This window comes from Suncus etruscus, chromosome 9 (genome assembly GCF_024139225.1).
Source record: "Suncus etruscus isolate mSunEtr1 chromosome 9, mSunEtr1.pri.cur, whole genome shotgun sequence".
NCBI lineage: Eukaryota > Metazoa > Chordata > Mammalia > Eulipotyphla > Soricidae > Suncus > Suncus etruscus.
In genome coordinates this window covers 59,217,413-59,289,501 of record NC_064856.1, presented here as the reverse complement: position 1 = coordinate 59,289,501, position 72,089 = coordinate 59,217,413, and the positions used below count along the sequence as shown (strand labels likewise).

Sequence of the window (72,089 nt, the reverse complement as noted above, 5' to 3'; positions counted from 1 at the left end):
TTTTGGGCCACACCAGGCATTGCTAAGGGTTACTCCCAGCTCAACACTCAACACTCAGGAATCACTCACTCCTGGTTTCACTCACTTCTGATATGCCTGGGTTTTCAAATGGGATGAGGAAGATCAAACCCGGGTCACTAGTGTGCAAGGCCAAGCGCTCTACCTACTGTTCTAACTCTCCGATCCAACAGAAAGAAAGCGTTGTTGGACCATCCACAGTCCTAGTACTTCGAATGTTTGGCACCCAGTCCTCACATAGAATGAGAGAGATAAATTAGAGATCAAAAGAAAAAAGACTGGTAGAAAGAAAACGGTTTTTTAAGTTGAAAACAAGTCTCAGTTTATAAAATCTTTTCTTGACTTAGTCTTCTTCCAAGTGAAAAATAAATATTCCCAGCACCGGACTTCTCTACCCTATCAGGGATGGACTATATAACACTCATTGTTTACTTGTCTAAGCTTCCCTCCCAGGCTGAGATCAAGTTTTATTTGCCTTTAGATCTCCATTAACTAACAGTGTGCTTTGTACCCTGGTGTTTTTAAAAAACAAATGCCAAAATGAATAAGAAAGAAGGGGCACCACCTTTTCGAGCTCAATACAGAGCACAATGTTATAGTTTAACTGTAGCACTGCCCTAACTGAAATTTGAAGTGATTGTTCTGATTTTTCAAAATTCCATGTTCCTCTGAGTACAGCACGGTACTGGAGAGACAGGGCTACACCCACCTTCTCCCCGGGCATATCTAATTCAAATTTCCTCTGTTTGTAATTGTGAAGTTGCTAGGCAACTTTTGCAGAATCCACAGACGTGTGGCAATGTTATAATAACTAAGTAAAAATCTTGCCTCCGGGTAATGAGAGAACTTAACTTGTTTATCCCCTCAGACAGCTGATTTAGCAAGTTAAATACATTAAAACCTCTATTGTCAACGCATTTAACTTCTTTTTTGGAGGGTGGGGTTTGGGTCACACCCAGAAGTGCTCAAGGGTTACTCCTGCCTCTGCAGCGCTCAGAAATCACTCCTGGCAGTGACAATTTCATTGACAATGGGATGCCTGGGATCAAACCCGGGTGGGTTGTGTGCAAGGCAAATGCCCTTCCACTTTGCTACTACTCCAGTCACTCCCATTTAACTTCTTTAGAAAGATAATTTAGGGGCCGGAGAGATAGCACAGGGGCGTTTGCCTTGCAAGCAGCTGATCCAGAACCAAAGGTGATTGGTTCAAGTCCCGGTGTCCCATTGGGTCCCCAGTGCCTGCCAGGAGCTATTTCTGAGCAGACAGCCAGGAGTAACCCCTGAGCACCGCCGGGTGTGACCCAAAAACCAACATATATGTATATATATATATATAGATAGATGTATATATATATATAAATGTATATATATACACATACATACATATATATAATTTAATTATATAAGACATATGCTAAGGTTTTATTTTATGACCAATACTATATTTATGTTATATAGGAAAAGCTGGTATACAGAAAGATTGAGTGATTTGCTTGCCTTCTAAAAATGAGTGCTTGACAGACCTTGGTGTTAGTTTTTTATTATATTTTATTTATGTATTGTTTTTAATTCTACAGATCAATACAAATATATACTGTTCATTAATCTATGAATGATATGGAGTAAATCAGTGTTACCAAGTTTAAAAAAAAAAGATAATTTAGGTACATCCCTGAAGATTTATATTATAACAAGGCTCTAGCACAGGGGTCTCAAACTCAATTTACCTGGGGGCTGCAGGAGGCAAAGTCAGGGTGAGGCAGGGCCGCAAAAGGGATTTCGCTTACCGAATGCAATAAAAAATTGCATTAGTAAGAAAAAAATCGCAAAAAGTCGCATTAAAACATTTGCATGCCCTGAACGGAACTGCTTGGGGTATGCGAATGTTTAATGCGATTTTTTTTCTTACTAATGCGATTTTTATTGCGATTATTCAGTAAGCAAATAATCGCGAATACTGCGATATTTGAAGGCTGGCCGCGGGCCACAAAATGTACTGAGGGCCGCAAACGGCCCCTGCTGAGACCCCTGCTGTAGAATTCATGCCTTGCAAGTATGAAGCCTTTGAGGGGAGGGGCTGTTCTATTACCATCACATCCAATATTTGAAATTTTTTAAGATTTATAATTAGGGTGCTGGAACGATGCCGCAACGAGTAAGGCGTCTGCCTTGCCCCTTGCTAGCTTAAGAAGGAACGGGATTTGATTCCTCCTGGTGTCCCAAGCCAAGAACAATTTTGTTCTGTTTTGTTTTGTTTTGTTTTTGTTTTTGTTTTTGGGTCACACCCAGCAGCGCTCAGGAGCTACTCCTGGCTCTATGCTCAGAAATTGCCCCTGGCAGGCTCGGGGACCATATGGGATGCCGGGATTTGAACCACAGTCCTTCTGCATGCAAGGCAAACGCCTTACCTCCATGCCATTTCTCTGGCCCTAAGACAGGAGCGATTCTGAGCTCATAGCCAGTAGTAACCCCTAAGCATCACCAGGTGTGGCCCAAAAACCAAAAAAAAATTTATAATTAAGGCCAGAGAGATAACACAGTGGTAGGGCGTTTGCCTTGCACACAGCTGATTCAAACAGGTGGTGGTTTGAATCCCGGCTTCCTGTACAGTCCCCCGTGCCTGCCAGGAGCAATTTATGAGCATAGAGCCAGGAGTAACTCCTGAGCACCGCCAGCTGTGATCCCAAAACCAATATATATATTTATTTATAATTAATATGAATTACATTCAGATACTTTAACCTGCACAGTACATGAATATACATGCATATATTTACTCACATGAGCCTTACAGATTTAAAAGGTTCCTCAGAACTGGGAAGAAGTGTTTGATCCCCAAAATCTCAAATGGTTTCTTGAACGCCCCCAGGAGTAATTCCTGAAAGCAGAGCCAGAACTAAGACCTGAGCACTGACAGGTGTGGCCCAAAAACAAAAGACAGACAAAACAAAAGAACTGGGGATAGTGATTTGGTTTTATATAATTGGTGGGGGGGGGGGGTTGGGCCACACCTGGTGATGCTCAGAGGTTACTCCTGGCTATGCCTGGCTCCGGGGAACATATAGGACCTGGGAATCAAACTAAGGTCCGTCCTGGGTCAGCCACGAGCAAGGCAAACTCCCTACCGCTGTGCTATCACTCTGGCCCCTGGTTTTATATGACTTTTTTTTTTTTTCGTTTTTGGTTTTTGGGCCACACCAGGCGGCGCTTAGGAGTTATTCCTGGCACTGTGCTCAGAAATTGCTCCTGGCAGGCACAGGGGACTATATGGGATGCCGGAATTCGAACCATTGTCTGTCCTGTATGGGCTGAGTGCAAGGCAAACACCCTACCGCTGTGCTAGCTCTCTGGCCTCAGGTTTTATGTAACTTTTATAGGAATGTTTCATAAGACTGTCTTTACCTAAAGTTGTCTCCTTACTATTTTATGCTTTTGATTCTGGTATTCTGGGTAAATAATTTTCTCTAAGCAAGAGTCTGTTTGGAGGCTGGAGAGATAGCATGGAGGTAGAGCATTTGCCTTGCATGCAGAAGGACGGTGGTTCAAATCCTGGCATCCCATAGGGCCCCCTGAACCTTCCAGGAGCAATTTCTGAGCATAGAGCCAGGAGTAACCCTTGAGCACTGCCGGGTGTGACCCAAACCCCCCCCCCAAAAAAAAGGAAAAAAAAGAGTCTGTTTGATCTATTTCTGTTAAAAATTAAAGCTATGGGTGATGGAGCAATAGCACAGCACAGCGGGTAGGGTGTTGTCTTGCACATGGCTGACCTGGGTTCAATCCCAGCGTCCCATAGATTTCCCCTGCACCTTGCAATAATTTCTGAGGGCAGAACTAGTAGAAACCCCTAAGTGCCTCCAGGTGTGATCCAAAACACATACACACACACACACACACACACACACACACACACAATTAAAAGCTATGTTGGTCAAATTCATCTTCATAGTAAACAATCAAATCACACACTAAAGAAATTGAATTTTTTTAAACCTTCCTTGTCATATTTACCTAACCTCTTAGAGTTCTGGTTTTCTCAGCAAGCCTTAATTCATTCCTGTTCAACTGCTACTAACTGCCGCTTAGCCCCAGAAATCCAGATCTAAAATGTGGTCACTCCTATTGCTGCTCATATTAGGTTTCTCAAATATAGATTAGATTTCTCTACTCTGTCACTCGTCTTAATGCCACTGATGGATGTAGTTGTTTGACTGTTAAACTACCTGTTCATCAGCTCACCCAAAGAATAAATATAATCAACTCAATTCCTCCTTGGTGAATTAGATGTGAGACTAGCATTGCCCCTTAAAATAGTGTTCAAATGGGCTGGAGAGATAGCATGGAGGTAAGGCATTTGCCTTTCATGCAAGAGGTCATCAGTTCTAATCCCAGCGTCCCATATGGTCCCCTGTGCCTGCCAGGAGCAATTTCTGAGCATGGAGCCAGGAGTAACTCCTGAGCACTGCCGGGTGTGACCCAAAAAAAAAAAAATAGTGTTCAATAAATGGTATATGTGCTTTTCATTATAGTAATAATATTGGAAAATAATCTACACCTGTTAATAACTTATAGTCAATAAATTCACCACGTGACTCCTGATGTTCTCAAGTAAATATGTATTTGTAGTAGTTGATTTGATGTATGCTAGCAAAGCTCATCAGATCAAAATGAACAGTAATAATATAAGAACTTGGGCCAGAATGATACCACAGTGGTAGGGCATTTGCCTTGCACATTGCTGACGCAGGACGGACCCGGGTTCGATTTCCAGTATCCCATATGGTCCCTGAGCCTGCCAGGAGTAATTTCTGAGCAAAGAGCCAGAAGTAACCCCTGGATGCGTCTGGGTGTGGCCCAAAAACCAAATAAATAAATAAATAAATAAAATAATAATATAAGAACTTGAGTGTATCTCTGGAAAAGGGACCAGTTGAGAGCATGTATTTTCATGACATAAATGTTATTTCTTTTTTGTTTGTTTGTTTGTTTGTTTTTGGGCCACACCTGGCGATGCTCAGGGGTTACTCCTGGCTATCTGCTCAGAAATAGCCCTTGGCAGGCACCGGGGACCATATGGGATGCTGGGTTTCAAACCAACCACCTTGGGTCCTGGGTTGGCTGCTTGCAAAGCAAATGCCACTGTGCTATCTCTCCGGCCCCTAAATGTTATTTCTTGTCATGCCTAATACATCTTCTTTTGTTTTGTTTTTGGACCACACTGGGCTGCACTTAGGACTTCTTCCCATCTCTGTGCTTAGAGATGACTCCTAGCAGGCTCAGGGGACCATATAGGTTACTAGCGATAGAATCCAGGTCTGTTGTGTGCAAGGCAAGCACCCTATCCACTATATCATCCCTCCGGCTCTTTATGCCTAATTCATCTTTCACATACTGTTTTCATTAATACTTCTGTTTATGTAAGGAAAATCAAAGGCATTTTTTATTGTATCCTTTAAATGTGGTTATAGTAATTATATGACCTATTATTAAAAGTGATGACCTAATATTTATTAGTTTTAGTTTAGTTTTTGCGCAGGGACCTTCAATTATGAAGAACTATTCTAGGGTACTTAAAAGTTGCATTGTGGGAGGCCAGGGCTATAACACAGCGGTAGGGCATTTGCCTTGCATGCGACCAACCCAGGACAAACCCAGGTTAGATTCCCAGCATCCTATATGGTCCCCTAAGCCTGCCAGGAACAATTTCTGAGCTCAGAGACAGGAGTAACCCCTGAGCACCCCTGGATGTGCTCATAAAAACAAAACGCTAGCATCATGGGAGCCATAGCAATAATATAGCAGATAGTGTATTTGTCTTGCACATGGCTGATTGGTTCAATCCATAGCACATCATGTAGACCCAAAGCTCTACCAGGAGTGATCCCTGAGCATATAGCTAGGAATATGACCCGAGCACTGCTGGATGTGGTTCCTCCCTCGCCCCCCCCCAATAAAAAACCTGTTCACATGCCTGGAGAGATAGCATAGGAAGTAAGGTCCTCGCCTTGCACATAACCAACATTCATGTAATATAACACATTTCTTGGCATTGCAATTATCCCCTTAATGCTGCCAGGAGTGACTGGTAAACATACAGCAAGAAATAAATTCCCAGGGCTGGAGTGACAGCACAGCTAGTAGGGCTTTTGCCTTGCATGTGGCCAATCAGGGTTTGATACCTGATGGTCCTTTGAGCCTGACAGGAGTAATTTCTGAGAGCAGAGCCAGGAGTAACCCTTGAGCACTGCCAGGTGTGGCGAAAAAAAAAAAAAAAAGAAAAGAAGTAACCCTTGGGGCCAGAGAGATAGCACAGAGGTAGTGTGTTTGCCTTGCATGCAGCCAACTCAGGACGGAGGGTGATTCGAATCCTGGTATGCCAGGAGTGATTTCTGAGTGCAGAGCCAGGAGTAACACCTGAGCACCGCTGGGTGTGACCCCAAGAACTAAAAAAAAAAAAAAAAAGAAGTAACTCTTGAGCACTGCCAAAAATGTCTCAAAAGGCGCGCACACACACACACACACACACACACACACACACACACACACACACACACACACGGCTATCATTAGATGTATTATTAAAAGTAGACTATCTCTCCAGCTATTTCACAGATTTCCCCTCCCCCCATCTTTTAAGACTTGATGTTAGGGCCTGAATACAGTGTATATGGCACTTGCCTTGCATGCACCTGACCCATCCCTAGCATCCTATATGGTGCCCTCAGGCGTCCAGGAGTGATTCTTGAGCACAGAATCAGGAATAATCTCTGAAGTGAAACCTCTGAAATATAACCTCTGGGTGTAACTCCCCCATAAAAGACTTCGTGGTTGATTGCAATCAGTCATACATGTGACAAGAGTTCTTAGGTCTGGAGAGATGGTACACTGAGTACGGTACGTGGTTTATAAGGTGGCTGACCCAGTTTCGATTTCAAGCACCTCACATTGTCCATTGAGCATGTGAGGAGTAATCCCTGAGCCAGGAGTACTTCCCCCCATCCCTCCGAAAAAGACTTCCCAAAAGAAAATACTGATCACTGGACTGAGGAGATAAAATAGCAGTTAAGGTGTTTGCGTTGTTCTTGGCTAACCAGGTTTTGTTCCTCAGCTTATGTGGTCCCCTAAACCCACTAGAAGTGATCCCTGAACAAAGGGCCAAGAGTAAGTCCTGAGCTCAAACAGGACTGTTTAGGTGTGGTCCAGGAAGGAAGGAAGGAAGGAAGGAAGAAAGGAAGGGAGAAGGGAAGGAGGGAGGAAAAAGGGAGGGAAGGAAGGAAAGAAGAAAGGAAGGAAGAGAAAAACTATTCATCACTATCTTCATTATTCCTAGATGAGAGTTTTCAATCAATGTAATAAAAACTATAGTTCTGTGAAGCAGTTAGCCAAAACATCATATTTACTATATACTATTTTATAACTTTTCTAATGGAATGGCATCAAGTAGCACCATTTTCTCCAATACTCTTTTTTTTATTTTCTTTTTACAGAGATGTAATATGCTTTTCTCTATATTAAGAGTTTCAATAACTCAGTGAAAAGATCACTTCACATGAAATGTTATAAACAGTAAGAATTGTAAGGACCCAACAAAAAGCCAGTGTCCAGGACACATGCAGTTAATTGATTAATTGCCTCTTCTCTTGTGTTAGTGACTCACACAGGAAGTAACCTGACTGACTCGAAGACCAGTTCAGTTCATTCATTTGCTGAATGACAGGCTGTGATTATTTAAACCTGCTTTGTTCAGATTACTGCATTACAAAAGATGGAATGACTCTTCCCCAGTAAGTAAGTCCAGGGGGAGGGAAAGGAGATCAAGACAGATGTCCCCTGCTGGTCTTTTGTGTAGCAACAAAAGTGTGTGTTTGGGTATTGCTATGTTTTGATGACTCAGTGGTGAGTCATTTTTAAAGTTCTGTAAAAGGCCTTGTTCAAACAGGATAGAGAGATGAGATCATCCAGTAACCAGTTGGGTAGATACTAGCCAGAGGGGAGTGTGATATGATCAGCTGATTGGTGGTATTCATATATACATAGACAAACATACTGGGGTGGATACACTAGGCCATAAATGTAGAAATCAACAGCACTTGGCAATCATCCATTGAGTATCTGCTCTCTCTAAACACAATCCACATTCCTACCTGCTCATTGTCAGTCTACCTTAATATAGATCAGAATATAAGTGCTGCAGAAAGCTTGAATGCTTGTGTGAATGTGTGAGCCCGGGGGCTTTGGTTTTGGCTTTAGGGTACTAGGGATCTTCCTTGGGAGCTCGGGATCATGAAGTGCTAGAGATCAACCCACAGTGTTCTCACATGTAAATGATGTGCTATATAGCCCTTTGAGTGATTACACTCAAAGAGCTACATGGGTCCCTCATTAAGTTACAATTTTTTCTTTTTTTTAAAATATGATTCAATTTTAAAAAATTAACCTAAAGTATGCCACATGAAAGACATCTGCAGAAATACACAAAATTGTCATACACACAAATCACTTCTAAAAGCTGTTGGATGGGTTGAGTAAGAAAACTTAGGTCAGTGTCCCTAAGTGCCTACTAAAGGGAAAGCCAGGAGGAAGGGCTTATCACTGTCTCTGGAATAGGTCAAGGTAGAGAAAGCCCTGAGGTGTGGCTAAGAGACAGAAAACCTGAAACCAGAGTTCAATTACTGCTGCCCCCTTCTTGGTGATCCTGAGATAATTTAGTGGCGCTCACCAAATGAGTCAGAGCAATGTAGCTAAAGTGTGTGTGACTGACTGCCTTCCCCCCATCATTTTAACAACAAAGGGAAGAGAAAGGGGCATTGAAAATATTTAGGAGCTGGAGAGATAGCATGGAGGTAAGGCATTTGCCTTGCATGCAGAAGGACAGTGGTTCGAATCCCGGCATCCCATATGGTCCCCTGAGCCTGCCAGGAGTGATTTCTGAGCACAAAGCTAGGAGTAACCCCTGAGCACTGCCGGGTATGACCCCCTCAAAAAAACCCAAAAAACAAAACAAAACAAAAAATGTTTATTTAGAAAAAAGTGGGGACATGGAGAAATATTAATAGGTAGGGTGCTTACTTGCATGTGGCCAACATAGGTTTAATCCTAGACACCAGAGCCATCGGGAATGAACCCCTGTGCAGAACCATGAGTAAGCCAGGAGCACCACCAGGTGTGGCCCCCAAACACCAACAATAAAAGTAAAAGAAAAAGGGAAAATAAAAGGAAACTGGGCCAGGGAGATAGATCAAAGTGATAGAGCACATACCTTACATATGCCAGGGCCTGAGTTCAATCCTGACACCTCAGGTCCAACCCTAGGCACCACTGAGTATGAAACTGGTGACTCCTAAAAAACACTGGGAGTGAGCCCTAGTAGATAAATAAAGTAAAGTAAAATAGGGTGGAGAGTGAGTGCCAAGAACTAGAGTGCATGCTTTGGTTTGAGACCTGGATTAGGTTTCTGGCACTGAACGCTGTCCTGAGTACAAAGGTGCAGCAAACTGGGAATAACCCTGAACACTTTCAGGTGTGATTCAAACTCCAATAAATACATAAATAAACAAAAGAAAAATGGAAGTACCATGCAAAAAAAAAAAAAATAGTTAAATAAGAATCTCACACACACACACACACACCAAAAAGAAAACAAGAAGAATAAAAAGGTCTTATGGTATCCACACTGGCCAGTGCACCCCTCTCTTCCAGGCCTCCCTCAAACTCCTCCCCACACCCATGCTCCCCCATGCCCTTTTCTTCCACCTCTACCTTTGCTCTTGGAAAAGGAGACTGAACTTCCACCTCCTGTTTGCTCACATCTCAGTCAGTTACTCTGTGCTCTGGCTGTGGTCTGTTGAAGGTGTTGATAAGGAAGACTTCCCCATCTTTCTGATCTATTATAGCTGCATTTCTAAAAACAGTTAATCTTCGTTTTTTATTTTTGTTTTGTTTTGTTTTACCAGCTTCGATGTTAACTAAGCCCAAAGCTCCATTGCCTGTCTCTGGGCTGAGGAGATGGCTACCTTTCCTCAGGGAGTTTAGAGTAGCCAAGTGTGAAGTGACACGCCCTTTCCACCCCTACCCAAGCTTAAATGCCTTCAGCCCAACAATGAAAGAGAACTAGTACAAAATAAAGATCCATGAAAGCTGAGGGTATAATAAAGTGGGTGGGACTTTATCTTCCACCCTGCTAACCTGGTTTTAATTCCTGACACCCCATGTTAGGTCACCCCATATCATTTCTATTGTTTTGTTTTGGGCTGCACCTGACAGTGCTCAAGATTTACTCCTGGCAGTGTGCTCAGAGATCTCTCCTGCCAGGAATGGTGGCACTAGTGGTAGGGTGTTTGCCTTGCATACACTAACCTAGGACGGACCTAGGTTTAATCCCCTAGCATTCCATATGGTCCCCCAAGCCAGGAGTGATTTCTGAGTGCATAGCAAGGAGAAACCCCTGACCGTCACCGGCTGTGGCCGCCCCCCAAAAAAAAGATACATATAAAAAGCATTAAAACTGGAGCTGGCCAGAGCAGTAGCACAATGGGTAGGGCATTTGTCTTGAATACAGAGAACCTGGGTTTGATCCTCAACATCCTTGATGGTTCCCTGAGCCTGTCAGGAATAAGTTCTGAGCACACAGCAGGGAGTAACCCCTGAGCACGACCAAGTATGGCCCCCCAAAATAAAAGCATTAAAGCTTTCTGTGTGTTGGGGCTGGAGAGATAGCATGGAAGTAGGGTGTTTGCCTTGCATGCAGAAGAATGGTGGTTCGAATCCCGGCATCCCATATGGTTCCCCGAGCCTGACAGGAGCGATTTCTGAGCATAGAGTCAGGAGTAACCCCTGAGTGCTGCCAGGTGTGACCCAAAAACAAACAAACAAACAAAAAAAAACTTTCTGTGTGCTTGCATAGTTTCTAATAATTTTTCTGTTGATATATTTTATTTCTTTTTTTTTTTTTTTTTTTTTTTGTGGTTTTTGGGTCACACCCGGCAGTGCTCAGGGGTTATTCCTGGCTCCGTGCTCAGAAATTGCTCCTGGCAGGCACGGGGGACCATATGGGACGCCGGGATTCGAACCGATGACCTTCTGCATGAAAGGCAAACGCCTTACCTCCATGCTATCTCTCCGGCCCCGATATATTTTATTTCTAAGTATACTATCATATAATCGATTAATAATCCTCTTCTTCTTGGACCAAGAATGTGGCTGTGATAAAACTTGGGTTTTGCGTGAATTAGGTCTGATCTTCAGCCCTGATACCATTTTCAAAAATTCTCTCTTGGGGCTGGAGCAATAATATGCGGAGTAAGGCACTTGCCTGGGATCCCCTCTGGTCTCCTAAGCACTGCCAAGGAGTACTTCCTGAATGCAGAGCCAGGACTAATCTCCCTGAGCAATCTCTCAGGTATGATCAAAAAACCAAAAGCAAAACTAAAAATGTCTCCCTTCTTCCTAGTATTTATTACTCGTATTTTGTTTTATTATCTAATTACATTAGCAAATTCTTCAGGAACAATATTCAGTAATAGGCAAAGTGCTCAATGCTTAAGAGAGAGAAACATAAAAAATAAAAAAAGAGGGGCCGGAGAGATAGCATGGAGGTAAGGTGTTTGCCTTTCATGCAGAAGGTCATCGGTTCGAATCCCGGCATCCCATATGGTCCCCTGTACCTACCAGGAACAATTTCTGAGCATGGAGCTAGGAACAACCCCTGAGCACTGCTGGGTGTGACCCAAAAACCACAAAAAATCTAAACAAAAAGAAAAAAAAGAAAAAGAGAGAGGAACATAGTCTTATCTTGCTCCTCACTTTGAGAATGATCAAGTCAGCAAAAGTTCAAAATTGCTCAATAACACATCTAAGTTAAATACCTTTCCTTGCTGTTTTAAAGCCACACCCAGTAGAGCTAGGGTGTGGGGCTGCTCCTGACTCTGCTGGGGACTATCCCCAGCAGTGCTCGGTGAATTGTGTGGTGCCAGATATTGAACCAGGATCATTCTCTTAAGCTCTCTATCTCTCCAGCTCCATCATTTTGTTTGGTGGGGTAGGGGAGAGGTAAGCAAGAAGTTCCTAAGGAGGCAGCAGTGCTTACTTCTGGCTCTGCACTCAGAAATTACTCCTCTCAGAGCTTGGGGGAACCATATGTGGTGCTGGGGATCAAACAGATTGGCACCTTACCCACTGTGCTATCTCTCAGGATTCCTCACTAGCAAGATTAGCTAATCAGGCTGACAATTCAATGCAAAAATTCCTTTGACACTGCTCAGGTCCTGTAGAGCCAGAAATTACCTAGATGACTCTGTCAGTGTGTGGGGCCATACCTGACAGTCTTCAGTTATCTCCAGGGATCTCCAAGGCACCTGGTGATGCTTCAGGATACGGCCATATGCCAACAACTGAACCATGTCCATGCGTAGCATGTGCCCTAATAGCAGTAATATCTCTGGGCAGAACATTTTTTTTGTGGGGGGATTACACCCGGCAGAGCTCAAGGGTTACTCCTGGATCTGCGCTCAGAATTGCTCCCAGAAGTAGAATGCCTGCCTTGAATACAGGCAGGGAGTATGGGTGGAGAAAGATGGGATGCATTGGTGATGTGAATGTTGCACTGGTGAAGGGGTTGTTCTTTTTGTGATTGAAACCCAACTACAGTCATGTTTATAATCATGGTGTTTAAATAAATAAAAAAAGAAAAGAAAAGAAAAGAAAAAGAAATTGCTCCTGGCAGGCTTGGGGGACTATATGAAATGCCGGGTATCAAACCCGCATCAGTCCCAGGTTGGCTGCATTAAAGGCAAATGCCCTACCACTGTGCTATCACTCTGGCCTCGAACTTTTTTCTTTTTCTTTTTCTTTTTTTCTTTTTTTTTTTTTTTTTTTTGGTTTTTGGGCCACACCCGGCATTGCTCAGGGTTTACTCCTGGCTGTCTGCTCAGAAATAGCTCCTGGCAGGCACGGGGGACCATATGGGACACCGGGATTCAAACCAACCACTTTTGGTCCTGGATCGGCAGTTTGCAAGGCAAATGCCGCTGTGCTATCTCTTCGGGCCCTTCTTTCTTTCTTTCTTTCTTTCTTTTTTTTGTTTTGTTTTTTTGTTTTTGGATCATACCCGGCAGCGCTCAGGGGTTACTCCTGGCTCTATGCTCAGAAATCGCCCCTGGCAGGCACAGGGGACCATATGGGATGCCAGGATTTGAACCACCGTCCTTCTGCATGTACGGCAAATGCCTTACCTCCATGCTATCTCTTCGGCCCTGAGAACTTTTGTTTTTTGTTTTGTTTTGTTTTTTTTGGTTTTTGGGCCACACCTGGCGGTGCTCAGGTGTTACTCTTGGCTGTCTGCTCAGAAATAGCTCCTGGCAGGCACGGGGGACCATATGGGACACCGGGATTCGAACCAACCATCTTTGGTCCTGGATCGGCTGCTTGCAAGGCAAACGCCGCTGTGCTATCTCTCCGGGCCCCCGAGAACTTTTTTTTAAAGTTGTTACTTCTTCTATTCCTTCCTCATGATGCTGTTGTTGTAATAACTAGGGGCGGAACACACTTTTGGTGTGATACTTGCTGGGGTCCCAATCTTTTATTCTCACACATTCTGGTTGTAGTGCTTTGCTTGGAGTTGATGTGGTATTTATTTATTTATTTATTTATTTATTTATTTATTTATTTATTTATTTATTTATTTATGTGTATTCTTTGAGGGTTGTACCTATCTAAAAGCCCTTTCCTTGCAAGCGTGAGATGGTGAATTTGAGCCTTGCTAGCATTCCATACACTGAGTGTGATCATGACAGCTCTACTTTGAGATCCCTGGTGCAACAAGAAATTTCTGGCCATGGGGCTGGAGAGAGCATGGAGGTAGAGCGTGTTTGCCTTGCATGCAGAAGGATGGTGGTTCGAATCCTGGCATCACATATGGTCCCCTGAGCCTGTCAGGAGCGATTTCTTTTTTTGTTTGTTTGTTTTGTTTTTTTGGGCCACACCCGTTGCTCAGGGGTTACTCCTGGCTAAGTGCTCAAAAATTCAGAAATTGCCCCTGGCTTGGGGGGACCATATGGGACATCGGGGGATCGAACCTTGGTCCTTCCTTGGCTAGCGCTTGCAAGGCAGACACCTTACCTCTAGCGCCACCTCTCCTGTCCCAGGAGCGATTTCTGAGCAGAAAACTAGGAGTAACCCTTGAGCGATGCTGGGTGTGACCCAAAAACCAAAAAAAAAAAGTATTTTCTGGCCACACCAGTCAGATATGTGTGAGCACTGCACCAAAATCCAACTTAGTGGGCCAGAGAGATAGCACAGCAGTAGGGCGTTTGCCTTGCAAGCAGCCAACCCAGGACCGCTGGTGGTTCAAATCCCGGCATCCCATATGGTCCCTATGCCTGCCAGGAGTGATTTTTGAGCATAAAACCAGGAGTAACCCCTGAGCGCTGCCGCCAGGTGTGGCCCTAAAACAAACAAAACAAAACGAAAAAACCTATTCGACTCAAAAGATGTGCAAGCACTTTTTAAAAGGAAATTCCTGAGTGTAGAATATCCCTGAACATCAGTAGATGCAAACAAAATGAAACAAAACAAAACAAAAGACAAAAAAAAATCAAAAATAAAATAATGTTAAGTAAGGACTATTACCTGTGATGCTTGACTGCAATACAGGCCTGACTCTAATAGATAAGGGATACATCATTTGTTTCAGGGGGAATAAAGTTAGAACACATCACCTGAAAGTTCTCTTCAGCTTTGAGAACTTTGTTTTTTATTTTGTTTTGCTTTGGATCCATACCAGTGATGCTCATGGGGTTATTCCTGGTTCTACACTCAGAAATCACACCTTGTAGTCCTCAGAGGACTGTATAGGATGCCAACAATAGAACTCAGGTTGGTCACATGCAAGACAAACACCCTATCCATTGTATTATTGCTCTGGCCTTGTACTTTTTTTTGCTTGTTTATTTGTTGTGGGCCCACACCCACCCAGTGGTGCTCAGGGTTGACTCCTGGCTCTGTGCCCAGGAAGACTCCTGGTTGGCTCAGGGAACCCACATGGAATACCTAGGATTGAAGCACTTGCAAGTGCCCTATACCCTGTACAATGGCTCCGCCCATGAGCACTTTGTTCTTAAGTATGACCTTTGACAACTCTCATCTACTACACTATTACCTGCTTAGTTATCCTACTTTATTTTTATTTTTAACTATATTTCCTTGAGTATTCATTATTTTGTTGTTGTTGTTGTTGTTGTTTTTGGGCCACTACCAGCACGGTGGTACTCAGGGATTACTCCTGGCTCTGCTCAGAAATTGCTCCTGGCAGATTCGGGGGACCATATAGGATGCTAGGAATCGAACCCCGGTCTGTCCCAGATCAGCTGCATGCAAGGCAGACACCCAACTGCTGTGTTATCTCACTGGGCCAATCAATCAATAAAAATAAAATAAAACATTGAGCATTTGGTTTTGTCACTGATTAGAATGGTTAATTAACGGTGAACTGAAACTTTGCCTGGTGATGGAGTGCAATGAATTGACTAAAGATTAACTTGCTCAGTTTCAGAGGTGAAACTAGTCAGTTTTATTGTTTTGGGTTTTTTTTTTGTTTGTTTGTTTGTTTGTTTTTTTTTGCCCCTGACCCTCCCAGTAGTGCTGACTCATTTCTCTGCAGTGGAAGGAAGAAACCACCATCCACCCAGTCCTCTTCCTCACTTCCCTTCCCCCATTTCTCCAAGAGCCAATGGAGAAGAAGGAGGCCCTCAGCAAGCCAAAGAAGGAAACTAAAGGTCACAGACTTTTTTTTCCCAGTTTCTCAAACTCTGGGAGATTTCTAAGCGTCTTCAGACGCTTTCTGTTGTCAAAAGGCTGAAGTCATCTCAAGCAGTTTCTAAGATTAAAACAGTCATGTTTGGGGACATAATTATTCATCCTGTATCTTTCGAGTCCTTTCAGGGCTCCCCAGAGCAGTGCACCAAGAACCTTACCGCACACACAATGGTGAGCTTTGTGGAGCCTATGACTCCCCCACAGTTTTTAACCAAATAACTCTCCATTCATTTCCTGCTCAATATTTTTTTTGCTATAATGAGTTATGCTTTAATGAATATTTTAACATAATTTCTCCATATTTCAGTACATTTCAGGGATTATTCCTTGCTCTGTGCTCAGATATCACTCCTGGCGGGTTTGAAAAATATATTAAGACAATGGAATACTATGCAGCTGTTAGGGAAATAAAGTCATGAAACTTGTTTATACGAGGATAAACATGGATAGTATCATGCTCAGTGCAATGAGTCAGAGGGAGAGGGAAAGACTGAATGATTGCAGCCATCTGAGGGATATAAAAAAAACAAACTGGAGGGCTGGAGCAATAGCACAGAGAGTATGTTTGCCTTGCATGCAGCTGACCTGTGTTCTACCTCCAGCATCCTAGATGGCCACCCCCCCTCCAAGCCTGCCAGAAGTAATTTTCTCCTTCTTCTTCTTTTTTTTTTTTTTTTTTTTTTTGAGACCAATGTGAATTACAAGTCTTTCACAGTTATATTTAAGGTACATAGTGACAATGAATTAGAGCAATTCCCACCACCAGTGTTGCCCTTCCTCTGCCCCTGTTCCCAACATGCTTCCCCTGTTTCCACCCTTAGCCCCCTGGACTGCTAGTGTAGCAAGTCCCTTTAGTGTATACTGTAGCTTGTTATAGTTAGGGTCTCTTGATTCTATTGTGTGGATTTTGGGTTGGGTTTTTAGGATTGATCTTTTTTTTTTTTTCTTTGGTTTTGGGTCACACCCAGGAGCGCTCAGGGGTTACTCCTGGCTCTTCACTCAGAAATCTCTCCTGACAGGCTCAGGGAACCATATGGGATGCCAGGATTTGAACCACCATCCTTCTGTATGCAAGGCAAACACGCCACCTCCATGCTATCTCTCTGGCCCCATGGGCTGATCTTTTTTTATTTCCATTCAATGTTCATGAAATTGCTTGCTCCTGGTACCATCCACTTTTTTTTTCCTTCAATTTATGAGGCAGAAGCTTATAAATTGAAACTGATTTGTGTTCTATGGTTCTATTGAAAAAGGGAAAAAAAAAAGAGAGAGAAAAAAAGCAGGGATGAGCCCCTACATAGAAGCTATGGATTTAAATTTAAAAGAATAAAGAAAAAGACAAAAATAAATAAATAAATAAATAAATAAATAAATAAATAAAACCATACCAGATTAAAAAATATATACATAGGAGGAGACTGGTGTGGCAAGTTTTTTTTGTTTGTTTGTTTTGATATAGGCACAGTAAGTATTGGGGAAATTAGAAAGGACCCCCCCCCCATCGCCCCATCGCTTCTCAGCCTTTTGGCTAAGATCAAGTGTAGAAAGAAAATTACCTTGGCCTAGATACAGGGTTTCTCCATCCTTGAAACACACTGTATTGGGATCAACTATAGGCTACAGCCATGCTCATTGTGGAACCCCAAGGTTTTTATATTTGTTGTTTGTTTTTATGATGCCAGGAATGTTCTGCTCAGTTGTGGTTGTCAAAGTCAGTTTTCTGTAATTAGAGATCTTGGTTTTTGCACAGATCCTAGAATGAAGTCTAGGACAGAGTCTTTCTTTATGGTTCCAGAAGTTCTGCTCAGATACGGTTGTTGAAGTCAGTCTTCTGTAATTGGTGATCTTGGTTTTTGCACAGGTCAAAGGGCAGAGTGTCTTCTGATTCCATCTCACCATTAGGTCATGAGGTTGGGGAATTTGGCCTTCGATCAATTGTTGCTGTTTCCTCGTAATCAGGGTGTTTAATGCACCTAGCCTGGTACAAGTTGGTGCCAGAGTGGTATTCCCCTGGGAGGAGTTTGGTTCCTTCGAGGAGTAATTTTTGAGCACAGAGCCAGGAGTAGTCCCTGAGCACTGCCATGTGTGGTCCCCAAACCCAAACAAACATAGTATGAGAATAATACCCCAAAATAAGGAAATGATGGGGGAAAGTGTAGTTAAGACAGAGAAGAACCACTATGACAATAACAGTTGGAAATGATCACTCTGGACAAGAATGGGAACTGAAAGAAAGTAAAATGATATGCATGATAACCCTTCAGTAACATTATTGGAAACCACTGTGCTTAAAAGAAGAAAAGGTCTAACTCTGCCTCTTAAATAGAGGGGAAAACAAGGGAGGGTTCCAGGACCAAACAGATATGTGATCACTAATAGTAAGCCAGACCAAGAGGGGTCCACCTATTCTAGCAGCCCGGGGGTGATGGTGGGGTATATGGGTTGTAGAAAGGGAACTGGAATGGGGGAAGGACATATTTGGTGATGGGTATTCCCCTGATTCAATGTTAATATGTACCTAAAATACTACTGTGAAAGATATGTAAGCCATTATAAAAAATTAATTGTGTTTTTAATCAGAAACTTTCTTTGACTTACATGTATTATTATTATATCAATTATATTATATGTTATATCACTATATTATGTTATGTTAGTTTACCTCATTATGTTAATCAGTTTTGTCTCTTGAATAAATTCTTTTCTTTTTTTTTTTTGGGTCACACCCGGCTGTGCTCAGGAGTTATTCCTGGCTGTCTGCTCAGAAATAGCTCCTGGCAGGCACGGGGGGGACCATATGGGACACCGGGATTCGAACCAACCACCTTTGGTCCTGGATCGGCTGCTTGCTAGGCAAACGCCGCTGTGCTATCTCTCCAGGCTCTTGAATAAATTCTTACAATAAAAAAAATAGAAATCACTCCTGAAAGGCTTGGGAGACCATTTGGAATGCCAGGGATCAAACCGGGGAAAGCTACGTTGAGGCAAATGCACTATTGGTGCTCTTGCTACAAGACCCAAATTTCCCATCGTTTAAAATAAAAATCTTTCTGTGCCTTTAAAAAAAAAAAAGAAGAAGAAAAGGTGAAAGGGGAGATAGAGAGAGGGGAGAGAGAAAGATATATATAGAATATATATATATATATATATATATATATATATATATATATATATATATATATATATATATATATTCGAACCAGGAGAGATTCAGGTTCGATACGAGGCATCCCATATGGTCCCCCGAGCCTGCCAGGGGCGGTTTCTAAGCTCAGAGCCAGGAGTACTCTCTGAGCATTACTGGGTGTGGCCCAAAAAAGAAAATAAAAGAAAAATAATTAAAAAAAAAAGTGCCATAAAGGCAAGCTGGTGTTGGGGGCTTGGGGATGGGAGGGCTTCTATGGAAATTGGCAGAAAATGAATACTGTTGGAAGGTATGGGTATTGGAACATGACTGAAACTCAACCTGCATTAACTTTTTTTATTTGATCTCACGGTAATTTATTTTTGACTTTTTTGTTTTGTTTTGTTTTTAGGCCATACCTGGTGGTGCTCAGGGGCTACTCCTGGCTCTGTGCTCAGAAATCACTCCTGGCAGGCTCGGGGACTATATGGGATGCTGGAATTCGAACCAGCATCCATCCTGGATTGGCTGCTTGCAAGGCAAATGCCCCACCACTGTGCTATCTCTCCAGCCCCCTTGCGATAATTTAATTTAAAAAACAAATGAAAAATAAAGCCAGAGTGATAGCACTATGGGTAGGGTGTTTGCCTTGCAGGTGGCTGACTCAGATTCAATCCCTGGCATCCCATATGTTCCCCCAAGCCTGCCAGAAGTAATCCCTGAGAACCGCCAGGTGTAGCTCAACACCCCTCAGATCAACCTCCCTCAGATTAAAAATGAGGAAAAAAATGTTGTTAGGAATGGAATTGCTGGCCCAAAGTTTTTTTTTTTTGTTTTTTTATTAAAGGCTTTTAGACCATAGACACATGACTCCTAGCGATGCTAGAGTTACTATTGGATCTGTGTTCTGGAATTACTTCTGGCAACCTTGGAGGACCATTTGTTGTGCTGGGAATTAAATCCAGTTCAACCACATTTAAGGCAAGTACCCACCTTACTCTCCAGTTTCTGCTAGTCCAAAGGTTATATGCACATAAAGCCTATTTCCCTAATTCCTTGCACAATTTCCCCTTTTGGGGATGTGTGTGTGCGTGTGCGTGTGCGTGTGCGTGTGTGTGTGCGTGTGTGTGTGTGTGTGTTTTCGGCCACACCCAGCAGTGCTCAAGATTTACTCCTGTCTCTGTGCTTAGGGGTCTCTCTTGATTGTGTTCAGAATTATTTGTAGTGTGGGGAACTGAATTGAGGTCAATCACATGCAAAACAAGTATAGTAACCCCAGTCCACCCCTCCAGCCCTTGTGCATCTCTTCGTATGCCTAAAACATCATTTCTAGGTTTTGTTTTGTTTTGTTTTTTTGTTTGTTTGGGTCATACCTTACAATGCTCAGGAGTTACTCATGGCTCTGTGCTCAGAGATTGCTCCTGGCAGGCATGGGAGACCATCTGGGATGCCGGGATTCGAACCATCATTGTCCTGAATTGGCTGTGTGCAAGGCAAATACCCTACCACTGTGCTATCTCTCTGATCCTTCTAGTTGTTTTCTGTGATTGATGGTCCTTCAAGCAAATAAGGATCTGAAGGAAAAAAAGAAAGTCACTACAATTATCAGGCAAAACAGTGATGCCACAGGATGTCTAATGCCCCCTGTAGAGTGCTGGCAGGGGACAAGGAGTTGAAAGGCAGGTAGAGTTGATTGGGATAAAAGAGCTGTGACCTAGCTAGTTTTAGAGGCAGGTAGAGTCCTGCTGTACACTCTGGGGATGGCCCAGCATAGATCAGTGAGTCTGAATTCAGGAACTAGGAACCTGGATCAAGGGGGAATCAATCCAAGGAACAAGGCTAGGACTGCAAGGTTGCCTGCAGCTACTGCGGTCCAAACAGGCTCTTTGCCTTTGGGTAAGCAAGCACTTTGTTTGAGTCGTGAAGGAAAGTGGCCCAGAGGGTAGAGTGTAACCAGAATTCCAAATATAGGTCATTGGAGACAACTCAGGAGTGTTTGTTTTTCATGCACAGGGCCCTGAGTTCTATCCCCCAACCAATAGGATCACTGTGTGTAGCTAGGTCTAGGTGGTGCTAAGTCCTGTTTCTGTGTTTAGGGATCACTCTTGAGGGATCCTAGCCCGGTCTAAACAGCACCACATGATAAAACTAAATATTGAATACACTATGTGGTCCAGTTGGCCACTAGTCCAGAGTGCTCGCCCCCTCCAAAAACAAGGAAAGAAAGAATACCAAATCCTGCCAGCAGCCTGCCCACTAGCAGAGTTGAGTGTTGCTAGGAATATGTGGCTGGTGGGAGTTGTGGTTCCCCACATGGAGCGATTCACCCTGTGAGAAGAGTATTTAGCCCTCAGCTCCTGCCTCCTAACCCCAAGGATTGCAGCAGGCTCCTCAGGACAGACTCGGAGAGGCCCACAGGAGTATTGGACCGTGGTGAAAAAGTCCAAGGACTGGGACTCCAGTGGTGTTATAAAGCACATGCTTGGCAGGTCCAGTCTGCAGCACCCCTGAATTCCTCCAGATATGATACCCCCTACAAGTAACAAAAAATCCAGGAAGGAGGTCAGAGAGAGCACCGTGGCCAGGGCATCTGCCTTGCATGGAGTTGACGCCAATTAGGTAGGTCTCAGGTGTCTCGAGGGTTTCTCAAACTCACCAAGAGTAATTCTTGAGTAAAGAGCCAGAAGTAAATCCTTCAGCACCTCCGGATGTGAACAGAAAAACCAACAGGTTATTAGATTGGGAAAACAATTCTCTCTGATTTCCTCTCAGTCAGGAAGCAGTCAGGTTCCTCGGCTTGCATTACAGGTTTTTTCTTTCTCCCCACAGGTTGCTGCTAGCTTCAGCTGAGTGATCTGTTGTGGGGAAGGGCTGTGGGGTTGTGACGCCCCCTACTGATGAATAATCTCAAAGCCCACTGAATTCCTCTCATTTTGGAGTTGGGTGGGGACCACACAGGCTGGTACTGAAGGGTTACTATAACCTGGCTCTGTACTCAGGGATCATTTCTGGGATGCTTAAGAAACCATTTGTGTTGCCAGAGATCCCAAGTCAGTCATGTGCAAGGCAAGTGCCCTACCTGCTGTGCTAGATCTCTAGTCCCATCTTTATAGTTCTGAAATACCTACAGTTTCAGCAACGTTGTGTCTGTCCATTTCCCTGTTGTTCCTTAACTGTTGTTTTAAAGAACAAGAATGATGGAGCTAGAGAAATAATACAATGGGTAAGGTGTTTGCCTTTATTTATTTAGTTAGTTTTTGGGCCACACCCGGCGGCACTCAGGGGTTACTCCTGGCTCTGCGCTCAGAAATCGCTCTTGGCAGGCTTGGGGGAGCATAGGGGATGCCGGAGATCAAACCAAGGTCAGCCACATACAAGGAAAAGCCCTACCGCTGTACTATCACTCCGGCCCCAAGGTGTTTGCCTTGTAGAAAATAGATCTAGGTTGGATTCTCAGCATCCCATGTGGTTCCCTGAGCCTGCCAGATGTGTCCCTGAGCACACAGGAGTAAGCCCTGACCACTGCCAGGTATGGCCACTCCTAAAAAACAAAAACAAAAACTAAAAAACTCCCAAGAACAGGAATCAGGATCCAGGGCTGTGGCTCCTGGTGTGGAGAGAACATCTGCCATATGCAATAGGATCCTGGCACTGCCCACATCACCTAGCAGAGTGAATCTTCCATACATACAACTCTAAGGAGCTCCACAATCAAGCATGCAACTCCTGAACATCAGCAAAATAACAAAGGACTAGGGAGAAATAAATAGAATAAAAAATATAAACGAGGGCCGGAGAGATAGCACAGCGGTGTTTGCCTTGCAAGCAGCCAATCCAGGACCAAAGGTGGTTGGTTCGAATCCCGGTGTCCCATATGGTCCCCCGTGCCTGCCAGGAGCTATTTCTGAGCAGACAGCCAGGAGTTACCCCTGAGCAACGCCGGGTGTGGCCCCAAAAATATATATAAACGAAACAAAATTTTTATATTTGTTTTTGTTTTGCCTACCACTAGCAGTGTTTAGGCTTATTCCTGTCTCTATATGTAGTTCATATAGGTCCCCTACCTATCGAAGGTGACATGCGAGGCAAACACCCTACCTATTGCACTATTGCTCTGTACCCTCCCCCCATTTTTACACAATAAATAAGCAAAATAATGAACATTAGCAATTTTGGTATATTTGAGAAACCTTTTTTTTTTTTTTTTTTGGTTTTTGGGCCACACCCGTTTGACGCTCAGGGGTTACTCCTGGCTATGCGCTCAGAAATCGCCCCTGGCTTGGGGGGACCATATGGGACGCCGGGGGATCGAACCGCGGTCCTTCCTTGGCTAGCACTTGCAAGGCAGACACCTTACCTCCAGCGCCACCTACCCGGCCCCTATTTGAGAAATCTTATAGGAAGCTGCCTTCCTGGTCAGTTTTAAAAAAATCTAGTTAAGGGGCTGGAGAGATAGCACAGCGGCATTTGCCTTGCAAGTAGCCGATCCAGGACCTAAGGTGGTTGGTTTGAAACCCGGTGTCCCCCGTGCCATATGGTCCCCCGTGCCTGCCAGGAGCTATTTCTGAGCAGACAGCCAGGAGTAACCCCTGAGCACTGCCAGGTGTGGCCCCCTCAAAAAAAAAATCTAGTTAAGGGCCAGAGCAATAGCACAGCTGTAGGGAATTTGCCTTGCACACGGTTGACCCAGGAGGGATCTGAGTTCCATCCCCGGGGACCCATATGGTCCCCCAAAGCCAGGAGCTTTGGGGACATTGCCAGGAGTAAACCCCTGAGCACCACCAGATGTGGCCAAAAATAAAACAAAAATTAAAAAATCTAGTTAAGGGGCCCAGAGCGGTAGGACAGCAGTAGGGCGGTTGCCTTGCATGTAGGAGATCCAGGACGGATTTGGTTCGATCCCCAGCATCCCATATGGTTTCCCGAGGCAGAAACAATTTCTGAGTGCATAGTCAGGAGTAATCCCTGAGCGTCACCGGGTGTGTCCCAAAAACAAAAGCAAAAACAAAAAAAAAATCTAGTTAAGTAATCTGGTAAGGGGGCCACAGAGAGCACAAGGATTAAGGCACTTACCATAGATGTAGTGGACCCTGGTTCCATCCCTGACACCCATATGCTCTCCTAAGCCCCACCAGGGGTGACTCCTGAGCACAGGGCCAGGAGAAAGCCCTGAGCACTTCTGGGTATGCCCTCCTCCCCGCTCCACAGTCTGAAGGTGAAAAATAGCTCTAACCGTTAGAGTGTATATTTTGGATGCAAAGACCTTGAGTCAGTCCCTGGCACAGCAAGAGCTGATGTGGCAACACTGCCCCAAATCTGGTGATGGATATTATTGCTCCATGGAACCTGTCTCTCGTAAGCATGAGGCAGAGTTTGAACCCCAGTTCTGCCTGCAGTGCTGAGCATGGTTCTGCTCTCTGTATCCCCCAGTGCTACACCCATACTGCACTGCAGCTGATAGTGTATGTATGTTGAAACAAGATGAATTGTATTTAAGCATTACAACCAGAAAGTGCAGTAGTTTATTAAAGAGTGTGATTCCTGGGGAGTATGTGTAATAAGAACACATCTAGATGTGACCTCTCATCCTGGACAGATCTGCACCAAAGATCAGGAGCACTTCATCGAGACAGTCACTACCTTCAGCAATGGGAAGAATGGCAACAAAGGGAAGGAAGGGTGCAGGTGGAAGCTGTAGAAAAAGTATCTAGGGGCTGGGCTGGAGAGACTGTACAGAGCCTTAGGCACTTGCATTAAATGTGGCTGAACTGGGTTCGATAAACATTATCTCCCTATATAAGGTCTGCCGAGCCAGGTCAGGAGTGATTCCTGAGCACAGTGCTAGCTAGTAGTAAGCCCCGAGTAACACAAGATGTGGTCCAAACCCTAAAACCCAAGTAACACGAGATGTGGTCCAAACCCTAAAAATAATTTTGAAAAAGGTGAGACAGTCCCCAAAGTCAGTAGATTGAATCTTATTTTAAATCTTTTTCTCCCTGATGTTCATACTCCATAGTGCTTAGGGTCTGTTCCTGACTATGTGCTTGAGCGACCCCTGGTGGCGCTCAGGGGGCCATACATAGTGCCAGGAAGTCAAACAGTGAGTCACAGCTTGAGAACAAACAGCTTGAGAAACCCCCCAAAATAAAAGTTTTACTTTTTTGGTCTATACCTGGTGGTGCTCAGGGCTTCCTCCTGGTTCTGTGCTCAGGGGTGACTCCTGGCCATGCTCAGAGAATCTTGTGGTACCAGGGATTGAACCTGGGTTGGTGGGTACAAGGCAAGCACCCTATGCACTACCATCTTTTTTGGATCCAAATTCTTTTAAGGTGTAAACCAGGGGTTTCAAACTCAATTTACCTGGGGGCCGTAGGAGGCAAAGTTGGGGTGAAGCAGGGCTGCATAAGGGATTTCGCTTACTGAATATTCGCAATAAAAAATCGCAAAAAATCGCATCAAACATTTGCATACCCCGAACGGAACTGCTCGGGGTATGCGAATGTTTTTTTTTTTTTTTTTTTTTGTGGTTTTTGGGTTACACCCGGCAGTGCTCAGGAGTTACTCCTGGCTACATGCTCAGAAATTGCTCCTGGCAGGCACGGGGGACCATATGGGACGATGGGATTTGAACTGATGACCTTCTGCATGAAAGGCAAACACCTTACCTCCATGCTATCTCTCCGGCCCCGGGGTATGCGAATGTTTAATGCGATTTTTTTTCTTACTAATGCGATTTTTATTGCGATTATTCGGTAAGCCAATAATTGCGAATACTGCGATATTTGGAGGCCGGCCTCAGGCCACAAAATGTTGTACGGAGGGCTGTAAACGGCCCGCGGGCCGCGAGTTTGAGACCCCTGGTATAAACTGTAAAGAAATTATTTTCTTTTCTATTTTGGGCAATACCTGGTGGTTTTCAGGGTCTACTCCTAGCACTGCAAAGGGAGCTTGAAATGCTGGGGACAAAATCTAGGCCTCCTAAATGTAAACCATCCACAATACTCAAAATTCTCTTTAGCCTTAGAAACTTTTCCTTGCAGTAACTCCAAGTTGTGCTTGAGAGGGATGTTTAGGTTGGCTAGAAAGTTTGCCATGAGCATTGTGGGACTACTTCAGTCATTTCTGCCTACTGACTAATAATAGTGCACTTGACTCAAGTGCCTTTTTGGAACTTCTGGGCTTTTTTTTTTTGGTGCCACACTTAAAATGCTCAGTAGTGATTCCTGGCTTGGTGCTCAGAGATCATTCCATGTAGTGATTGGAGACTGAATCCAGGTATCTGTAAAGCATGTACAGTAACCCTTTCTTTCTACATCCTTCAACTTCAGCTCTAGGCCAACTTATCTCAGGAACTGTTGGCATACCAGCAGTGAAAATATGCCTCAAGGAGAGATAGTAGCACCCACATGTCTTTCTGTTGGCAGAAGGGCATTCTTTAAAATTTTAGAGAGATGATTTTGCCCACCAGCACATTCTAGCTCAACCCTCTTCTCACTCCAGCAGGAAAAGGCTCAGAATAAAGGAAGAAATACCATGTACTCAGAACATAGGAGGCCAGGGAGACTGATAGCTTGGGTTTGTATCCTGGGAAGGACAGCTGGTCTGGCCTGGTACAGTGAATAATGGTCAGCTGGAGGACCAAGATTCTTTTTTTTTTTTTTGGTTTTTGAACCACACCCGGCGGTGCTCAGGGGTTACTCCTGGCTATCTCCTCAGAAATAGCTTCTGACAGGTAGGCACTGGGGACCATATGGGATGCCGGGATTTGAACCAATCACCTTAGGTTCTGGGTCTGCTGCTTGCAAGGCAAGCGCCGCTGTGCTCTCTGCCCCCCCCCCCCCTTATTGGTTTTTGGGTCACATCCGGCAGCGCTCAGGGGTTACTCCTGACTCTATAGTCAGAAATCGCTCTTGGCAGGCTCGGGGGACCATATGGGATGCCAGGATTCGAACCACCATCCTTCTGCATGTAAGGCAAACGGTCTACCTTCATGCTATCTCTCTGGCCTTATCTCTCTGGCCCCGCCCCATACTGTCTTTTCCAATCTCACCATGCCAGCCCCTTTCTGAGGTGCCAATGGAGAGGGGTGTGTGTGTGTGTGTGTGTGTGTGTGTATGTGTGTAAATTCTTTCAAAAAGAATCTATCAAAACGACTGTGTGTGTGATGAGGATCTTTCCCAACACTATAAAGGGAAAGTAGCCAACCCCTGCCCAACTCTAAACAGGTTCCCATAAATTACTGTTATGACCCACTTTTTAGCAAGGCTTCAAAGAATCTGATCAACGATCAGGTTTAGGAGCTGGAGAGATAGCACAGCAGATGGGCAGAGTGTTTGCCTATTATGCAGCCAACCCTGGGATTTGAACCCATTCAGGAGTGAGCCCTGATCACCAAAGACCAGGTTTATATTTAAATAGTACAATATATTTTCCTTTTTACTGAAAAGCTTGAAATAGTGGAAAGCCAGCTAAGCTCTCTAACATCAATGCATAAAGAATGACAGTGAACAAAGACTTAATTGCTGCAGGACAAAACAAATATGAACACACACGCATATCTTTTTTTTTAAATTTTATGTTGAATTTTTGGAGTTATTTTGAGTGGTCAGGTCATTTAAGAGCCTGAAATAGCCAAAGTTCAGCCAATCTGTGCCCCAAGAGATCAATGAGGAGGCAATTCTGGTGTACTGGAAACACATTGGGCTGGGGAGCCCAAAAGTCTAGATTCTTCATCCTGCTTCTTCCCTACGGGAGGCTGGGTGAGACACCTCGCTCGCCTCTTGGGATTCTGTTTCCTCAGTACAAATGGGAACAGTAAATCCCCTCTCTCACCGAATTATTGTGAGGACATAAAAAACATATGGAAACATATGGAGAGTATTTACTCTACTTATTATACAGTATATTCAAAACAGAATTGTGTCATTATATATTATTACATTTGTGGTATTTTTCTGAAGCATTTCAACCCCCATTACCAATTTAATAAACAAACATAAAGGTAACGTTTAAAAAATTGTATTTAAAAAGTAACAATAAATTTTATGGTAAATAAGATTTAAAACAAAAGTACAGGAACAAAAATAAATAATTTACACCAACCCACTAACCTAATTTTCAGAATAAAGCCCTTTCCAATTAAGCACTGCTAGCTCGGTCTGTGGTCAAACTTTGATAGTTCATTATTTTTAAAAAATTGTAACAAAACACTGAACATGAAGTAAAATCTTAACAAAACCAAACCACTGGATTTAACATTTTAAGTTTAAATAACCAAACTTTGTAATTTTATACACAATCTAATGTAATGCTAATATAGTTAGCATTTCACCTTTAACAGTTGGTATTTAACAGGAATGAGAAACTATAATGAATAGTTTTCAAACCACAAAATACAAATAAAAACAGACAAGTTTACAGTAGAACAAAACTGGCAGACACTCTACTAACAGGGAAACATTTGAAGGCTTTATATCCTTTATTATCCATGATGGCTTTTGGAATTATGATTATTTGATGTATAGAACCTTTGAAATTTTAGATACAGCCTTTACTTTTTTTCACAGTAGGTTAAAATTCCACCATAGGAGTCCGTAAGACATCACTGATCTTGCATGTAGACTCTAGGAGTCTGCAATCTGATAAAAAGAGTAACAGAAAAATTGACTGTATTGCCCTAATTTCATACTTCCTTGTACACCATGAATAAGCTTGGGAAGCTATTCCAAGAGCTCTTCTACACAAAAGTGTCAAGAATAAAATGTTCTCCACTCTTGCATAAAAATGTGTACAGTGTTTTAGGAATGGAAAACTTCGAATTGTCCTAGGCCCAGACTCCACGGGGCCTGGATGCCTCAAGATTGAATGGCTTCCTTTGCTTATTATAAGCTCCACTGTTGTGAGGACTAGTCATCCAACCCTGGTGTATCTCCTTGTTGGATCCTTGATGCTATTCTGATGGCTTCTTCCAGAGATGGCTGTTCTCCAAGCTAAAACAGGAAAGAGATAAAACCGAGTTAGGAAAATACCAAAAGAGAGGTGGGAGGAGAGTTCAGGAAGGACACACATACACACCTATATGGGATGCCTGAGGACTGATTCATATTTTCTTTCTTTCACTTTCTCTCTCTCTCTCTCTCTCTCTCTCTCTCTCACACACACACACACACACACACACACACACACACTATAGGATATAGGATGCCAGGTTACTGATTCATATTCTCTCTCTCTCTCACTCTCTCTCTCTCTCTCTCTCTCTCTCTCTCTCTCTCTCTCACACACACACACACACACACACTATAGGATATAGGATGCCAGGTTACATTCACACACAAATTAAACCTGGGTTAACAATGTGCAAGGCAGGGCCCGGAGAGATAGCACAGCGGCGTTTGCCTTGCAAACAGCCGATCCAGGACCAAAGGTGGTTGGTTCGAATCCCGGTGTCCCATATGGTCCCCCGTGCCTGCCAGGAGCTATTTCTGAGCAGACAGCCAGGAGAAACCCCTGAGCACTGCCGGGTGTGGCCAAAAAAAAACAAACAAACAAACAAAAAAACAAAACAATGTGCAAGGCAATACCCTATCTATGCTATCTCTCCTGTCCCCCAGAAGTAAAGTATCTTTCTTCTTTTTGTTCTGGGGCCATACCCAGTGATGCTCAGGGCTGACTCCTGGCTCTGGGCTCATGAATGACCCCTAGCACACTTGCGGAACCATATGAAATGCTGGGGATTAAACCCAGGTCAGATGCATGCAAGGCAAGCACTCTTCTCTTGCTTCGGTCCCCAGAGGTAAATTATCTTGCTGTGATTCAGACTCCTGGGCTTAAAAAGATATTCCTGCATGCTTGCCTTGCACACGACTGACAAGTTTGATCACTGGCAGCCCATATATTCCCCCAAGCTCGACCAGGAGTAATCTCTGAGCATCGCTGAGTGTGTCCCCCACAAACTGCAAAAAATGTAAAAGGATACTCTTGCAGCTCTAGATATTAAGATCACAAAAGCAAATTTTAACGGGAAAAATATTTATAGCTTTTTGTTGTTGTTGTTAATGCTTTGCCACTGAGCTTTATTCTCTAATCCCAAATATAGGATCTTTATTTAGACTTTATATAGGTCTGGAGAGAGTACAGCTGTAGGGTGCTTGCTTTGCAGTTAGCTAACCTGGGTTCTATCTCTGAGCCCGAGTTCTACCAGAAGTGATCCTGGAGCACAGAGTTAGGAATACACGTAGGAATGAGTACAGCTGGATGTAGCTCAACTCTCCCCAAAATACAGTATAAAAATAAATGTCATTTTTGTTACTTTAGGAGGGGATTTTAAAGCAGTGATCACAGGGTCAAAGGGCCATTTCCAGTAGAATTTATTTATTTATTTATTTATTTTTGGTTTTTGGGTCACGCCCGTCAGTGCTCAGGGGTTACTCCTGGCTCTATGCTCAGAAATGGCTCCTGGCAGGCTCCGGGGGCCATATGGGATGCTGAGATTCCAACCACCATCCTTCTGCATGCAAGGCAAACACCCTACCTCCATGCTATCTGTCTGGCCCCAGTCAGTAGAATTTATTTTTGAAAACATCTGGCAATGCTCAGGTACAACATATGGGTGCCAGGGACTAAACTCAGGTTGGCCATATGTGCGATAAGCACCCTACCTGCTGTTACTAGAGCTCTGGTCTACTTCTGGTAATTTTTGGCAATCTGGCTGATAGTTCAACACAGAGATGAAAGCATATGGTTCTGCTTGGGTCATGCAATGCTAAAGATTACCCAGGACATCCTAATGTATTTAGGGCCTTTTGGGCTAATGCCAAGTAACATTCAGGGGCCATGTTGTACAAACCCAGGTCTGTCCTGTGTCTGCTGTGTGCAAGGTAAACGCCATACCACTGTCTATCTCTCAAGCCCCTAAATTCCTTTTTTTTTCTTTCTTTTTTTTTTGGTTTTTGGTTTTTGGGTCACACCTGGCAGTGCTCACGCCTAGGCTCTACGCTCAGAAATTGCTCCTGGCAGGCTTAGGAGACTATATGGGACGCCAGGATTCAAACCATCCTTCTGAATGCAAGGCAAACACCCTACCTCCATGCTATCTCTCCGGACCCCTCAATTATTTTTTAAGGGAACACACAAGGATGACTTTCTCCAAGGATAATTGATGCGTAGAATCCTCTAGGATTCAGTATATTTTCAGGAAGTAGCTCTTTGCTAATAAAATCTGTTTAGAATAATGAGATTGTTACTTTGAAAGTTAAGGTAGCTGGATGCAGGATAGAGTGGTAATACAACTGGTAGGGTATTTGCTTCACATGTGCCTGACCTGGGTTTGATCTCTGGTACCCTCCCTAGATGGTCCCCTTAGCTCCATCAGGCGTGATCTCTGATCTTAGAGCCAGAAGCAAGACTAATACTACCAGGTATGTCTCAAAATCAAACAAAAAAAGATAGCCGGCTGCATGTGAGTGTGAGAGAACGAGCAAGCGCATGTGTGTGTTCGTTCACTTGTGCATGTGAATACACATGTGCACCAGAGCTCAAATCCATGGTCTCACTTCATTATTTTTTTGTTATTTTTGTTTTGGGGCTATATCTTGCAATACTTGAGGGAGGGGGTCACGGCTGGGTCTGTGCTCAGCAATTACTCATGGCATATGGGGGACCAGAGATTGAACTTAAGCTGACAAATAAGGCAAGAGCTCTACCCACTGTGCCTTATCTCAAGCCCCCCTTTTGAGGAGACCATACCTGGCTGTGTTTAAGATTTAATCCTGGGCCTAGAGAGATAGCACAGCGGCGTTTGCCTTGCAAGCAGCCGATCCAGGACCAAAGGTGGTTGGTTCGAATCCCGGTGTCCCATATGGTCCCCCGTGCCTGCCAGGAGCTATTTCTGAGCAGACAGCCAGGAGTAACCCCTGAGCACTGCTGGGTGTGGCCCAAAAACAAACAAACAAAAAGATTTAATTCTGGCTCTGCACTCAGGGATCACTCCTGGTAGGCTTGGGGTACCATATGGGTGTCAGAGATCAAACCTGGGTCATCCAAGTATAAGACAAGCACCTCACCTCCTGTATTATCTTTCTAGTCACCTAGCCTCACTTTCTTTTTTACCTTTTCTTTTTTTTTTTTTTTTTTTTTTTTTGGTTTTTGGGCCACACCCGGTAACGCTCAGGGGTTACTCTTGGCTATGTGCTCAGAAGTTGCTCCTGGCTTGGGGGACCATATGGGACACCGGGGGATCGAACCGCGGTCCGTCCAAGGCTAACGCAGGAAAGGCAGGCACCTTACCTTTAGCGCCACCGCCCGGCCCCTTTTTTTTACCTTTTCTATGCTTTGGGGCCACACCTGGTGATTCTTAGAGCTTATCCTTGCTCTGCACTCAGGGATCATTCCTGGCAGGGCTCGGGATCTAACCAAGGTTGGATGTGTGAGAAGTAAGTGCCTTATCTACTCTATAATCTCTCCAGCCCTACCTTCTTCTTTTTCTTGCTGTAGTTTCCCCTAGAATAACCAAAAATAGTAGAAAACAGATAGATGAACTTGTGCTCTACCTCCTGTAAGGTCTGTGCATATGATACAGGGTACAAGGTTGAATACTCAATACTCAGCACCACGGTGACCGAGAAAAGTGGCTGTTCTACTCACCTGAACTGCAATCTGGGTGCCGTTGGATGTTGCCACTAAGGTCAGAGGTCTGGTTTCTGTGGTTACTAGGTGATGGCTATGTTGTTGGTGTCCCATTTCTGATGAGGCAGTATGGAATGCTGCCAAGTCCTGAGCCACAATTGCAACCTGAAGCAAAAGAGAAGATACACACGGGAAGAATTAAAATGATGAAAGATGGGGCCGGGAAGGTGGCGCTGGAGATAAGGTGTCTGCCTTGTAAGCGCTACCAAGGAACGGACCGCGGTTCGATCCCCCGGCGTCCCATATGGTCCCCCCAAGCCAGGGGCGATTTCTGAGCACATAGCCAGGAGTAACCCCTGAGCGTCAAACGGGTGTGGCCCAAAAACAAAAAAAAAAAAAAAAAAAAAAAAAAAAAAAAAAAAAAAAAAAAAAAAAATGATGAAAGATTCAAGCAGGCTATGCAAGTGGATAGACTTCAAGTTCAAAAGGTAAAACTTCTTTTAGACAAGAGACACGTAGAAACTGAAGCAGAAGAACCCTTACCTATATTGCCTATTTTGGACTCCAATTTTTTTTCTTTTTTGTTTTGGACTCCAAATTTTATTTGAGGAAATTAAGACTTAGAAAGGACTAGGGCTGGAGCTATAGTACAGAGGGTAAAGCAGCCCAGATTAGATCACTGTTATCCCATATGGTTCCCCAAGCACCACCAGGGATAAATCCTGAGTGCAGAGCCTGAAGTAACGCCTGAACATTGCTGGGTGTGGCCCCAAAACAAAAAAGGAAGAAAGGACTGAAGGATGTCAATGGCAAAAAAGGTGAAGCCAGTGAAGAAGTAGCTGGTTCAGGCTCCATTATCTGGGGCCATCCCAACTTCTCCTCATTTCTCTTACCTATAAGTGCTTGGTGGGTGTACAGGTGAACGATGACAATTTTCCCGAGTTTGGATCAGTGGTGAACAAGTTGCTCATTTTTCCTGTTACATGGTACTTTTTGGGGTGGTGGGGTGCCACACTTGGTAGTGCTCAGGGGTTACCTTAAACTAAATACAAAATCTACCCTAACAACTAATTTAGCCACCTGAGAGAACAAAATCAACTTTTTCAGAGAAAACTAATAAAATTCAGTCTCTCTGTACACATAAACACACACACACACACACACACACACACACACACACACACACACGAATGGGTAATGGCTCAGAGCTCAGAAGTACAAGCATTATATGTAGAAGTCTCAGATTTAATTTCCAATACTGTCTGGTCTTAACCACTAAGAGTAGTCTTGAGTGACACTAGGTGAAGCCCCCCCCCCCCAAATAAAAATTGAAACAAAAATTATAACATACAAGAAGATGAAAATGTACTCTGGTGTCAAGGGAAAATGAAGTCAATAAATAGAGAACTTCAAGTGACCAAAATGTTGAAATGTTGAAATTTATCTATATTAGCCCAGAAAACTTTCTGGGAGAGAGGGAAACCCACACTCGGTGATAATCAGGGTTTACTCCTGGTTCTGCACTCAGGAATTATGTGTGGTGTGGTGCTCAGGGGACCATATGGGATACTGAGGATTAAACCTGGGTGCAAGGCAAACACCCTACCTGCTATCAAGACTTTATTTTTGTTTTTGGGCCATTCCCGGCAGTGCTCAGAGGTTATTCCTGGCTGTCTGCTCAGAAATAGCTCCTGGCAGGCACGGGGGACCATATGGGACACCCGGATTCGAACCAACCACCTTTGGTCCTGGATCAGCTGCTTGCAAGGCAAACACCACTGTGCTATCTCTCCGGGCCCGCTATCAAAACTTTTTGATGAAACAATGATGAAACTTCCAAATCTAGGTTAAAAATTAACATAAAGGCTAGACATTAGCACAAGAAACTCATACCATAATCAACTGCTAAAAAGGAAATATAAGGGAAAAAATCTGGAAAACAGAGCAGTAAGAAATATGTATTAAATCAGGAGAACAAAATATGATTTTGGCTGACTTTTCATTCTAAACCTAGAAGAATAAAAACATTCTTACATGTTTATTTTCTGGTTTTGGGGTCATACCCACTGTTACTCAGGGGTTACTCCTGGCTTTTCACTTATAAATTACTCCTGGCAGTATGGGATGCTGCAGGTCATATCAGTTGGCAATCTTCCTACCACTGTACTATATCTACAGCCCTGAGAAAAACAATTTAAAGTACAAAGAGAAAAAAAAATCCTGGGCTTGAACAATAGTACAGTGGGGAGTGTGTTTGCCTTGTACACTGTTGACCAGGGTTTGATCCTCAGCATCCATATGGTTCCCTGAGCCCACCCAGAGTGAATTCTGAGTGCAGAGTCATGAGTAAGCTCTGCGTGCTATCTGATGTAGCCCAAAAACAAAAAACAAAACAAAACAAAACAAAAAATACTGCCAAGTATTTTGAATTAAGTGAATCATTTCACAAGATATTCCTGGCAGGCTGGGGAGACCATATGGAATGCTGGGGATTGAACCTGGGTCGGCCATGTGCAAGGCAAATGTCCTACCTGATGTGCTATTGCTCTGGACCCTAATATTATCTATTTTAAGGGGAATAAAAAAATTAAATTACAAAGAAATACACGAGACAGGCCAAAATCCACATCTGATACCCCTATGTGAACTGTGGCGCAGGGAGAAGCCCTCCAAAACCTTCCAGATGGGAATACAGAATAAAAGAGGTCTGGCAACACATTCTAATCACTAGCATGTTATGTCTTCTCAACTAGAAAGTACTCACACACATGCAAAATCAGACCTGTAAAAAGTTATATGTGTCTACCACAGCAAAATAATTTATGTAAGTTATGGCATTACACAGTGGAAGATGATTGATACAGCTTTTCAAAAATGAAGAAGCTCAGTGAAATAAAAAGACTGTCTAGATGTGAGGCATATGTACACTTACGCTCATTTATTTACAACAGACAAAATCTAGAAACAACTCAAGTGCCCACAACAGAGAAGTGAATAAAGACACTGTGAAATAAGGGTCTGGGGAGTTCATATAGGGGTTAAGGCACTCAATCACCCCCAGTTTGATCTTCATCCCCAGCACCATCAGGAGTGACACCCTTGAGCACATAGCCCCTAAGCACCCTCAGGTGTGGCTCAAAATTCACTCCCAGCAATAAGAAGAAATTATGTTACATATATAATCGTGGAATACTACTCAGCTTTGAGAAATATAACAAAAGATGAAACTGTGAGGTTTGTCATAACTTGGATGGAACTGGAAGAGGTCAGATTAAGTGAAGTAAGTCAGAAAAAAAGGACAGATACCAGATAATTCTGCTCAAATGCAGCAGAGTATAAAGAAACAAAGCAAGGAAATACAGTCCTTAACAGAAACAAGCTCTGGATGTAGTCAACAGAACTGTGATCTGAGGGTCCTAAGGAGGAGGGTGGGGAGGAGAGACTTTGTGTCAATGTTAGAGGAATCCTGGCATTAACGGGATCTGGTGGTGGGCTTAATGTAGTAGCACCATTGTATTAAACAACAAATAACAAAAGTTACAGAAGGACAAAGGTTAACAGTATTTGGCACTGTGATGATGAAGATGGGACATTAAAATTTTAAACCAAAAGCATAAACATAGTTGTAACCATGTTACCTCAACTATAATAAAATAAAGTCTAAAAATAAGGGTTGGAGTGATAGCACATTGGTAGGGCATTTGCCTGACCATATGGGACACCAGGGGATCGAACCATGGTCCGTCCTAGGTTAGCCCATGCAAGGCAAACGTCCTACTGCCTGCAGCACTGCTTCAGCCCCTCTTGTTTAATCTTTATGTAAATCATAAGGGGTAGATGCAACAATCTCTCTTATTTTTAGAAAAAATCTAAGACCTAAACAGTTATATAGTTAGGAGTAATAAAATATATTCAATTATAAATCTCTATGTTAAATCACTGTATCACACTACAATCTAGTAATGGCTTTGATATTAATACATATTGACAAAAATAAAAGAAAAAAGCAGTTACCTGCTGTCCTTCTGTACCCTCAGCTGTAACCATGGCCACAGAATGTGTTCCTGCTGAGGAGATGACAGCATCATGAGTGGGGACTGTAATAGGTGTGCCATCCTGTGTTACCATGGTGATTGTACTGCCAATGGCTTGCATGTCAGCTTGAGATATGTTGACCTGCAATACAATACATTTCACAAATCAACATTTCTTGTTATTGTCAGTTATATTTTGTGCTCAGGGGTCTGAGCTCTGTGCTCGTATCATCCCTGGCAGTGCTATGATCAGAGCTGTGTCTGCATATAAGTGAAGAACTTCTGTACTAGCTCCCAAGACAGTGGCAGCCTTTTTATATGTATTTGTGAAGTAAATATGTTCTCTGAAAAAAGGAACAGAGGAAAGGTACTATGTATAAAAGAGAATAAAGACTTCTCCATGGGAGAAAAAAAGCACTGTAGAATAAAAGAATAAAAAGAGGAGGCATGGGCCCGGAGAGATAGCACAGCGGTGCTAGCCTTGCAAGCAGTCAATCCAGGACCTAAGGCGGTTGGTTGGAATCCCGGTGTCCCATATGGTCCCCCAGGTGCCTGCCAGGAGCTATTTCTGAGCAGACAGCCAGGAGTCACCCCTGAGCACTGCCGGGTGTGGCCCAAAAACCAAAATAAAATAAAATAAAATAAAAAAAAATAAAAAAAAATAAGAGGAGCCAGGGGTGATAGCACAGTGGTAGGGCATATGCCTTGCAAGTAGCCGACCCGAGTTAGATTCTTGGAATCCCATATGGTCCTCCAGGCCTGCCAAGAGCGATTTCTGAGCACAAAGCCAAGGAATAACCCCAGAACACTGTCAGGTGTGCCCCCCCCAGCAAAAGGTAAAAAAAAAACTAAAAGAAAAAGGGACCGAAGCAAGGGTGCAGTGGTAGGGTATTTGCCTTACACGTGGCTGACCCAGGTCAGACTGTGGTTCGATCCCCCAGTGCCTCATCTGGTCCCCCAAGTCAGGAGCAATTTCTGAGTGCATAGCCAGGAGTAACCCCTGAGCGTCACTGGGTGTGGCAAAAAATCCAAAATAAAATAAAATAAAATAAATTACATGAGAGGGAGAGATAGTACAGCAGGTAAGGTGCTTGCCTTGTATGTTCCCAATCTGGATTTAATTCCCAGGAGCCTATGTGGTTTTCTGAGAATTATCAGGAATAAATTCTGAGTGTAGAGCCAGGAGAACTCCTAAACACCGCTGGGTATGACCCCAGAACAAAAACAAAAAAGAAATTGCAGGGGCAAGAGAGATAGCTCAATATGCTAACAACATACTTTTGGAGGAGAGAGGTCAAGATTTGATCAATGGCACCAAATGGTTCTCTGACCATTGCCAAGTGTGGCACTCCTCTCCCAACAACAACAAAAAATAAAGAATGAAATTAATTACACACTCCAAGATGATGTAGATGATGATTCAAGAGCAGAATGTGCCTATTTGGGAGACTTTATTAAGATGTAGGCCTAAATTCACTGCAGCACTATAATATCCAAGATCTGAAAACAATGCAAATCCCTAACAATAGATGAAGGGATAAGGAAATTGGAACTGGAGTGATAGTACAGTAGCTATGGTGTTTGCCTTGCACATGGCTGACCACAGTTTGATCCCCAGCATTCCATATGTTTCCCCAGAGCCCAACAGGAATAATTCCTGAATGTGAGTCTGTAGAACCTCCTGACCGCTGCCAGCTATGGGCCCCAAATAAAACCAAAACCAAAAAGAAAATTGTATACACACATATATATACACTCTACAGAATTCTATTTAGTCATAGAAGATGAAATCTTGGGGTCGGTGAGGTGGCGCTAGAGGTTAGGTGTCTGCCTTGCCACCGCTAGCCAAGGAAGGACCACGGTTCAATTCCCCGGTGTCCCATATGGTCCCCCAAGCCAGGGGCAATTTCTGAGTGCTTAGCCAGGAGTAACCCCTGAGCATCAAACGGGTGTGGCCGAAAAATCAAAAAAAAGAAGATGAAATCTTGGGGCCAGAGCTGTGGCACAAGTGGTTGGGCATTTGCCTTGCTAACCTAGGATGGACTGTGGGTTGGTCCCCCAGTGTCCCATATACATCCTTGCATGTAGAAGAAAGAAGGATGGTGGTTCCAATCTCGGCATCCCATTTGGTCCCCCCAGCCTACCAGGAGTGATTTCTGAGCATAGAGCCAGGAGTAACCCCTGAGCGCTGCCGGGTGTGACCCCCCCCCAAAAAAAAAGATATGGTCATGGGGGCCGGAGAGATAGCACAGGGCATTTGCCAATAATAATAATAATAATAATAATAATAATAATAATAATAACAACAATAATAACAATAATAATAATAAGTACAAGAAAGAGTTCAAGAGGACTATAAGAATCATTAGAGTCCCTAAAGAATGGAAAGTCAAATCTCTGAGAGAGATGGGATAAGGAAGAGTTCTCTTTAGAAAAACAAAACCCCATGCTGGGGATGTGGTGGAATGTAGGCTTTGCATATATAAAGTCCTGGGTTTGATCTCTGTCACTATAACAAAAAGAAAAAAGAAAAAAATGGGTGAGGGCTGGAGCAATAGTCAGGGTTTTGGGTGCTTGCCTGGCTGACCCAGGTTCATCCTGAGCATGCCATATGATCTTCTGAGTACTGCCAGGAGTGATTCTTTTTTTTTTTTTTTTTTTGGTTTTTGGGTCACACCCGGCCGTGCTCAGGGGTTACTCCTGGCTGGCTGCTCAGAAATAGCTCCTGGCAGGCACGGGGGACCATATGGGACACCGGGATTCGAACCAAGCACCTTTGGTCCTGGATCGGCTGCTTGCAAGGCAAACGCCGCTGTACTATCTCTCCGGGCCCCAGGAGTGATTCTTAAGCACAGATCCTAAGTAAACTTTGAGCACTACCAGTGTGGCCCAAAAATGGAAAGAAGGAAGAAAAGTATACTTGCATGCATGAGAACTATGTTCAATCTCTGCACCAATAAATAAATAAATAAGTAAATAAATAAATAAGTAAATAAATAAAACCTTAGTTTTTATTTAGAACTTAAAGATGTAATTAAGTCTGAATAATTGGCATGTAGAAATTTGAAAAATCTGGGGCCAGAGCGGTGGCGCAAGTGGTAAGGTGTCTCCCTTGCCCATGCTAGCCTAGGACGGACTGAGGTTCGATTCCCCATCATCCCATCCCATTCAGTCCTCCCAGCCAGGAGCGATTTCTGAGTGCATAGCCAGGAGTAGCTCCTGAGTGTCACCAGGTGTGGCCCAAAAACAAAAACAAACAAAAAATTTGAAAAAATCTGACTAAAGCACACTATTATACTGCTTTTCTTGAGAAAGCCAAAATAATTGTTCTATTCTGTGAACTCCCTTAATTCCAATTATAGAAATTCAACCTAGGGTTCTTTCAAAGCATGTGTGCCAGCCTTTGAGCCTTTGAGTCATCTCCCTGATGACTCACCAAAATCTTTTAAAATGATGCCATCGGGGCCGGAGAGATAGCATGGAGGTAGGGCATTTGCCTTGCAGAAGGACGGTGGTTCGAATCTTGGCATCCCATATGGTCCCCTGAGCCTGCCAGGAGTGATATCTGAGTGTAGAGCCAGGATTAACCCCTGAGCGCAGCCAGATGTGACTCCCCCCGAAAAAAAGAGATGAAAAAAATGATGTTATCATCTGGACTAGGGAGATGATTCAAAAAGCTGGAGTGTATGCCTTACATGCTTGAGGCCTTTGAGTTTGATCCCTTCACTGTAAGTCTCCCATCCATATACCTTCAAGTGCAGCCCTGTTGGCCATAAGCAATCCCAAGCCAGACCACTGAACATACACATATAGTTGAGTATCAGTGAGAATGGCCCCAAGCACTGTCACAGAATTCCCCTCAAATAAAAATAGACAAAAGAAAAAAAAATAGACAAAAGAACATAAAAAAAAATAAACAAAAGGATACCATCATTACTTCAGTCAAATCTGCATATTTCCTATCTCAACTCTAGATCCACTGGGTCACCAAATTCTATCACTAATCTGAATTGCGTTTCTTGTGGATCCATCCCCCCTTGTACTACTGGGTCAAATCAAGAAATATTCAAAGCTTATTTCTGACTCTGTCCATCACTTTTAAACTCAATTTCAACCTGGTTTCCTTTTTTTTTTTTTTTTTCCTGGTCAGTGGGAGCACCGGGCTGGGTTTATTAAGTCCCAATCAACCTGGTTTCTGATCTTTTTTCTCTTCCTTCCCTTCCCACCCACCTTCCCTGCCCCCCCCCCCCCTTTGGCCCACGCTGGCAGCACACAGGCTCAGAAATCACTCCTGGCAAGTTCAGGGTACCATATGGAATGCCAGTGATCAAACCTGGGTCAGGTACATGCAACTGCATACTATGCTATTGCTCCAGCCTCATAGTCACAACTTCTCTTTCCTAAACTTTTTTTGTCCTCCCCTTATTTTGGGCCACACCCAGCAATGCTAAAAGATTAATCTTCTATATACTAATGAATTATTCCTGGTGGTGCTTGGAGAACCACATGGGATACTGGGGAACAAACGTGATTAACTGCAACCAAGGCAAGCACCCTACCCGCTACACTATGTTTCCTACCCTTGATCTCTTAACATGTGGTTCTTTCAAGAGATTACTGAAAAACCTTCAGGAGTACTAGCACTGCAAAGAAAATAAAGGTCAAATTCGGTGCACAAAGTCTTCTTTAACTGAAATTCAATCTAATTTCAAGTCCAGGTTCAGAGAAAAGTTATTTAACTTGTAGTTGTTACTTACATGCTGAGTCCCATCCTGAGATATGAGGGTAACTTGTTGACTCAGCCCAGACTGGGTTACTGTGGCTACTTGTGTAGATACAACATCATCTCCTTCTACACCTGTAACATATGTGATTTGGGACCCTTTAAGAACATCTTCACTTTGACCTGTTTAAAACAAATAAATCATTTATTGACCAACCAAGCTCTAAGAAAACAAAGGTTATAAAATATTATGGAGACATTTATACAAATTAAATGTTTATTATATTCTTAATCATAAATATGGCTTCTAGCATCTTTCTTTTCTTTCTTTTTGTTTTTGGGCCACACCCGGTGATGCTCAGGGGTTTCTCCTGGCCATGTGCTCAGAAATCGCTCCTGGTTCGGGGGACCATATCGGACACTGGAGAATCAAACTAAGGTCCGTCCTAGATCAGCCACATGCAAGGCAAATGCCCTACTGGTGCACTATCACTCCAGCCCCTTCTAGCATCTTTCAATTCCTCAAAGTCCACTTGTGCAAGCCGAATCAAAAACTTCTGTAAGAAAATTTAAGTGTTTGGCAGAGAAATAGTACAATGGAGAGGACACTGTCTTGCATGTGGACAATCCTGAGTATTGCCAAGTAGTGCCCCAAATATGAGAGGAGAGAAGAGTTGAGAGGGAAAATATAGGGTGAGGGCCGGAGTGATAGCATAGCTGCTGCCTTGCATGCAGCTGACCCGGGACGGGCCTATGTTCGATTCCTGACATCCCATATGGTCCTCGGAGCCTGCCAGGAGCAATTACAGAACCAGGAGTAATTCCCGAGCACCTGCAGAGTGTGGTCCCAAAACAAAAACAAAACAGAGAGGGAGAGAAAGATACCCTGAGGGGGGGGGGGGGAGAGAGAGAGAGAGAGCGAGAGAGAGAGAGAGAGAGAGAGAGAGAGAGAGAGACTCTATTTTTATTTGTTTTGGGGCCACACCCAACGGCACTTGGGTTACTCCTGGCTATGAGGTCAGAAATCGCTCCTGGCTTGGGGAATCATATGTGAAGCCAGAAATCGAACCCAGGTCCATCCTGGGTCAGCCGCATGCAAAGCAAATGCCCTCCCGCTGCGCTATAGCTTCAGCTCAAGAAACTCAATCTAAATTCAAGTTTTCAGTTTCATTTTCAGTGAAAGACAGACTTAAGACTGACAGACCCTGGAGTGATAATACAGAAGGTAGGGTGTTTGCTTTGCACATGACCAACCCAGGTTCAATCCCTGGCATCCCATATGGTCCCCTAAATCCTTTAGTGTAAAGCTAGGAGAAACCCTTGAGCACCACGACTTATGGTCTAAAACCAGAAAACAAATAAACAAAAAGTTGTCAAAGAAAGTAAGAAAATTTAAGTGTATGGGTTGAAGAGGCAATACAGGGGTTCAAGGCATTTGCTTTGCATGCAGCTGACCCTGGTTTGACTCTTCTGCACCACATCAAACCCTGAGCACAGAACTAGGAGTAGCCCTGAATACCGCTAGGCTGGCCCTACAGTGCCCACCTCACCTCTCCCTCAAAAGAAATGTAAATGTTCTATTTTGGTAACCCTCCCTCTCTTATTCTTAGAATAATCATATGATACTGTGTATATATGTTGAAGCATAGAGGGTGGGGAAGGAACTGTACAAGAACACTGACTGGTAAATAACCCTGGTGCAAGAAAGCACCAGATTATTGCAGTCACTTATGAAGCTGTAAAAAATAAAAAAAAAATCTTCATAAACATTAACCACAAAATTGGAACGAAATGTAAACACAACCTACGAAGTTTCTTATTCTTTAACACCAATGACTGATTGCAAATCTTCAGTACTCAATGACATCATTGTGTAAAAACAGCAAATAGCATTTTATCCAGAGCAAGGTTAATCATTTAACAAGTAATGGAACAGGAACTCCTATCCCTTTCTTTATTTCATAAAAAACCAGTAAGTAAACAGCAATTTCAAAAGGCTCCTTACTGCTACTCTTGGCAACCAGGAAGATAACTGATCTCTCCTATCACTTTCCACCTCCCATGAAAGCAAAAAGAAAATAAACGAGAAATTTTCTTTTGGGAGGAAATGTGTGTGTGTGTGTGTGTGTGTGTGTGTGTGTGTGTGTGTGTGTGTGTGTTGGGAGGAAATGTGTGTGTGTGTGTGTGTGTGTGTGAGTGATAACTGATCTCTCCTATCACTTCCCACCTCCCATGAAAGCAAAAAGAAAATAAACGAGATATTTTCTTTTGAGAGGAAATGTGTGTGTGTGTGTGTGTACACGTATGTATGTACATATTATTTCAAAGCAACCTGAAACTACAAACCGGCAGGAAGAAGCAAGTGTCTCACTCAGAAGTCCTGCCAATTCCTGCTGAATACCCAACTGTTCAGCCTTTTCAGATTGGAAACAAAAAGGAAGCTTAAAGACATCCCTGAGGTCTCTGTTCTTTTTTTTGTTTTGTTTTGTTTTTTGGGCCACACCCGTTTGATGCTCAGGGGTTACTCCTGGCTATGCGCTCAGAAATCGCCCCTGGCTTGGGGGAACCATATGGGACGCCGGGGGATAGAACCTCAGTCTGTCCTACGCTAGCGCTTGCAAGGCAGACACCTTACTTCTAGCGCCACCTTCCCGGCCCCGAGGTCTCTGTTCTTTACATAGACTTGTCTCGGGAAAGAGACACCTATAATCAACTTGCTGAGAGAAATGTGCTGAATTATTAAAATGAATAATTATACTGAGAATAGCAGGAGCTTTCATCACATTTTCACTTTATGTATGTATGGGGCTTCCTAGGAAACAGGTGGTCTGAAAGCCCCTTATAGGTCCTCAGCCAGGGCTGAGGTCCAGTGAGAGGATGCAAGGATGCTTGGGCCTTGCCATGTTGGAAATTACATGGGCTATCCTGTGGTGCTTGGGCTCCAAAGCCATCTCACCAGTTCTAGTGACCTCCAGGGCTGTATCTGGTGATGCTTGGGAACCATGTGGAAGCTGGGTCCTTAACCCTTATATTATCTCTTTGGCCTCATATTCACATTTTTATTCATTCATTTATGTTTTAATTATTATTATTATTTAGTTTTCAGGTCACATCTGTCTGTGCTCAGGGATTACTCCTGACAATGCTTGAGAACCATATGGGGTGCTTGAAGATCAAGCCAGGGTCAGCTGGGTGAAAGCAAGCAACTGTGTATCTGTGTAGCTGGCCCCTCTTTCCACTTTTTTTTTTTTTTTTACGTTTTATTTATTTATTTATTTATTTTGGTTTTTGGGCCACACCCATCAGTGCTCAAGGGTTACGCCTGGCTGTCTGCTCAGAAATAGCTCCTGGCAGGCACAGGGGACCATATGGGACACCGGGATTCGAACCAACCACCTTTGGTCCTGGATTGGCTGCTTGCAAGGCAAACACCACTGTGCTATCTCTCCGGGCCCCCCTCTTTCCACTTTTGTTTTGTTTTTGAGCCACACCAGAAGTGGCCAGGGGTTATTCCTGGCTCTGTGCTCAGAAATCACTCCTGACAGGCTCGGGGAACTGTATGGGATGCTGGGGATCGAACTCAGGTTGATCGTATGCAAATGCCCTACCCATTCTTTTACCACTCCAGCCCCTATATTTCCACATTTTAAAAAGTTTTCATTTATATTTGAAGTAGTTATTTGGTAAAGATCTTATCTCAAAAAAAAAAAAGATCTTATCTCCACTTTATAGGAGCTGGATTACATTCCATGTATTCGCAGAACAGTTTTGGAACATTATTTAATTGCATTAGAACACCAATGGGGTGGAATCTGTGATGGTAGACGAATGAGATCTCTAAGTAACAACTGCTGGTATTGGATAAACTCATTCAACCACTCATTAGTTTTAAAAATTAATAAAATGATATTATAGTACAGAGTTTGAGAATATAAGAAATTACAATAATTTAAAATATCAACATTTAAGGAAAAGACCAAAGAAGACTTTTTTGGGGCCATATCCGTTTGATGCTCAGGGGTTACTCCTGGCTAAGCACTCAGAAATTGCCCCTGGCTTGGGGGGACCATATGGGACGCCGAGGGATCTAACCACGGTCCTTCCTTGGCTAGCGCTTGCAAGGCAGACACCTTACCTCTAGCACCACCTCACCGGCCCTGAAAGAAGACTTTTAAAAAAGGGAGAATTTGAGGCTATATATATAATATACGGAAATTAAGGTATTTGCTGGGCACTCAGACAACCCATTTAATCCCTGGCACTGCACCAGTTCCGCAGATGACCCATGAACACAGAGCCAGGAACGGCCTGAGCACTGCTGGTTATGGCCTCCACCCACAACCACCCAAAAATGATTGTGTGGGGGCTCGGCAGAGTTTGAGCCCCTCAGGCTTCTTACATACTCTCAGAGCAGTGACTGACCTGTGTTCAATCCTTGGCCCATATGATCCCCTGAGCACTACCAAGAGTAATGTTTGAGTGGCAAGTCTGGAGTAAGCCCTGAACCCACCTGGATGTGACTCAAAAATAAAAAAAAAATCTGAGAAGATCTTCATCACCCTTACCATTAATACCAACATCCTTAACGAACCCAAATATTCTTGCTGCCTTGTTTTTTTTTTTTTTTTTTTTTTTTTTGGTTTTTGGGCCACACCTGGCGTTACTCAGGGTTACTCCTGGCTGTCTGCTCAGAAATAGCTCCTGGCAGGCACGAGGGACCATATGGGACACCGGGATTCGAACCAACCACCTTTGGTCCTGATCGGCTGCTTGCAAGGCAAACGCTGCTGTGCTATCTCTCCGGGCCCTCTTGCTGCCTTGTTAACTGTAGTTCAATCCCCAGCATGCCACATGGTGCCGCAAGCCAGGAGCAATTTCTTAGTGCATAGTCAGGAGTAACCCCTGAGTGTCAGTGGGTGTGGTCCAAAAACCAAAAAAAAAAAAACTTTTGCAGAGCCAAAGATAGTATAGTTGGTAGGGTGCTTGCCGTTCATGTAGCTGACTTGGGTTCAATCCTGGTGTCCCCCAAGCTGCCAGGAGTTATTTCTGAGTGCAGTAGTAACCTTAAGCATTGCTGGGTGTGACCCTCCCCAAAATTATTTTACCTTTGTACTCTTTCCCTTCTTTTTTTTTTTTTTGTAGGGTCACACATGGCAGTTGCTCATAAGTTACTTCTGGCAGACTTGGGGAACCATATGAGATGCCAGGGATTGAATCTGGTCTGGCCCCTCTTCCCTTTCTCTTACCAAGCTTTTTGCCTCCATCACATTAACCTATTCACCTAAAAACTCTTCCAAACTGATTTCTTCAGAGAAGTGCTCTCTCTCTCTTGGCTGTATTCAAAGCTCTTCTCTCCCACCCTCCCTCCCTCCCTCCCCTTCCTCCTTCTCCATCCCCCCTTCTTCTCTCTCCTCACCCCTTCCCTCTCCCCCCACCTCTCTTGGGGTCTGGCAGTGGTAGGGAGACCATATGTGGTAGCAAGTCTCGAACCTGAGATGGACAAATGCAAGGCTAAATGCCTTACCCCTTATTCTATCTCTCTGACCCAAGAAGCTATTTCTGATTTCCCCAACTGAACTGAAGGTTGCATCATAAGCATCCCAGAACTCAATGCTCTTTCACTTGGCAGCCTTTATTATAGTGACAAATTGAGAAATTATGCTAATAAAGCTTTATGGTTCCTTTTAGTTGATATGAATCATAAATTATGTTGATTTCAAAACATAGCTAAATAAACCAGGCAAACTCTTACCTGGGGGAGGCTCAAAGAAAGCTTCCTGCTCCTCCTCGATGGGCTCGGTGTCATTGTGGGCTGTCCGTTTGTGCATGGCCAGCGTGGAGATCTGCTTGTAGGTCTTTCCACAGTGGTTACAGTTGTATGGTTTGGAGTGAGTATGAACAACATGATGTTTGTACAAACTGGAATATTCTGTAAACCTTTTGTCACAACCAGGGACTGTGCATACGTATGGCTTTTCCCCTAAATAAGGAATAAAAAAAAGTAAAATGAAGGCAAAAAAACCAGTTCGTAGATCCCTTTCTATCTTTTGCCACGAGACAGCACACACACAAAAGACTTCTATAAGTGTGGTTTTGATTTGGCTCAAAACAGTTCTGCATTTGGAATGTTAGTACTGTGTCTGAGGAGTTCTTTCCTAACTTGAAGAGATTACTCTTAATTTTAAGATATGAGAAATGTTAGGAGGGATATGTTGCCCAATTTAAGTAAGCTTTGATGAAATCGTAATTAAGTGTGACCTATATATAGGTCATAAGCATCATGATATATACTACTACTACTACTGCATGCAATTATTACTAAAACTAGTACAGTTATACTAGTAGAGTTTGTTTCTTTTTTGGATCAAACTCAGGACTCAGGTGCCAAGTTCAACATTCCTAGTCCCTATCCTAAGGTTCTTTTAGTTTGCTTTGTTTTTGGGTGACTATATGGATATATAAATGCAAGGGTAAAAAGTATGTTAAGTTGCTTAATTGTTCTTCCTCATGTCAAGTGGCAGGAAGAAATGATTACTTGAATATGACTTATAGAAAGTCAGGAGATAAACCGAGTCTTAAAAGTCAGAAGACCAAGAAGCCAGAAACTATTACCTGTGTGTATCCTCACATGGTTCTTATAATTGGTCGCACTAGCAAATGCTCGCCCACATCCTGGTTCAGTGCAGTAATAAGGTCTTTCTCCTGTATGTGTTCTTATATGTACTTTCCTGATATTTGAGGTGGTAAAAGACCTACCACAGCCTTCAAAGGGACATTTAAAGGGCCTTTCTCCTGAAAATACAAAAGGAAATCAATTAGATGGAGTGAGTATATGTTAAAATTTAAATATCCCAGCCATCAATTGTGCCTAGTGCTCAGGATTAGATTTCTTGTATTGAGTTTCCCTGACAGCTATTTCTTTTTTTATCCCATGAAACATCTTCTATCCCAAATGTAAATTCATTATAGAAAAATTTGAATAGGGGAAGGAATGATAGCACAGCAGTAAGGCCTTGTATGCTGCTGACCTGGGATGGCCCTGGGTTCGATCTCTGGCATCTTATATGGTCCCTGAGCCTCCCAGGAGTGATTTCTCAGAAATTACAGAGCCAGGAGTAACCCCAAGTACCACTGGGTATGGCCCAAACACAAAACAAAAAATGGTAAATAACATTCAATCTCACCCCTTATTATAGTACTGTCCAAAATTAAATCATCTAAGGCCAGAGTGATAGCACAAAGGGTGGGTAGATGTGGTTGGTCTGGGTTTGATCCCTAACTCACTCAAGCACTGCTAGGAATGACCCCTGAATGATGAGCCAGTACCCCTGGGTACTGCCAGCTATGAACCAAAAACCAAAAACCAGAAGAAAAAAAAAATCATCTAGGGGGCATACTGAAAAAAACAAAATGACAGGGGAGGGCAAGGGGAGAAAATACAGTAGATAAAGTCCTTGCCTTTTATGCAGAAGACCTAGAGTTAGATCTCTGGCATCCCATAATGTTTCCTGAGTACTACTATGATCCCTGGGAACAGAGCCAGGAGTAAGCCCAGAGCACAGCTGGAAGGGGCCCCCTAAACAAATAAATAAGCATAGAAACAAAAGTGAACTGAAGGGTCAAGGATGTAAATTAGCAACAGAACACTTGCTTTGCAAATGTGAGACCCTGGACTTAATGTCCAGTACCTTTATAAAACAAATTTCAGGGGTCAGAGAGATAAGCACAGCAGTAAGGCATTTTGCCTTAGACACAAAAGGACGGTGGTTCGAATTCCAGCATCCCATATGGTCCCCCTAGCCTGCCAGGAGAGATTTCTGAGCATAGAGCCAGGAGTAAACCTCCCCTCCCCCCCCAAACAAAACAAAACAAAACAAAAAAAAATCAGGGGCCAGAGAGATAACACAGAGGTTGAGTGTTTGCCTTGCATGTGGAAGACCCTGGATGAACCAGCTTTGATTCCTGGCTTCCCATAAGATCCCTTAAGCCTGCCAGGAGCTATTTCTGAGCAGAGTCAGAAGTAATCCCTGAACAGTGCTGGATGTGGCCAAATAAATAAATAAATAAAATATTTTGGAAGTGTTAAAAACTAACTTTTTAAAAAATTAAATAAAAACATTGGGGCCAGAGAGATAGCATGGAGGTAAGGTGTTTGCCTTTCATGCAGAAGGTCATTGGTTTGAATCCCGGTGTCCCATATGGTCCCCTGAACCTACCAGGAGCAATTTCTGAGCATGGAGCCAGGAGTAACCCCTGAGCACTACTGGGTGTGACCCAAAAACCAAAAAACAAAACAAAAAACAAAAAAAAAATCAAGGGGCCGAAGTGGTGGCACAAGTGGTAGGGCATCTGCCTTGCACGTGCTAACCTAGGACAGACTGCGGTTCAATCCCCAGCAGCAATTTCTGAGCGCACGGTCAGGAGTAACCCCTGAGCATCACTGGGTGTGGCCTCCAAATAAAACAAAACAAAACAAAGAAAAACATAAAAAAACCTTGGGGCCGGTGAGGTGGCTCTAGAGGTAAGGTGTCTGCCTTGCAAGTGCTAGCCAAGGAAGGACCACGGTTCGATCACCTGGAGTCCCATATGGTCCCCCCAAGCCAGGGGCAATTTCTGAGCCCAGGAGAAACCCCTGAGCATCAAATGGGTGTGGCCTGAAACAAACAAAAAAACCTTAAATAAACTGAAGACCAAGAACATAGTTGATAGGACTAAAGTACATACCTTGCATATGGGAGCTCCAGATTTGCTCCCTGGCACTGCATGGACCCCTTTGCACTATTGGGAGCAACCCCTGATTTACCAAAAATAACTCTGGGGTACCACTGAGTATGTCTTCCACACACAAAAAGGGTAAAAATGAGTTTTTTTTTTAATATGAAAATTTTAAATATAAAAGTATTTTCCTTTCCAGCACCTCATGTGGTCTGATACTACCAGGAGAAATCTCTGTATGCAGAATCAGGAGTAAGCCCTGAGCATAGCCAGGTGTGGCCCAAAAACTGAAAGAAAAATAAAAGATCTTGTACTATATAAGAGAACAACTTATAATAGTAATTTGTGGTAGTGGTGAGAGTGTTATGGATCACACTTGGAGTACTCAGGACCAGTCCTAGTTTGGAAGTTGGATTTGATGTTCAGAATTCTCTCTGGAAGTGCTCAGGGACAATATGGTGCCAGGAACCAAGCCTGGGCTTCCTACATGCAAGTATGCACACTAGTCCTTTGAGATCTCTTCCTAGTCCTAAAACATCTTATTAAGGGGCAAGAGTAGAAGGCAGGGCTCTTGCCTTCCACACAGCTGACCCAGGTTTGATCTCCAGTATCCCATCTGGTCCAAGAGCACTACCATGAATAATTCCTGAATGCACTCAGAAGTAATCCCTGAGCATTGCCAGATGTAGCCTCAAAACAAATAAGTACTTTAAAAAGAAAAAAAAAAGAAACTGGAACTGGAGCAATAACACAGCAGATAGGATGCTTGCCTTATACACTGTTAACCTGGGTTTGATACCCTGGTTTCCCATATGGTCCCCAAACACCACTAAGAGAATGCAGAGCCAGAACCTCTGAATGATGCCAGATGTAGCCCCAAAATAAAACAAAAATATTTTAAAAAGGAAAAAGTGATCAAGTCCTTGAAATTCTTCCAACTCTAAGTCATAGCACTTATGTATCTAATTCAACAAATAAGCACATAAAAGAAAAGGAGAGCAAAAAGAACAAAGTACCATTTAAGAAAAGGTTAAAAAAAAATTAAAGAAAAGATGATCACAGAAAGTAGCAACTTTCATTCCAGGCTACTAGGGTTTTATAACAGCAGTTCAAGAAAAAGGTGATACTACATTAAAAGGGATTTGGGTGTCTTAGGCTCTGATCTCAGGTGGGTAACCAAGCAGATGTTTAATCCTAAGTAAATACACCTGCTGGTCAGATAACAGAAACTGAGGTAACTCATTTATCTAAAACCTGCAAGGGTTGAAGGTAGAGCGCTATTATCAGGTTTTTTTTTTTTTTTCTTTCTGGTTTTTGGGCCACACTCGGCAGCGCTCAGGGGTTACTCCTGGCTCTCTGCTCAGAAATCGCTCCTGGCAGGCCCGGGGGACCATATGGGATGCCGGGATTCGAGCCACCGTTGGTCCTGGGTGGGCTGCTTGCTAGGCAAATAAATGCCCTACCGCTGTTCTACCTCTCTGGCCCCTAGAACGCTATTATTATTATTTTTTGTTTTGTTTTGTTTTTCGGGCCACATCTGTTTGATGCTCAGGGGTTATTCTTGGCTAAGCACTCAGAAATTGCCCCTGGCTTGGGGGAACCATATGGAACGCTGGGGGATAGAACTGCTATCCTTCCTTGGCTAGCACTTGCAAGGCAGACACCTTACCTCTAGCGCCACCTCGCTGGCCCCTAGAACGCTATTATTTATCATTATTTGGAACATGGATCCTTTGAGATTCTTTTTTTTTTTTTTTTGGGGGGGGGGTCACACCCAGCAGCACTCAGGGGTTACTCCTGGCTCTATGCTCAGAAATCGCCCCTAGCAGGCATGGGGGATCATATAGGATGCCGGGATTCGAACCACCGTCCTTCTGCATGAAATTCCATGCTATCTCTCCAGCCCGATCCTTTGAGATTCTAACCAAGTCGTGGCCCCTCATCGTGATAAGAAGCCAAGATGGACACTGACTTCCCAAAATACTCCTGAGCGTCCCACTCCCCTGTACCCACCAGTGGATGAGAAGCTATTGATATACATAGGATGTTCAGTACCTGTATGAGTTCTGATATGTTTCTGAAGATCTCCTGATGTTTTGAATGATTTAGTACAATTATCTTCTGAACACCGATATGGCTTTTCTCCTGTGTGAGTTCTAACGTGACTTTTTAATCCATAACCTTTAAGAAAAATTTAAAAGAATTTTAATTATACTAAATTCCTTTAATTATGCACATTGGGATTAATCTGATACAGTAAACATCAAATTACTCATTAATACTAGATAAATTTAACAAAATTAATTAAAAAATGATTAACTCGATGGATAGTTCAAGACTTTCATGCTGAAAATTCAATGTTTAACCTTCATGTTTTCTTTTTAAAACATGCTTTGATCTTTAGGTTTAGTCATACTATAAGGAAACTAAAAAATAAAGGACAGAGAAGGTTTTTGAACACATTGGTGGTAGTAAAGATATAGTAACTTTATACATCAAAATCATAAATGTCAATACTACTATAAACATATTCTCTAAACTAAAATAAAAATAAAATAAATTTCGGCCAGAGTGGTGGCGCAGAGTGGCGCTAGCCTAGGAGGACCATGGTTTGATTCCTCCCCGGCGTCCCATATGATCCCCCAAGCCAGGAACGATTTCTGAGTGCATAATCAGGAATAACCCCTGAGTGTCACTGGGTGTTGGCCAAAAAACCAAAAAACAACAACAAAGTGAAATAAATTTAAAGTAAAGCAACGGGACAAAAACAAAAAGTGCCTAGATTTTACTAGTGGTCCATTACTGGAAGCTATCTATACCTCGGCTATACGGAACAAAGCTTGAAGTGGAAGATGAGATGAGAAACTGTGAAAATTGAGAGGTCCTAGGCCTAGCAGCTGTCTTTCTGAGCTATTTCCTAGGTCCCCCATGGTTCCCTAACATCTATCCTAATGTTAATTGTGTTAGTTTTTAATACTCAGCTTATGTTTTTTTCTGAATATAAAGAAGAGTATAGCATGAAAACTTTAAACATCGTAGCCAGAAATAGGCTTGACCTAGAATGGAACAAAGGTTTTATAGCAGAAGGAACAGGTTCAATACCTGGTGCTACATGGTTCCTAAGTACTGATGGAGCACTCTGGGAGCACTCCCAGAGCGAAAAGCCTATGAGCAATGCTAGGTATGGCCTAGAAACAACAACTAAAAGAAAAGAAATATATATGCAAGGGGTTAATACTTTCCTCTAGACTATATCTACTTACAGTCTATGCGTAAGTCACTAAAAGAGAAATGAAGTAAACTGAATCACCTGTTCAGAGATATTACAGTCTATATAATCCCAGCAGTATATCAGTAGATCAATTTTCTGAGACTTAATGACCTGAATATCAAAGAAACAGATCTGAAAAGTCTTTCGAAGATGACCAGGGTGGCTGGAAAGTGGGTATGTGGTAAAGATTCAGTAAATATTGGCCATTATGTCACAGCCACTTTACAGAGGTCAGTACAAAATACAGTGGGTAGGGTGCTTGCCTTGCACAGAGCTGAAAGAGTTCAATCCCTAGCACTACATATTATCCCCTACTAATCCCTCAAGGAGTGATCCCTGAGTGAAGATTGAAGAGTAAGCCAGGTATAGAGAGCTTCCAGGTGTGGCTCAAAACAAAAACAAAAATATCAAAGAACAACTTTTTATATTTGCACCTTGTGGTTAGAGCACTGAAAAAAAAAAAAAAAGAATGTTTTTACCTGTTGCAAATGCTTTCCCACAGCCTTGATGCTCACATTGATATGGCCGGTCTCCTGTGTGTGACCTCTCATGAACCTGTCATTAAAATGCAGACATGTGAAAGGGGATGTTCTTTTTATGACTGAAGCCCAACTACAAACATGTTTGTAATCATGGTACTTTAATATATATATAAAAAAATTTAAAAAGGGGGGACGGAGAAATAGCACAGTGGTAAGGCGTTTGCCTTAGATGCAGAAGGACAGTGGTTAGAATCCTGGCATCCCATTTGGTCCCCTGAGCCTGCCAGGAGCAATTTCTGAGCATAGAGCCAGGAGTAAGCCCTGAGTGCTGCTGGGTGTGACCCAAAAACAAAAACAAAACAAAAATTTTAAAACGGGGACTGGATAGATAGCACAACAGAAGGACATTTGCCTTGCATGTGGCCGACCTGGGACATCCTGGGTTCAATTCCCAGTATCTCATAGGGGTCCCCCAGCCTTTCAGGGGCCATTTCTGAGCACAGAGCCAGGAGTAACTCGTGAGCGCAGCTGGGTGTGGCCCAAAAATAAAACAAACAAAAAAATCAAAATGCAGACATGATTCTGTTTGCTTTAGGCATTCTTCAAGTAGATTCTCTGAGCATACACTTTTTTTGTTTGTTTTTAGGCCATACCCAGTAATGCTCAGGGGTTACTCCTGGCTATGGGCTCAGAAATTGCTCCTGGCTTGAGGGACCATAAGGAACGCATGGGATCGAACCCAGGTCCATCCTGGGTCAGCTGTGTGCAAGGCAAATGCCCTATTGCTGTGCTATCACTCTGGCCCTGAGCACACACTTCTTTTTCTCCTACTGAATATTTTGTTTATATGATTTTTAAAACATGTTAATTTCTCATTTTTTGATAGCTCATACCTCTTGGGCTCGAGACTTCACTTGTGAAGTCATGGCCAAGGACATGACTTTTCTGCTTGTCACTCTGTAAAGTGGCTGTGACATATGAATAATAATGACAATGGCTAAAATTTACTAAATCTTTACCACATACCAGACTTTTTTTTTTCTTTTTTGGTTTTTGGGCCCCACCTGGTGACAGCTCAGGAGTTACTCCTGGCTATATGGCCTGGCCTGAGGGACCATATGGGACGCCGGAGGATCAAACTGTGGTCCATCCTAGGTCAGCTGCATGCAAGGCAAATGCCCTACCACTTGTGTCACCACCACTCCAGCCTCCTATATTTTTTTAGTATGGTCAGAAATTTTTTTTGTTTTTTGTTTTTGGACCACATCCATTGATGTTCAGGGGTTACTCCTGGCTATGTGCTCAGGAATCACTCCTGGCTTAAGGGATCATATGGGACACTGGGGGATCAAACCGCAGTCTGTCCTAGGCTAGCACAGGCAAGACAGATAGATGCCTGCGCCACCTCTCCGGCCCCACAAACTTTTTTATTTTTTTTGGTTTTTGGGCCACACCCAGCAGTGCTCAGGGGTTACTCCTGGCTGTCTGCTCAGAAATAGCTCCTGGCAGGCTCGGGGGACCATATGGGACACCAGGATTCGAACCAATCACCTTTGGTCCTGGATCGGCTGCTTGCAAGGCAAACTCCGCTGTGCTATCTCTCCAGGCCCCCCCACAAACATTTTTAATTTAATTCTTACAACCATTCTATAGGCAATGGCTCTTTTAGAAATCTGATTTTATATGTAAGGAAAATGAGGCACAACAAGGTCCAGACATGTAAATGTTACTTACTGGTAAGTAGTGGAGATAGTCTACTGAATATGTTTAACTAGCACACACTCAATTATTCCATTCAGTTAATTATTATTATATAAGTTGTATTTAGCTATAAAAAAATTCTAGGCCTAAGTGTTTGAGACAGGATAATTTAACATCAACTTTTGCTACATTCAAGCAAATCAAAGTTAAATGTGGTCATACACACCTCTCATATAATTAAATAAAGTTTATATATGACAACGACATATTGAAATATACAGTGCACTTATTGGGTTCTGGGTAGTAAGCTGGACATTAGGGAGCCAGAACAAAACCCTGTTCAGGCTCTGAACAGAGTTGACAGGTTCAAAGTTTGCAAGAGCCTTAGTGTCTGTGTATGAGTGTGAGTATATGTGTTTATCTTGGTAAGTAAGGAAAACAATAGCGTTTGAATACTACATGTATAATGTGTATAATGTATAACACATTGACTGCTTAATATTGTAGGTACCCTCATAAGTAGATACAACATTTAAAAATAAGTATCTTCTTGGGGGCCGAGCAATAGTAGAGTGGGTAGGGTCTTTGCCTTGCATGCAGCTGACCCATGTTCGATCCCCAGCATCCTGTATGGTTCCTCAAACCTGCCAGGAGTGATTTCTGAGTGCCTCTAGGCATGGAAAAACACTGACCCCCCCCCCAATATATATACCTTCAGATGGTGAGCAGTTGTATACAATTTTCCACATCCATCATATTTACATCGAAATGCCTTCTCTCCACTCTGTTGAGATTTAGCAGTTACTCTTGTTGCATGTCCTTGTAAGACAATCTAAATAAAACATAAAGAATGATCTGACATAGTTGAGGAATTTATCTAAATAATTTAGGATAGGTATCCCCTGAAAAAACATCAAAAGCATTTTAAATTTCAAAATCATGTCAAAAGCAATGAAAAAGAGGAATTAAGTTGTTATTAATAGGAGAGATCATAAATCCTAGTGTGTACATAAATTCAATAATCATTTTTCTGGAACTTATTCCCTGAAAAATTCATGATTTTCCAAAAACTTTTTTCTCTTTTGTTTTGGGGACACACCCAGCTGTAGCTATGCTCAAGGTTAACTCTGGCTCTGTATTGACTTTTGTCAGTACTCAAGATATTATTTGATGTTGGAGAATCAAATCTGAATAAGTATAAGGTAAACCTATCCTTATAGACATACCTAGATAAAATGTATATGTGATTCCCAAAGTGAAGAGGGAAAAGTTGCAAGAGACTATATTCTAAATAAGATAATGCCACAGCTTGGCCAAAAACTTCTTTTCTCTATCTTCATTAGACCTGTTTTCAACATTCCAAACTCTTGATTTATTTTTTTCCTTACCAGTAATGAGTGTAAATAGGAAGGCAAAGAAACATAAAGACAACCTTGAAGAACAAACCTAACATTGCGGGCCTGGAGAGATAGCACAGCGGTGTTTGCCTTGCAAGCAGCCGATCCAGGACCAAAGGTGGTTGGTTCGAATCCCGGTGAGGAATGCAACTCAGCACTTAAATGTGTGTGAGTCCCTAGGTTCAAACTCTAAATCACGGGGGAAAAATAGTGTAATAGGGGCTGGAGCGGTGGCATAAGAAGTAGAGCGCCTGCCTTGCACACGCTAACCTAAGACGAACCGTTATTCAATCCCCCGGCGTCCCAAATTGGTCCCTCAAGCCAGGAGCGATTTCTGAGCGAATAGCCAGTAGTAATTCCTAAGCGTCACCAGGTGTGGCCCAAAAACAAAAACAACAAAAAAGAAAAAAGAAAAAATAGTGTGATGACTCGTACCTCTTTTTACTCAGTAAAAGAAGTTATACCACAACATTTATAAATAGAATTTAACAGAAAAGTACTGGATTAGGGTACTGAAGAGTTCTAAAATTAAGTCTATCATAATAGTTTCCTTTTTTTTTAAAAAAAAAACTGAAAACCACTGTGTCATTTAAAAGGACAAAATTCTGGCTGGAGAGATAGCATGGAGGTAGGGCGTTTGCCTTGCGTGCAGGACGACGAAGGATGGTGGTTCAAATCCTGGCATCCCATATGGCCCCAAGCTTCCAAGAGCAAGTTCTGAGTGTAGAGCCAGGAGTAATCCCCTGAGAGCTGCCAGGTATAACCCCCAAAAAAAACCAAAAACAAAAACAAAAAAAAGAACAAATTTTGATGCCAGAGAAATGGTTAAAAGGGCTAAAGCTCATGCTTTACATGTGGGAGCCTAAATCAACTTGTATTTTTGTTTTTGGGCTATACCTGTTAGCGCTTGGGGACCATGTAGTGCTGGAAACTAAACTCATGGCTCTGGAATGCAAAACATGACCTTCAGCCCTTTTGCTTATCTCTCCAGTTCCTTTCAGAGATTTTTTTTAAAGCATGCATGTCTATCTGTAGTTCCATTTCTATTTATTTTTGGGTATGGAGCCATACCCAGGTAATGTTCAGAGCTTATTCCTAACTTTCTACTCAGGGGTCATTGCATATGGAACTCAGGGACCATATGTATTAGTGGAAATTGAATATGTCTGCTGTATCCAAGGCAAATGCCCTACCTATATATCTTTGTACTGTATCTCTTTGGCCCAATAAATTGTCTAATTTTGGCATAACAGAATTAGGCTCTAAAGGCCAAATTGAAAATGAGGTCCATGGGACCGGGAAGGTGGTGCTAGAGGTAAGGTGTCTGCCTTGCAAGCGCTAGCATAGGACGGTGGTTCGATCCCCCGGCGTCCCATACGGTCCTCCCAAGCCAGGACCGATTTCTGAGCGCATAGCCAGGAGTAACCCTGAGCATCAAATGGGTGTGGCCCAAACCGCCCCCCCCCAAAAAAAAAGAAAATGAGGTTCTAAATTAAAACCCAGAACTGCTACTCTTTCCTCCTCCAAAGGACACGTAAAGAGAGAAACGAGAGTGACTATCACATCCCCATGTCTGACGGATCACACACAATAGCTCATAGCTTCAGACCAGGTGGTGGTAGTGCACTGTTGTCACATCTGAATCTTTTCTATCTTGTCATCCCTCCTAGGACAATTGATCAGAAGCCTTTATTCTGGATCTGAACAATTTTTTTTTTTTTTTTTTGGTTTTTGGGCCACACCCGGCGGTGCTCAGGGGTTACTCCTGTCTGTCTGCTCAGAAGTAGCTCCTGGCAGGCACGGGGGACCATATGGGACACCGGGATTCGAACCAACCACCTTTGGTCCTGGATCGGCTGCACTATCTCTCTGGGCCCATGAACAATTAATTTAATCAAATCCCACCAAAGTAAGATGGAAACTTATGGTGGTGACACAGGGTGAGGTACTCTAGTCTAGGAAGATCTTCTGAATCTCTAGTGTGTAGAATAGAATAGAAGGAAGGAGTGGTGATGACAGAATTACTTCTTTGTTTCTCTTTTAGTTTTGGGTAACTCTTGAAATGTTCAGGACTTACGCCAGGTTCTATGCTAAGGGATCACTTCTGGTAGGGCTTGAGTCATCATTTGAGGTGCCAGTGGTTTCCTCTAGGTCAGCCATGTGCAGGGTAAGAGCCTTTACACTGTACTAATGCTCTAACCCACTTATTTCATTGTTTCTTGGGGAGAGGGGACTTCCAAGAAGTACTCAGAGGGTTTGGGGGCTGCTCTCAGCAATACTCTGCCCAGTTATGCAGATCTAACAATTCAGTGTCTGGCAGAGTGATGCTGCTCAATTCCAGTGGTGCTGTGGGCCACTAGGGCCCCAGTAGTGCTTGGGTGGGCACGAGATACCAGGACATCTATATTTCAGCTCTTGAGGTATGGTATATCTTAAAGATATATATATATATATGTACACACACACACACACACTTTTGATTTTAGGGCCACAACTGGCTGTGTTCAGGGATTACTCCTAGCTCTGTGCTCAGGAATTATTCCTGGTGGTGATGCTTGGGGAACAATATGGGATGCCAGGGATTGAACCTGCGTTGGTTGCATGCAAGATGATAGTACACCAGTAATATCGCTCACTATAATTTTTTTTTTGTTTGTTTGTTTTTGGACCACACCTGGTGACGCTCAGAAGTTACTCCTGGCTTGGGCAATGATATGAGACACTGGGAGATTGAACCGTGGTCCGTCCTGGATCAGCTGTGTGCAAGGCAAACACCCTCCCACTGCGCCACCACTCTGGCCCTTCACCATAATGTTTTATAGTAGTGTCAGCCCAGTATTATCATAGGAAATCTTATGGAAAAGTTACACAGTAATCTATAAAGATCAGCGAGCTTAAATAGTCGGAAGGCTCAATTAACACCAACTACAGCCTGGTAAATCTTTAGACAATGACGTAAGCAACACTGAGAGAGATAATAATTTCTTTCTTTCTTTCTTTTTTTTTTATTTGGTCTTGGGCCACACCCGGTGGTGCCCAGGGGTTACTCCTGGCTATCTGCTCAGAAATGTCTCCTGGCAGGCATGGGGAACCATATGGGACGCTGGGATTCAAACCAACCACCTTTGGTCCTGGATCGGCTGCTTGCAAGGCAAACGCTGCTGTGCTATCTCTCCGGGCCCTTTTTTTTTTTTGGTATCAATCCTTCTAAGACTTGGAAGATCAGATGTTCTGCCTTTCATGCAGAACGACAGTGGTTCAAATCCCAGCATCCCATATGGTCTGCTGAGCCTGCCAGGAACGATTTCTGAGCATAAAGCCAGGAGTAACCCCTGAGTGCAGCCGGGTGTGACCCAAAAAAGCCAAAAAATAAAACAAAAAAACAAAACATCAACAACAACAACAACAACAACAAACCACCAAAAAAAAAAAAAAAACCCACCAATAGGTAGCTTTACATACTTGCATTTTTTTCTCTTGCTCATTTTCTCCAATCAATCCAGTACCTGTAACACTTTCACTTCCATCAATCGACACCTATAAGAGTAAAACAAACCTTTAATATGTCTTACACTTCAGAGTGATATACTATAGTAGGTAGGGTATTTGGCTTGCATGTTGTCGACCTGGGTTCATTTCCAGCATCCAATAGAGTCCTGCACCCCACCAGGAGTGATTCCTGAGCTCAGAGCCAGGAGTTACACCTGAGCCCTGGTGGGTATGGCCCAAAATAACTAATAAATAACCCCCCCCAAAATATTATGTTTCATATTTTGATAATATTTTAGGCTGGATAAAAAAATCCGTAAGATGTTTATCCATTTATTTTCTTTTCAGGCTATACCTGGTGATACTAAGGGTTACTCCTGCCTCTGTAATCAGGAATCATTCCTGGAGGTGCTTGAGAGACCATGAGATGCTGGGGATCGAACCTGGGTGCAAGGCAATAGCCCTATCCACTATTCCATTGCTCTGGTCCCTATCATTTAATTTTTTTTTGAAATTAAAAAAAAAAAAAGGGTCAGAGCAATAGCACAGTGGTAGGGCATTTGTCTTGCATGTGGCCAACATAGGATGGACCCTGGTTTGAATCTCGGCACCCAGTCCCCCGAGCCTGCCAGGAGCGATTTCTGAGCACAGAGCCAGGAGTAACCCTTGAGAACCGACGAGTATGACCCAAAATCCAAAAAAAAAAATTAATTTCCATAATAAAAAGTAGAAGAGGGTCAGAGGGATAATACGGTTGGTAGAATACTTTCTTGAAAGCCACTGAAATGGTTTCAATTTCCTGTGTTTGATCCCCGGCACCATATATGGTTGCCCCAAGCCATGCCTGCCAGGAGTGACCCCTGAATACAGAGCCACCTAAAGTACCTAAGCACTACCAGGTGTGATCACATTCCCCTCGTCCCCAAAACAAAAACAAACAAAAATGTGTGGGCATCACAGCAAGTTATGTACATTCTCTGATTGTCACAACATCATCAATTAAAATGACCAAGGAAAGAGGGAAGAAAAGAGAGAAGTGCTGATCTTTCAGGAGACTGTTTTGATTGAATTGGTTGCTTTTTTCTGTTTGGTTTGGGTTTTTTTTTTTTTGAGAGACCATATGGGTTATTATAATGAACCCAGTTAGGCCATGTGCAAGACAAGCACCTAAGCACCTTACCTGCTGTATGCTATGTCAAACCTTCAGTAATTTCTTTTTTTTTTTTTTTTTTTTTTTTTTTTGGTTTTTGGGTCACACCTGGCAGTGCTCAGGGGTTATTCCTTGCTCCAGGCTCAGAAATTGCTCCTGGCAGGCACAGGGGACCATATGGGGCGCCGGGATTCAAACCGATGACCTCCTGCATGAAAGGCAAACGCCTTACCTCCATGCTATCTCTCCGGCCCCACCTTCAGTAATTTCTTATTGACAGAGTATACTTTTTTGTGAGGAAAGGCCATATTTGACAGTACTCAGTGTTTACTCCTGGCTCTGCACTCAGGAATGAATCACTTCTGGTGGTGCAGAGGGGAACATAAGGGATTTGTGGAACAAATGTTGAGTCAGCTGTGTGCAAAGCAAGCACCCCAGACGATATACTGTTTCTCTGCTCCCTTTTTTGGTTTCTTTTTCGTTAGTTTGTTTTTGGGCCACACCTGGCAGTGCTCAGGGGTTACTCCTGGCAGGTCTGGGGACCGTATGGGATGCCGGGATTTGAGTCACTGTCCGTCTTGGATTGGCTTTGGCAAAGCAAATGCCCTACCACTCTGCTATCTCTCTGACCCCTTTTTGGTTTCTTTTTTTTTTTTTGGTTTTCAGGGGTTACTCCTGGCTGTCTGCTCAGAAATAGCTCCTGGCAGGCACGGGGGACCATATGGGACACTGGGATTCGAACCAACCACCTTTGGTCCTGGATCGGCTGCTTGCAAGGCAAACGCCGCTGTGCTATCTCTCCGGGCCCTTTTTTTTGGTTTCTTTTAATGAAAAATCAGCTATGTCCAAGGACGACTTTGCTAACATGGTGGAATGTCCTACCTTTGCCGCATACTGCTCCAGAGCACTGATGGTATCTGGGTCAATTGTAGCATCTCCAGTGTGCAAACCTGCCACAGTGCCATCAGCTTGAATAGCCAAGATGGTGTCCGACTGTGGGACTTGCACAGCATGGTGGATGTATGCCGTGGTGCCATCTTCTAGCTGAACTGCCTGTAATGCACTCTGGTCATAAGTGTCTGAGAGAGACAAAGCGAATGGCATTGAATTAAAGGGAGTCCAGTAAAGTGTCACATATTTAAAAAGGGGGTGAACTTTTATTGAGAAGTTATTATAAAAATTACCCACTTAAGGGATATTTATCACTTGCATTGTATAAAGGAGATGTTAGATTTTGGAAATAAAGTCACTTTCCTCAGGAAAAAAATTATACTATTAACAGTCAAACCAGAATATACAGAAATCAGGATCTAAACATGTCAGCATGATTTCAAAGTCTCTGCATTTGTTGCCCTTCTAAATAAACATACCAGTTACAGCATTGTGAAAAACAAAATTTATGCAATTATTATGACTAACCCTCACTAAAAATATTCAGAATTTTTTTTTTTTACCAATTTTAACTAAACAAATTTACCTAAAAATGTAATAAATTAAAATTTTTCTTCTTGTATTTAATTTTCCCATTTTGGGGGTCAGGTCCAGAGGTACTCATGGATTACTCTTAGCTCTGTACTCAGAAATTACTCCTGGCAGGCTTGAGGTACCATATGGGATACTGGGAATTGAAGACAGGTTGACTGAATGCAAGGCAAATAACCTACCCACAGTACTATCACTTTGGCTCCCAATTTTTATTATTTTAGTCTTACAACTGAATAATCTTTTTAAAACATAAGACAAAGGGACTGGAGAACAGCACAGCATGCCTTGCATGCTGGTTTACACATGCCTTGCATGTGGCCAACCTGGGACGAACCCCAGTTTGAATCCCGGCATCTCATATGGTTCCTTGAGTCTGCCAGGAGCGACAGACATCTGAGTGAAAAGCCAGTAGTAACCCGAGCACCGCCAGGTGTGAACCCCAAATGCCCCCCACAAAAAAAAAAAAAAAAAAAAAAGTGTATGACAAAGTTTTATTTTATTTTTGTTTTTGGGGCCACACCCGGCAGTGCTCAGGGGTCACTCCTGTCTGTCTGCTCAGAAATAGCTCCTGGCAGGCACGGGGGACCATATGGGACACCGGGATTCGAACCAAGCACCTTTGGTCCTGGATCGGCTGCTTGCAAGGCAAACGCCGCTGTGCTATCTCTCCAGGCCCAAGACAAAGTTTTTTTTTTTTTGGTAGTTTTTTTTGGGTCACACCCAGCAGTGCTCAGGGGTAATTCCTGGCTCCAGGCTCAGAAATTGCTCCGGGCAGGCCCGGGGGACCATATGGGATGCTGGGATTCGAACAGATGACCTCCTGCATGAAAGGCAAATGCCTTACCTCCATGCTATCTCTCCAGCCCCCCAAGACAAAGTTTTATAATAAAATATTTATAAAATAACAACGTTGGCTGAGGGAAATGGCCCAAAGTGCCAGAATACATGGTTTGCATGCAGAAGCCATAGCTTCAATGCCCAGAACTTCATGGTCTCATAAGAATAGAACTGGGGGGCCGGGCGGTGGCGCTAAAGGTAAGGTGCCTGCCTTACCTGCGCTAGCCTCGGACGGACCGCGGTTCGATCCCCCGGCGTCCCATATGGTCCCCCAAGCCAGGAGCGACTTCTGAGCGCATAGCCAGGAGTAACCCCTGAGCGTCACTGGGTGTGGCCCAAAAACCAAAAAAAAAAAAAAAAAAAAAAAAAAAAAAAAGAATAGAACTGGGAGTGGCACCCTTCTAAATAAATAAAATAGTTAAAACTTACTGATCATAGAGCCAGACAGATAGTACACGGGTTAAGGCACTTTCTTTGCTATAGCTAGCATAGGTTTGGTCCCAATACCACATTATTTCCACAGAGCCAGTAGTCCATAAGTGCTACTGGTGTGCTCAAAAACCAAGAAAAAAAAGTAAACCTAACAGGACTAGAGCAATAGCAATAGCTGACGGACAGGGGTTCGATTCCCGGCATCCCATATGGTACCTCTGAGTCTGCCAGGAGCGACTTCTGAGTGCAGAGCCAGAAGTAACCCCTGAGTGCCGCTGGGTGTGAACTCCCCCAAAAAGTAAACCTAACAAATTTATTTAATAAACAATAACATTTGTTTCTTAGCCTACTTCAAATAATTTTTAAAAATCATTCTATTATGGGGCCGGGAAGGTGGCGCTAGAGGTAAGGTGTCTGCCTTGCAAGCGCTAGCATAGGACGAACCACGGTTCGATCCCCCGGTGTCCCATATGGTCCCCCCAAGCCAGGGGCGATTTCTGAGCGCATAGCCAGGAGTAACCCCTGAGCGTCAAATGGGTGTGGCCCAAAAACCAAAAAAAAAAAAAGAAAAAAAAATCATTCTATTATTTCCCCCTCACCCCCTTGTTTTTAGGCCACATTCAGCTATACTCAGGGCTTTCTCCCAACTCTGCACTGGGAATCAAGCCTGGTCAGCCATGTGTAAGACCAGTGTCTTACCCACTGTACTATCTCTCTGGCCCTCCAGAATAATTTATTTAGAGGCCTAGAATAAGCAAGGAATTTTGCTTAAAACTTACTTACAGTGCAGAATATAGAATATCCCCACCATCAATTGTAGCTCAGCTCCAAAAAACTATATGTAGAGAGGAGGGGAAAAAAAACGCTGGAGAGGAAGCCAGCAAGAAGAGCACAGCTGGTAGTGCTTTCTTTGTAAGTAGCTAACCTAGGTTTGATCCCAGGCATCCCATATGGTTTCCCAGTCACAACCAGGAATGACTGCTGAGTCTGGACTTAGAAGTCACCCTAGAGCATTGCCAGATGTGACTTCAAAACAACACAACAAAATGAGGGATGAAGAGACAGCTCAATGAACTGAGTATATGCTTTGTATGCAGAAGGTCTGGGTTTGATCCTCCAGCCCAAGAGAATACTCTTGACCACTACTGAGTGCGGCTTGAAAACAGAAACAGAGAGTAAAGAAGGAAGGGAGGAGAAAAGAAGAAGAGTGGAGGCAGGGAGATGGGGAGAGAGACACTAGAACTGTACTTCAGAGAAACACAATTTAAGACAAATTTTATGGGACAGCATTCCAATGTTTTACAGAATGTCTTACAACATGTCTTATATTCATTCCCTTTTCCCTTACTTTACTCATTTTCCAAAACCAGTTTACCTTTGGAGGTATGGTGAATAAATGCTGTTGTTCCATCTTCTAATTGTACTGCCTGACCATCCTCTAGACGCAAACTGTCCCCTGCTCAAAAACAAAAGTTTACATTTAGATTTCATGCTAACAGTCAATAAACCATTAAATGTAAGAAAAATCAAGACTTGTAGGACTTGAGATGTGGCTCAAGTAGACAAAAGCCCAGGTTTGATGTCTGGCACTACATGATTCCCCACTTCTTCGAGGTGTGGCTTGGAGTAGACTCTAATCTACTGACCCCTACCTGAGGCCTGGACCACCATGAATTAACCTGAGCACAGAGTCAGGAGTAGCCCCATGCAGTACCAGATATGACCCAAAAATAAACCAAAAAAGATATCAGCAAATTTGGTTTAGGAATACATGCCAGGGATATTTCAGAGAGAATGGAGAAATGGAAAAAAATGGAGATATAGCTCACATAACAAATATTCATTTAGGACTGCTGCCTACTGATCTCCAGAATTACTTCCATAACTTTTAACTTACATGAATTTAACTAAAATTAAATTTAAGTTTTCTTTAGATTCTATTTTTGGTACCTGACCTCCTATTTCTTTTCCTTCTCCTTAAAAAAAAAAAAAAGCCTAGAATATTTATTTATTTATTTAGAGGCCCAGTGATTTTTTTTTTTTTGAGTCCCTGGGACCATATGTGGTCTAAAAGATCAAACCAGAATCAAGTGCATGCAAAGTAAGCACTTTACCTTCCTGTAAAAAGAACTAGAGGTCAGAAAAACGTTTAGGGAGGTAAAGAGACAGCAAGTTCTGAAGCCAGATAATCGAACTGCATTAAATACTTACTACTTTTAGGAATGGGTACATGCTGAACATAGGCAGCAGAACCATCCTCCAGCTGAATGACTTGCCCATCTATGAGCTTTCCATCTGGAACAATAAATTTAAGTCAACAAATGAGCACAAGCAAAAATTTTAAACTTTATACAATTTCAAAATGATAGCAACTATAAAAACATACACTACTTAAGATCATGTTCATCTTGATTCTTCCCTCAATGTTCTGAGGCAATTCAATAACACATCCCGTGATCCTATAGAAAGCAGAAAATGCTCCCTCAGCCATTCTTCCTCCCCTCCAATTTTCAATTAGACAAGTTCAAGAGGAAGAGTGGCTCATTATAACAAGCTACACAAGCTTTCGGGTCTATAAGATTTTATGATCACTCCTTGACCATGAAACTAAGAGAGACAGACTACAGAGAGACAGTTCAGTTTTTGTGAGGGCAGTTGCCATCCTTATCTTTGGAAGTTACATAAATTCTTTCACTCTGTGAGTAAGTACTTAGCATGTTTCTAAACTTAGAAACAGAAGTTTGAGAACTGGGAGCAGAGTAAACATTGATTTGGAGACAATATGATACAAACAAATCCAAATACCTTTTACTTTTGTGCTTTTTTGTTTTGTTTTGTTTTTTGGGGTCATACCTGGCAGCTCTCAGGGGTTACTCCTGGCTCTGTGCTCAGAAATCACTCTGGCAGGCACAGGGGATAACATGGAATGCCAGGATTTGAACCACCGTTGGCCCTGGGTCAGCTGCTTGCAAGGCAAACGCCCTACCACTGTGCTATCTCTGGCCCCACTTTGTGCATATTTAATAAAAATAATTAATAACTAATCAAAGAAGAAAGATTTTACTAGAAAGAGAATTGGAACACTGCCCTATACTCCCTTCTTTAATAATTTTGATGCTCCAAAGTATCTTTCAACATATAAATGTCTCTTAAATTACTTTTAAAATTTAAGTCAGAATAAAATATCCAACAGAAAGTTTTTAGGAGGAATTGGGAAGGGATATAGTTGCTAGGCACTCCAACTCTAAGGGTATAAACTGTTCCTATTAAGCAATGAACTGTATATGTACGTACCTTTAGAATTGTGTTGTATGTAAGCGGTAGAACCATCTGCTAGTGTTACTGCTTGCAAGCTTACTCCTTCCATATTTTCTAAATTGTCACCATCTATTAGTAAAAATGTTATTTTCTTTAGACTATTATTATATACATTTATTTATTTATTTATTTATTTGGTGTTTTTTTTTGGGTCACACCCGGCAGTGCTTAGGGGTTACTCCTGGCTCCATGCTCAGAAATTGCTCCTGGCAGGCACGGGAGACCATATGGGACACTGGGATTCAAACCGATGACCTTCTGCATGAAGGCAAATGCCTTACCCTCAATACTATCTCTCAGCCCCCGATTATATACATTTATGTTGTTTACATTCATCTACTGAAATTAGGCCAAAAGAAGGGCAGACATGCTTAGATTTGAATTGCCTTTAGATGGGATGGGGAAAAGCCAAGCACATAGTATTGGAAGTTTTTATTTTCCCTTGAGATAAAGGATCATACACCTCCCCCCACCCCCAAAGCAACAGTTCCTTTTCTTTTTGGTTTTTGGGTCACATCCAAGCAGCACTCAGGGGTTCCTCCTGGCTCCATGCTCAGAATCATCCTGGCAGGCTCGGGGGACCATATGGGATACTGGGATCTTGAACCAATGTCCTTCTGCATATAAGGCAAATGCCCCTACTCCATGCTATCTCTCATCCCAACACACGGATCTTTTCAAACAAGATTTGCTCACCTGCCACAGTGACAGCCTTCCGTTAGGCATAGGGTAACATGCTGAGCCTCCATATCCTCCTCCAGAAAACTCTGTCATTCCCCTGAGGAATCTCGATTTATTTGGGCTAACAACATTTTCTACCTGGAGAAAAATAAAGGAACTTGAAACACAGAACAATACATGTGACATAAAGAAACATGTATGCTACATTAGCTTTATCTTTATTTTACAAAAGAACTATTTATGACACAAAAGAGGGGGATCAGGAAGGTAGTGTAAATATGTTGGAGTACAATGCTTTACATACAGAAACCTTTATATTTGATCTCCCAGCACAGGAATAACCCCTTGAGCAATATCAATATGGCCCCAAACCAAGAATAAAAATAATATTTTTGAATCACAAAGCAGCGCTAAATTACTTTTATTACCTGAGTTTTATTTATTTTTTGTTTTTGGCCACACCCGGTGACAAACAGGGGTTACTCCTGGTTCTGCGCTGAGAAATTGCTCCTGACTTGGTGAGGACACAGGGGGATCGAACCGCAGTCCATCCTAGGCTAGAGCGGGCAAGGCAGACGTCTTACTGATTGTGCCAGCGTCCTGGCCCCATTACCTGAGTTTTAAAATTAATATTTCCCATTCCCTTTATTCTTGCAATGCCAGGGGTTGCATTTACTTTGTTTCAATGCCAATACATTGTTTGAGTGCATTGAAGACACAATTAAATGTAGCACTTGTGTACATTTGGCTGTAATGAACTGGAGACTGCATACTTTGTCATGGTATCAGGGATCCCAAGTGGCAGTGCTGTGGATAGGATTCTTGTCTGCATGCAGCCAACCCAGGTTCAATCCCTGGTATCCCAAAGCCCTGTCAGGAGGGATCCCTGAGAGCAGAGTCAGAAATAATCCCTGAGCATTGCCTCTCCAATAAAAACAAATAAGTAAGAAACCAAGCGGAGAGACTGGAGCTATAGATAACAGTAAAGTACTTGGTGCCTTTTCTTGGATGCAACCAAACCTTGGTTTGATCTCAGGCATTCAATATGGCCCACTGAGTACCGTCAGGAGTGATTCCAGAGTGCAGAGCCAAGAGTAACCCCTGAGCATAGTTGGATATAGTCCCCCAAACCAAAACACAACAAAAAATGAACCCAAAAGGCAGTTATGTCAGGATCGCGCTTTGCATAAGCGGTAGTGAAAGAGATCAAACTCGGGCATTGTGCCAGTAAGGAAGGCACGTTGGTCCATAGTATTTAAAAACATGACGTTTTCATCTCATGCGAAGCATTAAAAATATTAACCCATAGTTCAAGATAAGTATGTAAGAATCCAATTAACCACACAGCAAGTCTTGCCTGTTTAATTTGAGCCCTGCCCCCATTCCCCAAATTAGAATTCTGTGGGCAAACAGTTCGTAGGCTCAATTTTCAGTCTGAATATGATCACATTTGAGCATCTTTACCAAACCTCCCCTGAGAGAAGTCAACTACCATCTCTTACCACATTACTCAACAACATCCTCCCATATCTCCCTGCTTCTATTGGAACCTCCTCAGTCTTGCAGCACAGGAGCCAGAGTGCCTTTTCTTTATTTTTTATTTTTAGGAGATGTTGGAAAAAGAACCAAGGGCTGTAAACATGCAAGGAAAGGGCCTTACAGGAGCCAAAGTGTCCATTGGTTTTGTTTTATTTTGTTTTTGTCTTTTGGGTCACATACCCTGACGTGCTCCGGAGTTATTCCTGGCTCTGTGTTCAGGGGTCATTCCTGGTGCTGCTCAGGAGACCATAAGGGATGCTGGAGCTCAAACCTGGGACAGCAGTATGCAATGCAAATGCCCTATGCTTTGTGTTATCAGTCTGGTCCTAACCCGGACTAACCTAACCTTTTTTTTTTTTGATGGTGGTGGTGGGGGAAAATCACACCCGGCAACGCTCAGGGGTTACTCCTGGCTCTATGCTCAGAAATCGCTCCTGACAGGCTCGGGGGACCATGTGGGATGCCGAGATTCAAACTACCAACCTTCTGCATGCAAAGCAAACGCATTACCTCCATGCTATCCCTAACCTAACCTTTTTAAGGGAGACAGATCACTTAGTCCAAAACTGCTGATTTCTTCTCTAGAATAAAGCTAAAAGTCTTTAACTAGCCGATGAGACCACTCATTCCCCATGATCTTACATTTATTCCAATTCAGTCACACTGGTCTCCTTGCTTTCCCTCAAACGTGAAGTGTTCTGTGATTTAGGACCTTGACAGCGAAGCTCCTTCTGCTGGAAACATTTCGCCAGTGGATTCATTATTCCCTTGCCTTTGTCAAGTCTTTGTTCACTGTGACTGCATCAGCTTTGATCACTTAATTTCAAACTGTACTGCCATACTCCACAACCACAACAGATCCTGTCTGTTTTCTCGCCTCTATATACAACTTAGTTGAGCTCAGAAACTATAGCATTAATAATTTGACATATTACATTTACTCTAAATTTTACTTCTTGTTCAGATTTTGCTTCATTAGAATAAACAAGTGTTTGTTACTTTCCTATGGGACATACCTAGTACTACTCAGATCACTTCCAATTGTCCCAGGAAATAAACTTGGGACCACAGCATAGATAGTATACACACTAGCCCCCTTTAGCTATCTTCCCATCCTCCTCCCCCTAAAAAGATTTCTTAATGTTTGCTTACTGCTCATTCTGATGCCTCCAAATGGAAATCAAATAGAGTAAACAACTTGACACATAGCTAAACAGATGAGTGAATAATTCTTTCACCAATCTACCAGTCTCCTTGTGCTCTTGTCTCCAGATCCCATTATTTCTGTGCACACTGACTTGTGTAAAAAAAGAGGTGGGGGGGCCGGTGAGGTGGCTCTAGAGGTAAGGTGTCTGCCTTGCAAGCGCTAGCCAAGGAAAGGACCATGGTTCGATCCCCCGGCGTCCCATATGGTCACCCCAAGCCAGGGGCAATTTCTGAGCGCGTAGCCAGGAGTAACCCCTGAGCATTTAAAGGGTGTGGCCCGAAAAACCAAAAAAAAAAAGAGGTGGGAAAACTTAGTTGAGTTCAGAAGTTAATCAGAAGATTTGCTGAGGACCATTTGTATCAATATATAAAGGAGTGAAGTAAGGGGAGATGGCTTAAAGAACTGGAATGCATGCTTTGCATGTGGGAGGCCTGAGTTAGATCTCCAGTATTGTACTGTTCCCCAACCACTCCCAAGTAGTCCATAGTATTGCAAGGTACGGCCAAAATCAAAAATACAAAAACAAAACATGAAACCCTGATTATAAAAAGATTAGAATGAACTAAATATCAGGGGGAAATTGTCATTATATATAGCATAAAAAGAATAAGGAAAAGACAAACACCTATAACAAACAGTAAGCGAGCCAAAACTCATACCTGCAAATGTAATGGTCATGCCTGTATCTGGCCAGCTCCATAAACTCAATTTACATTCTTTATCATTTTTTTTGGAGGGGGCCATACCTGGCAGCAGTGCTCAGGGGTTACTCCCGGCTCTGTGCTCAGAATCGTTCCTGGCAAGCTGGGGGACCATATGGGATGCCGGGGATAGAATCTGGGTCTGTCCTGTATGCATGCAAGGCAGATGTCCTACTACTGTGCTATGGCAAAACCAAGCCATGTGTACACCAACCAGCCATGTGGCTGAAAGCTAGCAGTTTTGGGAGGAGAGGTGGGCCAAGTCTCCATGCCGCTAATGTCACACTAGTAGCATTCACCACCCACAACTGCTGATTTTTTTTGTGTGTGTGTGTTTTTTTTTTTTTTGGGG

General features: G+C 43.0%; 1 protein-coding gene across 1 annotated transcript; it reads right to left on the bottom strand.

Annotated features, from left to right (window-relative positions):
• Positions 1–27,799: 27,799 nt before the first annotated feature.
• Positions 27,800–68,383, bottom strand: ZNF143 (zinc finger protein 143). Its single transcript, XM_049781016.1, is given in 17 exon segments — positions 27,800–28,938; positions 32,594–32,740; positions 36,590–36,751; positions 41,367–41,515; positions 47,085–47,312; positions 47,945–48,124; positions 52,103–52,228; positions 53,798–53,873; positions 56,214–56,333; positions 60,361–60,435; positions 62,420–62,616; positions 65,667–65,750; positions 66,503–66,586; positions 67,586–67,678; positions 68,306–68,321; positions 68,323–68,358; positions 68,360–68,383. Coding segments are annotated over 17 exon segments (1,881 nt in total). The 3' UTR covers positions 27,800–28,854.
• Positions 68,384–72,089: the final 3,706 nt, after the last annotated feature.